The sequence below is a fragment of the Lactuca virosa genome, chromosome 4 (assembly GCF_052849685.1).
Source record: "Lactuca virosa cultivar CGN04683 chromosome 4, Lactuca_virosa_CGN04683_v6, whole genome shotgun sequence".
NCBI classification, from domain to species: Eukaryota; Viridiplantae; Streptophyta; class Magnoliopsida; order Asterales; family Asteraceae; genus Lactuca; species Lactuca virosa.
Genome location: NC_136429.1, coordinates 84,066,195 through 84,138,283, shown reverse-complemented (window position 1 = coordinate 84,138,283; position 72,089 = coordinate 84,066,195). Strand labels below are relative to the sequence as shown.

The following is a 72,089-nucleotide window of genomic DNA, read 5'->3' as shown; positions in this document are numbered from 1 at the left end:
TACCTGCCACATCTACCCATACTTTGTGCACGAACCATCCCAGAGTCCCTAAGTAGCTGCTCAACCTTCTCAATCACTAATCCCGACACACGTGCTCGCTTCCCAGCGAAATGCTCTACTCTATCAGCGTACTCATCTAACTAAAGTCACTTCCTAGGCTCTTCTTAGGTTCTCACACTTCTCCGCCATCAGCTGCTGAGAAACTCCTTATGATGCCAGTCATCTACCTCCTGAATATCATCATATTCACTTGGTAGTTGACTCCCATCATCGGGAGTTCCACAAAGCACGAAGCAAGCAACATTCGGGCATCAAATAAGCACGTAAAACCCACTCTAGGTGATAACTCCACTTGTTCTACTCATACTCAAAAGATATCACCGAACTCAGCAACTCTACCCCTCGCGGGTATCTAACTACTCTCTTAATAGGCTCCGCAAATGCTCATCTAGGTATCTCTCCTAGATTACTCCTCTACTCAAATCCCTCTCTAAAAGGATTCCTACTGGATACTCTTACTCAGCACATGCTCGAAAGCACATCACAGATAACAGTAACTCCTAGGCTAAGGCATCACAAATCAGGCCACTCTAGTCCTAACATATGAAATACCTAGCCTATATCTAGCATGCATAATATCTCATAGCATATCTCATAAATATCTCATAAATATCTCATAATACAAACGTAAGGGTATTTTGGGAAATCACCGTTCGAGCTCTGGCTGATTGTACACACTGCTCCAACTCGTATTCTTTTAGAAACTCTTGCTCGTTTTAGAAAAATCATTTCCTTGAAAATTTTTCTCAAATCCTCAGTTTGAGTCCAGATCTACCCGAAGGTGCATCTGAATCCCTCAAACCAAGGCTCTGATACCAACTTGTAACACCGTAATTTTTCAAACAAATTTTTCATTTTAAAATCGCATACTTTTCATAACATATTGTATAGAAATCTCGTTTATTCAAATTACAAAACACAACTCCATTAATAATCCAGGATCCTCAAAACATAACTCTTTTTCTAGTGTGTACAATCATGCCGGTGTCTTCCCGTGATCCTCTGAGATACCTGAAACACATAACACATAACACGGTAAGCACGAAGCTTAGTGAGTTCCCCAAAAATACTACATACATCACATAAGCCACTCAAGGCTGTAGCTCTACGAGACCTTCCGGTCAATGTGTCTCAGGGGCCTTCCAGTCCCACAATCCGAGTAGACCTTCCGGTCCTACTCTGTTGACCTTCCGGTCCATACCATGTTGACCTTCCGGTCCATGCATAGCTGACCTTCCGGTCCATACCCTGTTGCTCAAACATACATAACATATACATATCATATAACAACATATATCACATACTCGCCATAGCACATAAGACCTTCCGGTCACACATAATTACCACCTTAGGTAAGGTATAGTGAGAAGACTCACCTCGGCTAGCAGGTGAGCAAATAACCTTGCGCTCGGATCTCGAACTAGCCTCCTCCTAACACAAGGATGGATATCTCTAATTAATACTCTTCAGACGATTTAATGCAGATCTATCACTCCAATCACTAGATCTACTATTCTAAGGCTCGATTAGCACGTAAAGCTGCAAGCTTTACGGTCATGCATGGCATGTAAGGCTCATAATGCCAAAACATGCTCCAATAAGGGCTAGAGGTACAAGAGCTTGCTTCCAACTCAATAAAGCTCGGGTTTTTGGACTCCCAAGGCCACTCATAGTCCAGATCTGAGGTCCCAACCTCAAACCATACACAAATCACTCCATGACACAAGATAAATGGAAGAAAGGCCCTAAAAGTTCCCTTAGAATAAGATCTTATAAGGAAATGATCAAGATAACATCTTTTTACCTTCAACCAAAGCCTTCTCTTGATCCAAGCCAAGATGCTCTCCAAATCCCCACTCAAAATTACACAAGAACACCTAATTTAGCCACTCTCTCTCACAATGGATGGAACTGATCTAGGGTTTCCCACAGGGCTCTCTGGAGATAAGGGAGGCGAAAATAAGGGCTTAAGGCCATTTAAATAGGGCACAAGTCCGGAAAATTAGGGTTTCTATGCCCAGCGCCTACTCGGCGAGTCCCTTATTTGACTCGTCGAGTCCCCTTATTAAATCCACGCGGCAATCTCGACTCGACTCGGCGAGTTTAACTCGTCGAGTCTCTTCTTCAACCTCAAGGTTAACATATACAATAATATTCCTGAAAATCCGGATGTTACAATATGCACACTCTCGGTTAACGACTACTACGACTTTTGTTTATATCTCTTAGGTTAAAAAGTAATTTATCAAAATTTTACTTTTTACAATATGCAGATATGTGTCGGTTTAATTGCGAAACTTCAAAGAAGCATAACTTCTTCATACGAATTTGGATTTCAACGTTCTTTATATACACGAAATCCTTGTCACATATACTATAACTTTGGCTAAGATTATTTATCTTAAATAATATTCAATCAAAAAGTCATTTTTAACGCTTGTTATGCCTTAATTGACTAGCCCGAAGTTGTGGGTATTACAAAAGGTTAGAAGGACATAGGAGTTACGGTTATTACCTAGGATGGAAAGGTAACGTGCATAATCATTATACAAGCCCTATTTTGTTGATGATTTCGAGACCGAATCATCCGAAGGGGGAGATAATTGTAACACTCACAACTTCGGGGTTAGACAATTAAGATGTATTAAGCAATAAAACGTCGGTTTAATAGGATATTATTTAGGACAAATAATCTTGACCAAAGTTATGGTATATGTGAGAAGGATTCCATACATAGAAAGAACTCTGAAATCTGACATCGAAGGAGGAAGTTATGATTTTTCAAAGTTTCAGCGCAACAGTATGCGTCACAAAAACTTAAATTAAGACTGATTCATTGTTAGGAAAACAATCTAAACGAGAGTTGAAGATCTCGTCAATATCTATTCGTCGATATAAAGATAGTTGAGAATGGATATCGTATGAGAGAGTTATGAATTTTTAACAGACTTTAACATTCTAAGAATGTTAAAAATATAATTTTAAAAATAGATTGAGAAAGCCGACGAAGTCTAAATGAAAGTTGTGGATCTCGTCGATAGCTACGCATGGATATAAAGAACGTCAAAAACGGAGTTCGTCTGAAGAAGTTACAAATTTTTGTAGTTTCTCGAGTGCACCTTGTGCAATATAAGCGTGACACACATCTTCTATAAGTTGTCATGCAGCACCAGCCAAAAGTCGCCATGTGTCACGCTCTGAGAGGAAGGAGTGTCGACCAAGGTCGGGCGTGGCACACACTTGTCCTATAAAAACTTGTAGTTGCTCATTTGATTTCCACACCAACCCACACATCCTCTCTCGAGTTTCTCTCGATTTTAGCCCCAATTTCCTTTAGTTTTTAGTCTTTGGCGAAGCCGTGAGGCCCCTAAGAGCCAGGTAATTTGTAGCTAGCAGGTCATAGTTCTGCCAATGCAATTTCCAGACTTTTCTCTAGTTAAATTACACTCAATTTTATTTTAGTGTAATTTACATTTATACTCATAGTTGTTATTATGAATCAATAAATAGGATTTATCAATGATTCCAAGTCATTATATTGATTGATCTACTTACGGGAGTGATGTCTAGGCTGGATTTAGTGGGGTGTTTAAAGTGGAATTTCCAAACAATATATTATGTATACAAAACGGACCCTACCTCTAATATGATCCTGCCTGGTTATTCCGTACTTGATAGATCTTGATGTAGACATTAGGATTAGTGAGGAATCTAGACTATCATTAATCACCAAGAGTATTAGACTAAGACTTAGTATTTATTTTACTAGGTCGCGTCAAAGGAAAAGTTAAAGTGATAAGGTGAGGTTCTGCACAAATTCTGAGGCATCCACTTTTATCAAGTGAGTACATATTTACTTTCAACTTACACATAGATACATGTACTCTAAATACTTAAATGCTATGTGCTCTATTTTGATGTGTTTAATATATTTGTACAATATGATATGGTCGTTGCTAAATAATATGATTGGGTAGTAAAGGATTGTATGAAATAACAAATGAGAGGTTATGATAGGGCTGTGTGAGATAGTGGTTGTGATAGGTTAAGTGAGAGTTGTACAAAATAATAAGTTGTGACTTGTCGTGCCTATCCAAAGTACTATTGTACTGTCGTGCCTACCCAAAGAACTATTGTATTGTCATTCTTATCCAAAGTACTATTGTATTATCATGCCTACCCAAAGTACTATTATACTATCGTGTTATGTTCAAAGTATTATCATACTGTCGTGCCTAATCATTTATGGAAATATAGATGACTACTGTCAAAGATCCTTTAGAATAGATCTCCTAAGATCATCCTTCTAGGATTTGGAAGCGAGAATAACAGGAATAGCGTAACTGCGCTACTTAAATGTTGAAGATTATATACTTAAAGATTATAATATTGTGGGTTGAAAATCATGTTTGCTTAACATGTTTCCCAACCTAACCCACTTAGTTTCTTTGTATCATAGATAGCGATATGAAGGTACTAATAGACAATGTACTTATCTGCTGAGAGATTTAAGGAGTTCGTAGGTTGCTAGAATATCGATATAAGTCCTATTTATGCTTATGTTTTTGCATTAGTTATGACATTCCCAGTTTTTAATAATCAATGAAAAACATTTTCTTCGGAAAATACTTTAAATATGACAAATTCCGCATTTATAAAAATCACTTTGATTTAAAATAAGCATAAAGAATAAGTTTTAAATTGGCCGTAAATTTGGGGGATGCCATAGCTTGAGTGTGTTTCCAAAAGAGAACCTACATCTTGTACATCATTTGGACCTCTGTAAGTGTTCAAGTTCCTAGCTTTGTGGCTTTAACTTCCTAGATCTAGCATTTTATGGATTTTTATGTCCCTTTGATGGTTTTGGTTGGAGTTTATGGAAGAACTCCAGATAAAGTTTGCAACTTTATTAGTCTTAAATGTCCCTAGAGTGTTTCATCTTGTAGATCTAGAACTTAAGTTTGTTTTGGGGCTATGTAAGGAATAAAGGTCACATTTTTACCATTTTTACCTAAAATGGTGTAAGACATGCATGGGGTATGAATGACCATAAAGTTACAATTTTTATGACTTGTTTACATGTATTAAAACCTTATGGAAAGTTTGAGGATTGGTCTTAGCATATTAAGAACTTAATGAAGAAGTTGGTTTTCCAGACGAACTGCAATGTGGTCAAGGGCTGACCACGACATGGTAAACGAATGGTCTCACGTCTTTTTTATCGTTTAGCAACCACGACTTTGCAAGGGTCTAGCTGCAGCATGGTGGTATGGGGAGGTTGATCGTTGACTCTTTTACCAAAGTTGAATTTTGGTCAAACTTTAGACTTTTAGGTCATAGACTGAGGCTTGACCTTTTATTACATGTTTAGGTGGTTGTTGTACCTGCCTTCATGTTTTGCGACTTGTAGGGATTTTCTACCTTGTTTGTGAGGTGGGTATTCTCATTGTATTACTTATATCATGTGTTGTATGCGGTCGTTGATGGCTCGGGGTTGCTGGTAACCCACATATGTTGTATTTGAGTTACTGATAACTCAAAGTTGTTGATAACCCACATATGCTGTAATTGAGTTGCTGATAACCCACATATGATGTATTAGAGTTTCTGATAACTCAATATTGCTAATAACTCATAGTTTTTATATATGCTTAGTTGTGCTATGTTGCAAGTGATACTTTGAGAAGGGCAAAGCAGCAATGGAAAAAAGAATAACTGACAAGTAGTGGAGGAACAACTGATGTGATGAGAATTTATAAGGATAAATAACGGGGGAATACCAAATGTTGACAATCCAAGAGACTAAGCGGTTACGCAAGCACACAAGCGCATGCAACCAACGCATGATGCTTCGATACCTAAGACATTTAAAGCACATTTAAGCCCAATTATTAAACACGGCTTAACAACAATCTTTAACAATTAGGCTGGGGTTTAATGGTGTATGGGGGTTAGACTATACATAAAGGAACTACGACATCACCAAAAGCAGTTCAGCCCAACAGGGTAAGCCCACAGCTTACTAGGTCGACTCTCTTTATCAAATGCAAACTAACTGGAAAAATGGGAAGCAATATATTATGGCAAGAAATCACCCGTACGAATTCTCATACAACATCCCAAGAAACATGAAAAAGGTAATACTATTATATTGAAGGGTACTACCCTTGTAACCTATGGACAACTGCATAACTTGGTTAAATAATCAGTAACCCAGACCATCCCATCTATATATAAGAACATCGATAGATGTAGAACTTTCTCACCTTAAGCAAATTCACAACACTCCTAATCGACATCTAACTTAGGAATCAGAGAGCAATACTATGGTCCATCGCTTACTATCACTTTCTAACCTAACATTTGTCTACCTTTTGTAGCATGGCTTCCTATTTTTGCATTAGAAAGTAACATTATCAACCAGCTATCATGTATCCAAAAGGCTATGTAGCAACATATACTATCTAACTTGTTGAAGTTGATCATATATTACCCTTGTGGCCAATAGTTATAGGTTACAAAGGTAATATGTGAACTGTTTCAACAAGTTAGATGTTATATAATGTACAAAAAAAAGAGAGACTAAATGTGAACATAATCAAAAGAACCAATACTTTTGTCAGAACTTAGGAACTTTTTTTTTCGACTAAAATTTCTCCAAACCAACACCCTGCCCTTGGGCATCGTCTAAGCCAGTCACACCATAATAAAAAATGATGTTTTTTTTGTAATGTGCATATTAGGGGTGAGTATTTGGACCTTTAGACCGGATCGGACCGGGAACCGGACTTGGACCGGTTCTTGGTTCTTTGAATCATGCAAAATCATTCCAGTTTAACAGGAATTCGTTTTAAAGTAACAGATAAATTAACTTCGGTAGTGCATCAACGAGTTATACCATATGCATCTAAAGTTGTATTGGTCTAACGAATACATGAACTACAGATCCATGAACTGGAAAACCGAGGACCAGTAAGTCTCAACAAGTTCGGTCCATGGTCCACAAATTTCTGCCAAATCGGTCTGTTTCGGCCAAATGCTCACCCCTGGTCCATATATGTACAAATGTTTGTATATGCACAATTATAGTTTTCGTCTTTTTTTTCCTTTTTTTTTTTGTATTTTTAACCTACAAATAGCTTACACGATCTTTATTAAGTTATTTTGGATAATCAATATTTCCTAATACACTTGAAATTTTGATTTTTGTTATTCAAATTTAATCGAGAACCAGACAAAATAACCTGAAAACTGATTTACCCAAACCTTATTTGGTTCAGTTTCGGTTAATACTTTAAAAGTAAAAAAGCTCGGTTAAATCAAATTGAATGAATTGATAACCAAATGAACCGAAGAATAAAATCCCTACGTACATTGATAACCTAGTCTAACAGTAAAAAAAATAACCTCCTTATATGTAACTTGTTACCTAGGCTACATACAATTAAAACCTAGTCTTTTGTTTATTTCCATATGATAAAATAAATGAGAACGGGAATTTAAAAAGTTCGTGTTGTTTTATGTTTTATGTGTTAGACGAACCATTTAATTATAAACTATAAAATAATATAAAAACGATGAAAACTATAAATATACATATATATAAATTACAACAAACAATGTTGTTTTTTCGTTATTATGGTGCTACTGATTTAGACGATAGCCAAGGGGTGGTGTGGTGGTGTTGGTTTTGAAATATTTTTCCTAAAAAAAAAATTCTTAAATTCTTATGCAAATATTGGTTCTCAAATTAATTTTTGATTTTGTTCACATTTAGTCATGTTTTTATATATTATATATCATCTAACTTGTTGAAATTGTTCAAATATTATCATTATAACCTACAACAACAGTAGTCAGTTGTAATGATAAACGTAAACAACTTCAACAAATTGGATGATATATGATGTATAAAAAATTAAATGCAACAGCAACAGTCACTTGTAATGATAAACATAAACAACTTCAACAAATTGGATGATATATGATGTATAAAAAAATAAATAAACTTAAACAAAATCAAAAATTAATTATCTTGTGAGTCACTTTCCCTATAACAATATTAAAACAGTAAAAAAATTACAATAAATTAACATTGGAAATAAAAAGTTTCATGTTTTTAACAGATAAGAAAATACACAAATAAACAATTGGAAAACCAACCGGAAACTACCACTAGCAATAGAAGTGTGAAAGAAAATAGAGCAGTAGAAGAGCAGCAAAGCAACACAGATTTGCTTCCATTTCAACTGAAAATTCGTCTACAAAACCGACGAGATAAGGGTTGAGCGGATCGGATCCAAGTAGAATCGGGTTGGAAAGAGAGTGTATGATGGACCAGGAATCGGGTTGGGAAGAACTGAGGAAAGAAGCTCGTAAGATCGAAGGCGATCTTGATGTTAAGCTCTCTTCTTATGCTAAGCTCGGCGCTCGTGTCACTCAAGGAGGTTCGTAACTTTCCCCTCTCTTTCTCTGTCAGTCCGTATATATGATTATCACTTCAAATTTCAGATCTTACTCGTCACGATTCACATTTTCAAATTCAAAACCCTAGAACTGGTATTGGACGAATTTAGGATCATTTCGGATGCTGATTTTATTTTTGGTTATGTACTTGCGTATCACATTTCTGAATCCTATGTAGAAGAAGTATCAATTTCATGAAATTACTACGCGATGTACTTTAATGATGGATCAATTAAGTTAAAAGTTACTAGAATGGTTCAGTTTTGCTATTGCAGTAATTGGTCGCTTCCGTACTCCTAATATTTACGATCCTTAATCTATTCTGTGTTTGATTAGATCAGATTTTATATAAACCTACCTGATACTCCATCTGCACTGAGATTAGAGTCCACTTCTAAAGGATTTTGTGTCACAAGAACAGACTCGAGCAATGCAAGCTGACCTAATGCACCAATTTACCTTCATCTTTATATCTTCACAGAATGGAGGGTGAAACATGTTATGATGATTAGCAACCTAAACATTAGATTTAGAACAAGCCACAAAGTTACTTGGATGCATAGTTGCTGATGATTATGCTTTGGGAAACAGGTTTTGCAGATGCTGAAACACCAACAATGGCGTCCAACCGTTCATGGAAGTCAATGGAGATGGAAATACAGTCATTACTTGAGAAGTTGTTGGATGTGAATGATTCCATGAGTAGATGTGCTGCATCTGCAGCACCTACCACTTCAGTTACACAGAAGCTTGCAAGACACAGGGATATACTTCATGAGTTTAGCCAGGTTCTTACTTGAATTTGCTTAATATTTTGCCCTTATGATAACCACCATCATATTCACCACATAAAGAACATTCTGTAGGAATTCAGACGAATCAAAGGAAACATAAGTGCAATGACAGAGCATGCTGAGCTTCTAAGTTCTGTAAGAGACGATATCAGTGAATACAAGGTCAGAAAATGAACATTCAGATCAGATAAATATTTTTGACAAAATATTATTCTTGAAAAGTATGACCTTAGAACATTTATATACAGGCATCTGGGAGCATGTCACCAAGAATGCAGATACTAAGGGAAAGAGCTGCTATCCATGGAAGCATATCACATGTAAGTTTTAATTTCTAATATACATATAATATAATACCTATATATATTTCAATGAATTGGTAAATATAAAATTTTGGAAGAAAAAGCTATTAACTTTTAGGGTTTGTTTTAGATGGATGATGTGATAATTCAGGCTCAAACAACAAGGGCAGCTTTGGGGTCTCAAAGGGCCATGTTTGGTGATGTTCAAGGGAAAGTTAAACAACTAAGCGACAAGTTCCCTATAGTTCGGGGACTAATCGGTATCTTTCTTTTACTTTTCCTGTTTTTCAATAAAGAGATTCAAAATCGTTCCAATAAAGTTTGTTTAAATTGTTTACAGGGTCTATTAGAAGGAAGAAATCAAGGGATACTCTCATTCTATCTGCTGTCATTGCGGCTTGTACATTGTTTCTCATTATATATTGGCTGTCAAAGTGAAAAAGGCTAATGTCTTTATCATGAAAATGTGAAAACAATGCTATATTCCATAGAAATTTTGTCCAGTTTGTTATTAAAATTCAGAACTTGGAGACGTTTTTTGTGCATTTTTTGGACATTTACTTTCTTATTGTTGAGATAATGAGATAGTTATATGATGTATATCCCCTGCTTTTGGAGGGTGTTATAGTTTATTCAAAAGACACATAACTGTCATTTGATTTTTTGAAGTAGACATAACATAACATTTGTCATGAAGCATAACATTATGTTAATCGTTTTACAAAAAAAAATGAACTTATAAATCATTGAAAAAGCAATATCATTATATTCTTAAAAGTATATAAAATATATGCTTCATTGAAATCAAGTTCTCCATGATTAAGGGATTGTTTGGTAGAACATGAATGATTTGGTAATGATTAAGAGGCATGAATGATGAATGACTTTGTTGTTGAATGAATATGTTGAAAAAGAAAAATTACCATTTTAACCTTTTAACAAAAACTTCACCATTAACAATCTCTTAAAAAATATCTAAAACAATAACACAAATCAATTAATAATTTGAACCACAAAGAATAGAATAGTTATTTTAATAATTCCAACAATTCATTCTCATAACTCTTATCATACAAATCTTCAAAGAATGATAAATATAAACCTAAAATAATCAAGAATGAATTTGGCACTATACCTTTACGCAGTTTCCTGAAATTTGACACTATAACATTTACAAATAATGCGATCAAGAATGAATTTGACTCATACTGCCAAATGATCAAACATGTGGTATGCATACATGGTCTCAAAGGGTAGACCTACTGTCCCCCTTCAAAAATCCAAAAAAGTCAAAATAAGCATCATTAGAAAGTCAAAATTAGTTCTTGAATTGAAAGGGAAAGAATGCCAAGTCAAAACAAGCATTCTTGAATCCAAAAATACATTCTTGAATTAGTTCTTGGAAGCCCAAAAGGGAAAGAACGCTAAGTCAAAATAAGCATCAATAGAAAGTCAAAATCAAATCCATGACTTTGAATTAACACATAAACATTCAAGAACACAGAGGAGCAATGAGGAGAAAAGAGGGCAAATGTGTTTGTGTATGTGTTTGTTGAAATGAATGGTTCAAGGTTAAATGCTACATCGCTTAGAGGCTACTTAACCATTCAGAAACTCATTTTAAACTTACCAAACCCCTTGAATGTTGAAAGGTTAATAGGTTGCGTCTTAGTTGAATGGTTAAGAGGTGAAACAAACAACCCCTAATTCATCATAAATTCCATTTAACATAACCTCATGTGACAAGGAAAACATAACCCTACAGCCATACCATAAGGTCTCAAATGTGTTGTTTGTTTTAACCTTATTTTGAAGTTTCATCAAAACAACGTTGTTTTGCATATTGTTAAAATACTACATGAGTGCTATTTGCAGCAAAAAGAAAAGTAGTTGCACAACTAGAGTTTTAAGATTGTACACTTTATTTGCTAAATAAAATCAAAATCCTTCCTTAGGAGAATACATCTTATAATGAAATTATGATTTAGTTGTATTTCCATAGATTTAGTGTGATCACATACACGAAGTACACAACAACATAAGCTCACAATAGGGTAAAAATGAATTTAAACAAGTTTACTTTTGATTGTTTGCTATAGATATTTTTGCAAAAACAAGTCATATATTTTTCTTGAACAACTGGTTACTGGTTAGTGGTTAGAAGTTAGTAATATATTTTTTAAGTTCAGATTTTAAAAGGGCATGAATTAGTTTTTTTTTTCGGTAATCATGATATTTGAATTGTAAAAGGAGATATCAATGACTCCCAATTGCATCATGATTAAAAACAGTACAGCTTGGTTAAGGTCTGACCAAGGTGACACACCACTGTTGCTAGAAGATGATGCATCATCATCATCATGATTCTGCTCTCTAGTCATACCATTCCTACACTTGGCAATAGAAAATTAAATGCTCAAGATCTTAGTAAATCCAAATTCTACATAAGTTACAAGAGTTGTAATCAAAGGACAAGCATATAATTTACTGTAAGTTAGAAGAATAAGAGAAAACAAGCACAAATATGAAAAGGATCCTCAAATAAAAAGAAATACAAAATGTCTACATGATATACATTCTAATTAGTAAATGTGCCTAAAAAATATTAAACAAGTCATAAATGACATTGAGTGGAAATTAGCAGTTCTAGAAGAGATGTAACTGTAAAATTGTTCTTTATAAACTAAAATTGAAACGCGTACCACAATATCTCTCCATACCCTAAGGCTTTTGTCTATGACCGTGCTTTTGTAATCAAAACCTTACATGAAACCAAAATACCAAACTCAAACAAACCCTAGACAATCCAACAAATTTGGGATAATACTGTTCATTTGCACCTTAAGTCTATGACTATCCGCATTGGTGAGTAGATCACCAGCAAAAATTAAAAACAAAATTAAAAAGTATCAAAAAGTAAAAGAGTTGAGGTGAGCGGCTCGTGCAGGCGGCCTAGTTCACTCCCCTCTTTTGTATTTCTTTTTGACAAAATTGCAAAAATGGTTGGTTGTCAAAATTATGCGGTTTGTTCCAAAAAGGTTTGGTGGTGCACTAATGGTCCAATTTTGGATACCTTATGCGGATTCGGTCCCTATATCGTTAACTTTAACAGGTTGGCTGTTAACTTTTTTAAAATGACTATTTTACCCTCAGGGACCATTTTTGCAATTGAGTCTTTTTACCAAACCACTGGGATCATTTCTGCATATCTTATTTTTAACTTTATTGAAGTATTATATATTAGTGTTTTTTTAATTAATTTTTTTAATCTCTTTTATCGGATTAATTCTTTTTATTGGATTATTATATATTAATAAATATTATTTTTAATATATAATATTTAATATATTAATAATATTATTTTATTGGAGTATTGATTTCTTTTAATTAATTCTTTTTAATTGGATTATTATATATTAATAAATATTATTTTTAATATCTAATATATATATATATATATATATATATATATATGTATTAATATTACTTTATGGGATTATTAACTTCTTTTAGTTATTTTTTTTTAATTTCTATTCTATTAATTCTTTTTTGTCGGACCGAGTTTTGCGACATATTTTGGACAAAATCACCATTTTCGGACCGAGTGATAGTAATGGTGTTGTCCAAAATATGATATCTCATATATTTAAAATAAATTAGAAGATGTGGGTTTTTGGGCCTTGTTCTTGAAATTTTGTTGGATTAATTTCTTTTAGTTAGTTTCTTTTTTAAAACTTTTTTTATTATATTAATTCTTTTTTCTAATTGTTATATATGAATAAATATTATTTTAAATATATAATATTAATATATTAATGAATATTATTTTATTGGACTACTGATATTTATATATTTTTTTTAATATTTATTTGAATTATTGTACACTAATAAACGGAAAATTAAGTAATCTAACAACATTTTAATGTGTATTTTGAAGAAAATAACCAATTTTTTTTAGCAAAAATAATCATTTCGTCTGGAATGGGCATTCCATGCGATAGCATATTTTGGACAACACCACCACTATCACTCGGTCCGAAAATTGTGGTTTTGTCCAAAATATGTCTCAAAATCGATCCGACAAAAAAGAATTAATAGAATAGAAATTAAAAAAAATAACTAAAAGAAGTTAATAATCCCATAAAGTAATATTAATTCATATACATACATATATATATATATATATATATATATATATTAAAAATAATATTTTTTAATATATGATAATCCAATAAAAAAAATTAATCCAATAAAAGAGATTAAAAAGAATTAATTAAAAGAAATCAATACTCCAATAAAATAATATTATTAATATATTAAATATTATATATTAAAAATAATATTTATTAATATATAATAATCCAATAAAAATCAATTAAAAAAACTAGTATATAATTTTTCAATAAAGTTAAAAGAAGATATGCAGAAATGGTCCCTATGGTTTGGTAAAAAGACTTAATTGCAGAAATGGTCCCTGAGGGTAAAATAGTCATTTTAAAAAAGTTAACAGGCAAACTGTTAAAGTTACGACATAGGGACTGAATCCGCACAATGTATCCAAAATTGGACCACTGGAAACCTTTTTGGACAAAAACCGCATAATTTTGACAACCACAGGGACCATTTTTGCAATTTTGTCTTTCTTTTTCTTTTACATTTTTAATAAACTTTGTTTTATTAATAAAAATTAGATATTTTGTTCATATATATATATATATATATATATATATATATATATATATATATATATATATATATATATATATATATATATATATAGATATTCCTTAAGACCAATATTGATATTAGTTTTTAATTTTTTGTAAATAAATATTGGATTCGGTTGGGTTGCTAATGTGTGAAAAAATTTAGATTGGATTGGGTTGGGTTGTGTAGGTGGAAGAGAGATAAATAAGTTTTTAATAGAAAAATTCGGTTGGATTGGATTGCTAACGAGGATAGTCTAAAGGAATGAAACTTTGGTTGTCAGTTTTAGTCCCACTCAGATTAGATTTATATATTTCTAGTCCAATTTAATTTACTAATTATAATTTAAAACATTAACTAATATTTTTCATATCATGTTCATAGTAAATTATATTAATTAATCATAAAAATTAAGTTTAGTTTTTATGTATTGAATTTATATCAAAATTTAAATAATTTAAAAAAAAATCTAATACAAGGTAAAATATTTTGTTAAAATTTTATGATAATATAATTTATAAAATTATTCTAATAAAAAATATAATATATAATTGTTAAAAATTGGTAGGAAATTAGGAATATACTTTTTTTGGTGTAAAAATAGAATAAGGTAAACACTAGTTGCACCATTATTTACTCTACATAAAGCTGTGTCGAATCATATGAGAAACAATTAAAGGATCAATTAACCTTACAACCAGAACATTTAAGTTCTAATTTACTGAATTAGAAAAAGCAGAAAGAACATGTAAGTTCTAATTAACCTCACAGCCAGAACACAGATAGAAACCATTAAACCCTAGACAATCAAGTAATCAACCAAGCGAAGCGAAATTCAAATAATAAAATACAAAGTGAAAATATTTAACAAAAAAGTTACCAGATTGAGGGCGGTTTAAGAACTAATCGGTAGAAGAATCAGCTTGATTTATAGGCTTAAGAACTCATATGTGGAAGTAGGGGGTGTTTGTGATTGCTTTTTAGCCTAAAAAGTCATTTTCAACAAAAAGACTGTAACGACATGATTTTTCAAACCAAAATTTTCATTTTTAATACTTATAAAAAAAACATGTCTCATCATAAGTTCTCAAAATCAACCAACAAGTTTTCAAAACGGTTATTCAAATCCAGGATCCACAAACATAGCTCCATAACAAGAGTGTGTGTACAATCACGCTGGTGCCTTCTCGCGATCCTCTGAGGTACCTGAAACACATAACACATAACACGGTAAGCACGAATGCTTAGCGAGTTCCCCAAAATACCACATACAACAATTCACCACTCGAGGTTATACTCTGTAAGACCCTCCGGTCTATGTGTCTCAGCGGGACCTTCCAGTCCCGTAGCTCGTTGGACCCTCTGGTCCGGTCTAGTTCGTTGGACCCTCCGGTCCAGTCTGATTGAGAACCCTCTGGCCTCATAGTTCGTTGGACCCTCCGGTCCGGTCTAAGCAACATATAGCATACAATACATATCACACAATCATGCATAACTCAAGCAAGCACATAAGACCCTCTGGTCACACATAACTACCACTCTAGGTAAAGTATAGTGAGAAGACTCACCTCGGGTAAACTCGGATGATCTCGAACTCGAAACACTGATCTAGCCTCCGCCTAATCACATACAAAATTTACCTCTAATTAACAATGGCTCTCAAAGGCTAGACTGTTCCCTTCCTATGCTCTCTCGGATGGGTAAAAGACTATTCTACCCTTCCTGACCTCTTTCACTCATCTTCACCAAACCCTAAAGTCAACAGAAGTCAACTCCAACTCTGACCCGACTCGTCGAATCCATTCATTAAACATGTCACCAAGTCGCGATCCCACTCGACGAGTTGAGGCACTAACTCGTCGAGTCCGTCCAAGATTCTTAAAATAAATGCTTAAATTAATATACCTGGAAAACCGGATGTTACAATTCTCCCCCACTAGAATTAGACTTCGCCCTCGAAGTCTTGCTCTGCAAATAGCTCGGGATACTGCTCTCGCATCTCTGACTCCGGCTCCCAAGTCAGATCGGACCCCTTCCGATGTTGCCACTGGACCTGAACCAGGGGCACTTCCTTGTTCCTCAAAACCTTCACCTTCTGATCTATGATCGCGATCGGCCTCTCGATGTAATTCAGGCTCGCATCCAGCTGAATGTCCTCTAGTGGTACCACTGCCGTCTCGTCGGCCACACACTTCCGCAACTGGGACACGTAGAAGGTGTTATGAATCTGACTCAACTCTTCAGGCAGCTCCAAACGGTAAGCTACCTTCCCCACTCTGGCGGTCACTCGGAAAGGACCGATGTATCGGGGTCCCAGCTTTCCCTGTTTTCTGAACCGAATCACCCCCTTTCCATGGGGAAACTTTCAGGAGTACAAAATCTCCGACCTGGAACTCGAGCTCGGATCGTCGCCTATCCGCATAACTCTTCTGGCGACTCTGGGCTGTCAGTAACCTCTGTCTGACTGCTGAATCTGCTCATCGTCTTCAACACTATCTCAGTGCTGCCCATAACTCTCTGCCCCACCTCTCCCCAACAGATGGGAGTGCGATACCTCCTCCCATACAGGAGCTTGAAGGGAGGCATACCAATGCTCGAGTGATGGCTGTTGTTGTAAGAAAACTCAGCCAAGGGTAGGTACGTGTCCCAACTCCCACCGAAGTAACATAACACATGCTCGAAGCATGTCCTCGAGCGTCTGAATCGTTCGCTCGCTCTGTCCGTCTGTCTGTGGGCGGTAGGCGGTACTAAAATGCAATCGCGTTCCCAACTCCTCATGGAACTTCTTCCAGAATCTGGAAGTCAAATGCACATCCCGGTCCGACACTATGGACGTCGGCACTCCATGCCGAGCTACCACCTCTCGCACATAAATCTCTGCCAGCCTCTCAGCAGAAGAGCTCTCACTAATAGCAAGGAAGTGAGCACTCTTCGTCAACCGATCCACAATCACCCAGATCGCGTCAACTCCAAGTGCCGTTATCGGTAATTTGGTGATAAAGTCCATCGAAATTTGTTCCCACTTCCACTGGGGAATCTCTAGGGGCTGTAATGGACCATGCGGACGCTGGTGCTCTGCCTTGACCCGACGGCAAGTCAAGCACCTCTCAACTATCCATGCAACATCTCTCTTCATACAAGGCCACCAATAATCTCTCTTCAGGTCCAAATACATCTTAGTGGCCCCGGGATGGATCGAGAATCTCGATCTGTGCGCCTCCTCCATTAGTACACGCCGAGCCCCGCCCGTATAGGGCACCCAAATCCGACCTCGGAAGGTCATAAGTCCTCGGCTATCCGTCACGAACTCGGACACCTGTCCAATCACCTGCTCCCTCTTGCGGTTCTCCGGTCTCACGGCCTCCGCCTGGGCCTCTCGTATGGTATCCAATACCGGAGTCACCACTGTCATCCTCATGCATATATCCCGAATCGGGGCACTCTCCGCCTTGCGGCTCAGGGCATCTGCTACCACGTTAGCCTTGCCCGGGTGATACAGAATCTCACAGTCGTAATCCTTTACCACGTCCAACCACCTCATCTGGCGCATGTTCAGGTTAGGCTGATCCATCAGATACTTCAAGATCTTGTGGTTCGTGTAAATGGTACACCGAACCCCGTACAAGTAATGGCGCCAGATCTTGAGGGCAAACACCACTGCCCCCAACTCTAAATCGTGGGTAGGATACCTCGTCTCATGAGGCTTCAGCTGCCTCGATGCATTTGCTATCACGTGTCCTCTCTGCATGAGCACCGCTCCTAACCCCGATATAGATGCATCGCAATAAACCACAAAGTCCTCCACTCCCTCAGGAAGGGCTAATACTGGAGCTTCGCACAATCTCTGGCGAAGAGTCTCAAACGAGGTCTGCTGCCCGGGACCCCAAACAAAAGCAACGCCCTTCCGGGTCAACTTGGTGAGAGGAACATCAAACTTGGAGAAATCCCTGATAAACCTCCGATAGTAGTCGGCCAACCCCAGAAAACTCCTGATCTCGGTGGGGGATCTCAGCACCTCCCAACTCATAACCGCCTCAATCTTGGCCGGGTCGACTAAAATCTCATTCTGATTAACGAGGTGTCCCAAGAACTGGACCTCTCGTAACCAGAAATCACACTTGGAGAATTTGGCATAAAGCCTCTCCGATCTCAATACTCCGAGGACCTCCCTCAAATGCTCCTCGTGCTGCTCTCTAGACCTCGAATACACCAAAATATCGTCGATGAACACGATCACCGAACGATCCAACATAGGTCTGCACACCCGGTTCATGAGATCCATGAACGCTGCTGGTGCATTGGTGAGCCCGAAAGGCATCACCACGAACTCGTAATGCCCATAACGAGTTCTAAATGTTGTTTTCTGAATATCCTCCTCACGAACCCTCATCTGGTGGTAACCAGACCTCAAATCGATCTTGGAAAACCAAGATTCACCCTGCAACTGATCGAACAGATCATCGATCCTCGGGAGTGGATAACGGTTCTTGACCGTCAGCTTGTTCAAATCCCGGTAATCAATGCACATCCGGTGCGAACCATCCTTTTTCTTGATAAAAAGGATCGGTGCTCCCCACGGCGAGCTACTCGGCCGGATAAATCCCTTTCCCAACAGCTCCTTGAGCTGCGAGAATAACTCCTGCATCTCTGGCGGCGCAAGGCGATAGGGCGCCTTGGCGATAGGTGCCGCCCCCGGAAGTAAATCAATACGAAACTCTACCTGCCTCTCGGGAGGCACACCTGGTAACTCCTCGGGGAAAACGTATGGAAACTCACTAACCATCGGAACCTCAACGACAGTACTCGGTCTCTCCGTAACATCCCGCATATCCGAAACATACGCCAAAAAACCCATGCAACCCTACTGTAAGCTCTGCCTTGCTCGAGCAGCCGAACAAAATACTGACCCAGATCGGGTACCCTCGCCGAATACCGTAAGTACTCCTCCACTAGGGTTCCGGATGGTCACCAATTGACGCTCACAGTCGATCATAGCCCCGAATCGGCTCAGCCAGTCCATGCCCACGATGACACAGACATACCCCATCGCGATAGGTACCAAATCTATAGGAAACTCAACTCCAAAAATCTCAAGCACACATCCCCGGATCACATCAGTCGCAAAAACAGCATGCTCATCAGCTATGGAGACTCTCAAAGGTCGACTCAACGTCTCACGTTGGATACTGATATGACGACTAAATGCTAGCGATACGAAGGATCGACTCGCACCCGAGTCAAACAACACCAAAGCAGGTACATAACTCACAAGAAAAGTACCTAAACATATCACAAATAAGCAGCATATATAAACAAAATAATAAGCAAAAGATCACATACCAGCCACAACATCAAGTGCTGCGCGGACCTCCTCCGCTGTCAACTGGAAGGCTCTACTGCGAGCCTTCGGTGCCTTGGCCTTCACGGGCCGACTCTCTGTAGCTCGAGTAGAAGAAGGCGCAGATCCCTGCGCTGGACCCTGAAGTAACTGCGGGCACTCGGCCTTCCTATGGCCAGTCTGGTTGCAATGGAAGCAAACCGAAAATCCCTTGGGGCAATCCCTCGCGATATGCCCCTCCTTCCCGCACTTGTATCATACACCTGCTCTGCACACCCCATCATGACTCTTACCGCACTTCCCACAAGTGCGACCCTTCCGACCTCCCGATCTCGAATCAGCGGGCCTTGCCCGCTTGGCTGCCGGCTGAGACTTTGCCGGCCGTCTATCCCTTCTCTGAGACTCCGCCTCCTCCCTGGCCTGAGTCTCCAACTCAATCTTCCTCTTCCGAGCATTTGCCTGGAGCTCGGCAAATGTCTGGTATGTCGAGTTCGCCATGAACTCACGAATGTCTCTCCTCAGTATGCTCAGATAACGGCTCATGCGTGCCTACTCAGAAGACACGTGCTTAGGGAAAAACAACGCCCTCTCATGGAACATCCTCGTGATCACCGTCACAGACTCGGTCCCCTGCTTGAGGGACAAGAACTCCTGGGCTAACCGTTCCCTCTCCACCGGGGGAACGTACTCATCTTGAAACATAGCGGTGAACCTCTCCCAAGTCACCGCGGTCAGCTCTGCAGTAGTAAAATCAGCCGTAACAAACTTCCACCAGTCCTTCGCTCCCAAGCAAAGCTGGTTCAGCGCGAACCGTACCCTCAGATGGTCCGGACAAGAACATGTGTAGAAGCATCCCTCAATGTCAGAGATCCATCTCATAGCCGCAATCGGATCCTGAGTCCCATCAAACTCTGGTAGCTTCGTGTTGCTGAGCTCCGGGTACAACAACGAGTCACCTCCCTGTGGCCTGGCAGCAGCAACGGCTGCAGTGGCTGCAGCAACAGCAGCCTCAGTAAAGGCAGCATATCGCTCGTCAAATGTCTCAATCAACGTGGTCTTGATAGACCCAAACATCTCTGGTATCTCAGCTCGAATGGCTGCAGCCACCTCCTCGTGGATCAACCTGCGAATCTCTTTGTCACTAGTACCACTGATACCACTACCTCCAGCACTGTGGCGCGTACCCACCATGATGTCTCTGAAACACAACACAAAGTAATCAGAGACTCGATCGAGATTACTCACACTTGATCACTCATTTCTACTCGACCTCTAGCACCATGAGGATTCTTACTTGGGTTGCTCACTGATTCGGTGTTTCCAATAGTACGGGCCCAATACTACCTTCCACACCGTATTTGTGTTCATCCCAAGTCCTCCTCCTAGGATCCTAGCTCACAAGTACCCTATATCTCGTCATACATCAACTACTATCATAGAAGGTCTTTCATATACTTATTCCTTTTCCTATTTGCACTCAAGCAAATCATAGATAGCAAACCCCTAGGCTAAGACATCACAAATCAGACCACTCTAGTCCTAAATCATGAAATACCTAGCCTACTCTCTAACATGCATAACATATGTCATAATAGCTCGTAACACATAAAGTAAGGGTATTTTGAGAAATCACCGTTCGGGCGCTGGCTGATTGTACACACTGTTATTTCTCCACTTTCTTTTTAAATCTCTTACTCGTTTTTAGAAAATCGATTCTTTTGAAAACTTTTCTCAAATCCTCAGTTTGAGTCCAGACATACCCGAAGGTGTATCCGAATCCCTCAAACCAAGGCTCTGATACCAACTTGTAACAACATGATTTTTCAAACCAAAATTTTCATTTTTAATACTCATAAAAAAAACATATGTCTCATCATAAGTTCTCAAAATCAACCAACAAGTTTTCAAAACGGTTATTCAAATCCAGGATCCACAAACATAGCTCCATAACAAGAGTGTGTGTACAATCACGCCGGTGCCTTCCCACGATCCTCTGAGGTACCTGAAACACATAACACATAACACGGTAAGCACGAATGCTTAGCGAGTTCCCCAAAATACCACATACAACAATTCGCCACTCGAGGCTATACTCTGTAAGACCCTCCGTTCTATGTGTCTCAGCGGGACCCTCCAGTCCCGTAGCTCGTTGGACCCTCTGGTCCGGTCTAGCTCGTTGGACCATCCGGTCCGGTCTGATTGAGAACCCTCTGGCTTCATAGTTCGTTGGACCCTCCGGTCCGGTCTAAGCAACATATAGCATACAATACATATCACACAATCATGCATAACTCAAGCAAGCACATAAGACCCTCTGGTCACACATAAATACCACTCTAGGTAAAGTATAGTGAGAAGACTCACCTCGGGTAAACTTGGATGATCTCGATCTCAAAACACTGATCTAGCCTCCGCCTAATCACATATAAAAATTACCTCTAATTAACAATGGCTCTCAAAGGCTAGACTGCTCCCTTCCTATGCTCTCTCGGATGGTTATAAGACTATTCTACCCTTCCTGACCTCTTTCACTCATCTTGACCAAACCCTAAAGTCAACAGAAGTCAACTCCAACTCTGACCCGACTCGTCGAGTCTATTCATTAAACATGTCACCAAGTCGCGATCCCACTCGACGAGTTGAGGCACTAACTCGCCGAGTCCGCCCAATATTCTTAAAATAAATGCTTAAATTAATATACCTGGAAAACCGGATGTTACAAAGACTTTTTGTCTTATAGCTTTTTGCAAAAGAAGGTTTTAAAATGTGTTTGGATTATCTTTTGAGGGAGCAAAGGCTAAAAAGCCAAAAGTAAAAAAAGTCACAATTTCTGTCTTTTAAAATCAATCCTTTTTCTTCTTACCAAAAAGTCATTCTAAAAGAACTTTTAGAATTGCCAAACACCTTTTCAAACTTTTAACTTTTTGGAAAAGCTAAAAGTTCAAAAAGTCATTTTGAAAAGTAATCCCAAACACCCTCTAGAATTATAGTTGCTTTCATAATACTAACAATCGCTGCAAGTAATTTTGGTTTATCCCCAATCCGGCAACGATCTCTCTAGACTCCACCAAAGTCGCTTCATACATTCTGGGTTGTATAGTTTGGGCCCTTTCTTCGTGTATTCTGGGCTTTGTAGTTTAGGCCAACGCTTCATGTTTTTTGGGTTTTGTAGAAAAACTCAAATGATTAATCGGATTAATATTATAAAAGCGTTAAAAAGTTAATTTTAACGTGTAATTGGAAAAAAAACCCTAATATATTTTTTATTATTGCTATGGTCATAACTTTCTCGCAAAATTATCACTTTAACCCACTTAAGGAGTTTCATGGTTAACTTTTTTTTTTTTTTTTTTGCAAAATTAGTCATAAAAAGTTCAAATTTGGTCTCTGAGATTTGCAAAAAATTACACCACATGGTTTTTTAACTTTATTTTTCGTTTTTTGTATACTTTATTTATTTTAGTTTTTTTTATAAATATATATACATTTCTTATTTTCTTTTTTTATATATACTTTATTTATTTTCATTTTTAACTTTATTTTTCAACAATTTGATTTGATTTTATTTTGATTTTATTTTATTTTTTACCTTTTTACCTTTTGTTTCTATTTTTTAGTGAATATATAGAGTATATTAGAATTTTTTTTCTTTCTTTTTTTTTTAGTTTATTTCATACTTCTTTTCGTATTATATTTTAATTTTTTCAGCTATTTATTTATTTATTTATTTTGTATTTTTAACTTTTTTATTGATCTTTTTCAAAAAAATATAAAATGTATTAATATATTAGAGTATATTACAATTTTGATAATTTATAATTTTTGCAATATTTTTTATTTTTATTCAAGTAAATAAAATAGTTATATTTATTTTTGTAATTTCGGTCCAACTTATTTTCTTTTTATTTTTTTTCTTTAGTGCTATTATATTTATGTTACGAAAAAAATGAAATTAAAAAAAAATAACTTGTTTATTGAGAATAAGTGTTTCAGTGTGTTATATAACTTGCAAATTAAACCATATTTATATATGTGATATCAATATTTTAAATTCAAGATAATATTTTTCAATTTGATACTAGACTAAAAGAAAGAACAAAAAAATAATAATAGTCGATCTCTATAAAAAAAAACTTATTATAGTAATTTATATTGAATTCAAGTTCGTTTACTTGAATCAAAATAAACAAATAAATAATTAGAAAAACCATAAATAACTAAAATAGAAAAAAAAAACTAGAAAACAAAAGGTAAAAAGGTAAAAAAATCAAATTGTTGAAAAACAAAGTTAAAAAATGAAAATAAATAAAGTATATAAACGAAGAAAATAAAAAATGTATATATATTTATAAAAAAACCGAAAATAAATAAAGTACAAAAAAACAAAAAATAAAGTTAAAAACCATGTGGTGTAATTTTTTGCAAACCTCAGGGACCAAATTTGAACATTTTAGGACTGATTTTGCAAAAAAATTAACCGGTTAACCATGAAAGTCATTAAGTGAGCTAGAGTGATAATTCTACGAGAAAGTTGTGGTCATAGCAATAAAAAAAATATATTAGGGCTTTTTCCAATTACGCGTTAAAAATTTAGGGCTTTTATTATATTAGTCAATGATTAATCTTAAGTTTTTTAGTTAATGACTTTTTTAAAATCCTATTAAAATCGGATATATTGGTATCGGACAAATTCGGATATGAATATATCGGACTTTGGTTTGAAAATTTATGTGCTTAGTAACCGGATACGGATTTGGATCGTCCAGACTTTCAAATATCCGATTTCGAATTAATCCTTTACTTATCCGATCAATTATTACTATAATTACTGTTATGAAAATTGTAATTTAACTCCAATTTACAAAATAAAAAAAAAGGTTAAAAGTGTATCAAAATAAACCAAGAAGTTGAAAATATAATTATTTTTAATTTCTAAATTGGTTCACTTTCATGAAACCGAAGTTACCTAATTCGAAATCTGTTGAATGTTGTCTTTCTCAATGTCATCATCATTTACTGCGGTCATTCGAGTCGGTACCCTTTGTGCAACCTTTCCTTTATGGATGTACTCATCGCGGTGGTAAAAATGATTCTTCAAGCGAAACACAAATTTGTATTGCTTCAACACCGTCCAATTAATCCTTTAAATAAGAACATATTTTTCATCGATTTGTGCAACTTGATGGGATACAACAAAACAAGTTAAACACTTCAGAAAAAATGTCAAACAAACTTCGTTGAAACTTGCGGAATAAAACCTCTAAAAACTTAGATCAAAATTGAACTCAATATTTAACATGGTTCGGTCAAAGTGACCTACATCCACAAGCGAACGAGATAGAGGATAAGAACAATTACAACCACATATAAAGTTTACACCTCATTTGAGCTCTCAAAACAAAATATAATATGTTGCTTAATAACTGCTCCAAAGGATGTGCACTCAACTTCACAATGATTGCTTTCTTGAAATTACTATGTACAAGCACTCACACACACTTGCGCAAAGAATAATGAATGGGAATATGAACCTATTTATAGCCAAGCATGGGAACCCCTAATTACGATGGGCCAGTCTCATCCATAATTATCCCATAAAGGGGATGCCCTAATTTTTATCCAATCACAGAATGCCATGTGGGCGCTTTTGGAATCTTCAACCTCATGAGCATCATCCGTGAACATCTTCCATGAGCATCATCTGTAAGCATCTTCCATGAGCATCATCTGTGACAATCATCGCATGCGTATCTTCCATGAGCATCATCGCATGAGCATCTTCCACAAACATCATCCATGAGCATCTTCCACGAGTGGATCATCAAAGGATATCATGGCTCAACAAAGGAACACATGTGGTGCACCTTCATCATGAAGCATCACAAGATGCTCCATTCCCTTCCTAAGTTCTCCATACCCCCTTTTAGAAGATCCTTTCCTTTGTCACTTGATCTGTTCCTTTGTCTGATGATCAATTTCCTTCTCAGGTGATTCGTTCCTTCGTCAGATGCTCCATGAACTCCAAGTGCTCCATGTTGATTTTTGATGCTCCATTGCAACTCCAAGTGCTCCATGTGATTCATAATGCTCACTTGCAACTCCAAGTGCCCCATGTGTTAGACAAGACTTCATACCCCAACACAACCTTCATTTAGGTATTACTATGCCGCTAAGAGAAGAATCAGATTTCGAAGCTACCGTAAAAACTTGGACGATAAGTAGTTCACAGGTCATGAAGACTAGAATTAGAAATTACAATTACTTTCTTTTTCAACCAAACCAATAATATTCGGGTTTTCAAATTCCAAGAAACTGAAGCATGTTAAGATTTTTTCCATATAATTTCCCAATTCACTACTCGGGGTTGTAGTTCATTGACGTTTACTAGTATCCTCCGTTAAAGTATTATAAATTTGGTAATTCACATTTTGGTCACTTCTAGTTCTAGATGATTATGGTGTCATCCTTCGATGATCAACTATTTGAAAGACTTACTATCTTTGGGATCTGATCCTACACCGCTGCTCAATACCTTAGTTGCATAATGATGAAATAATTTTTGAAAAAAAAATATATGAGTTTTAACAAATCTCAGTTCGGTTTGAGCTATATTTAATTTCGACGCAATTTTTTGAATTTAAGGTTCATATGTTGTCAACATCTATAGTAACCTTACATTCAAATTTAGTCGGGATTTTATTTTCGTTATGGTTGTATTTAAAACTTTAGGCCGGCTGTACAAGTAAAAGTTAACGGTAACCTTGTAAAAAAAACATGGTACTACCTGAAATATTGTATTGAGATAGTTTTCCAGTCATTGGAAAACTTTTATTTAAATTAAGGGACTTATAGGGTAATAAATACCAAAAATAACATTGTTGCATCAGGGCGGGCCCAGACGGTGGGCAACCTGGGTGATCGTCTAGGGCCTATGTCTTTAAGGGGCCTAAAAATTTTAGGCTATATATTATATACATATAAACAATTAATACATATAAACAATTATATACATATTTCTTAGGGGCTCAATTGCCCAAATCCTAATGCCCAAGAAAATAAAGAAATTGGCCTGATGGATGGAGTAGATGAACGGGCGTCTCAGAAGGGTAAGAACGAGTGTAGATCCAAAGCGGGAATTAGGGCGCCTTGTGAATCGAATCAACATCATTGATAATGGTAACTGAATCGCCACCTACATCATGTGGGAACTCATGCATCATCAACATCATGATGCTGCCTATCGTCGTGACATTAGAACTCAGACTGATAAGTATCGAACCTTATCATACATAGTTCGTTCCATTATGAGTCGAGATTATCTTCCTATTTATTTCTAGGGGTATGTCTTAGAGACATTCACCCATATCCTAAATCTTTTTCATACTAAGAAGGTTTCCAAAACTCCTCATGAGATGTGGACAGAGAAAGTTCCCTCGTTGGCACATGTCAAGGGTTGGGGTTGTGAGGCTCTCGTGAGACAAGAGACTCATGACAAACTAGAACACAGAGCCGAGAGGTGTATTTTCATTAGCTACCCACATAAGTCTTTTAGATACTTGTTTGTGGTCTTTGTAGCTCGAATGGGAGTCTTTCGCGCGCGAGAGAGTGAGAGTGAGAGAGAGAGAGAGAGAGAGAGAGAGAGCTCATATTCAAAGTGGATAGTAGGAGTGAAATTGACCTTGAAGAAATTTAGGATTTAACCAATGAAGGAACCTTGGAAGACGCTAGCTCTCAACCAGAGGATGATACTCATGTTAAGGCCATTGACAATTAATTACCTCTTCGTCGATCCAGTAGGGTTAGCATGCCACCTTCGTTCTATGGTTTCCATAAAACGTCGGATGGTGACACGTTTATCGGTGATGGTAAACTGGTAACTTTGGATGAGCCAGCTAACGAAAAGGAAGCGATGGTAAGCCTTGAGGCTGCCAAGTGGAAAGAGGCAATGGATAGCGATATCCAGTCTATGTATGATAACCAAGTTTGGAATTTGATTCATCATGTACCAGGTCGAAAGACATTTGGGTGCAAATGGATCTTCAAGAAAAAGACCGACATGGATGGAAAGGTGCACACATTCAAGGCACGACTAGTTGTGAAGGGCTTTACTCAAACCCAAGGGATTGACTATGATAAGACCTTCTCACCAACGACTAAGATAAAGTCTATCAGGATAATGCTAGCAATAGTTCATTTCGTGATAATGAAATATGGAAAATGGATGTTAAAACTGCTTTCCTAAATGGGAAGTTGGTTGAGGATGTGTGCATGAGCTAGCTATACGGTTTTGTACAAGCCAAGTTTCATGAGAGAGTATGTAAGCTTGAGAAATCCATTTATGGATTGAAACAAGCATCTCGCAGCTGGAATCTTTACTTCCATGAGAAAGTCAAAGACTTTGGTTTCTCTAGGAGTGAAGACGAGTCTTCTGTATATGTTAAAGCTAGTGGGAGTATAGTGACTATCCTAGTATTGTATGTTGATGACATACTCCTTATGGGAAACAACATTCCGACCTTGCAATAATTAAAATCTTGGCTTGGAAAGTGTTTTTCCATGAAGGACCTAGGGGTAGTAGCCTTTATTCTTGGAATACAAATTTTGAGGGATAAAAAGAAAAGACTGATTGGCCTTAGTCAGAGTATATACTTGGATAAAATACTAAAACATTTTAGTATGGAGAATTCCAAGAAAATGGATTTACCCATCATCGTACTATTAAATTGAGTGAGACTCAGAGACCCAATACCGATGAGGAAATAGTTGACATGAGTCGGGTCCCGTATGCTTTGACTGTAGGTTCAATCATGTATGATATAACATGTACTCGCCCTGATGTGTCTTATTCTTTGAGCATGGTTAGTCGATTTCAAGGCAATCATGGTAGAGCTCATTGGACTGTAGTCATGAATATTCTTAAGTATTTGCGAAGGACGAAGGACATGGTTCTAGTCCTTGGTGGTAGTGATACGTTAAGAGTGAGTGGATATAGTGACGCCAGTTTTCAGATAGATCGAGACAACTAATGTTCTTAGTCGGTATAGGTGTTTATGTTAAGTGGTGGAACAGTGACTTGGAAGTTCAAAGCAGGATACAGTGGACTATTCTACTTATGAATCAGAGTACATCGCAACAAGTGAAGCGTCAAAGGAAGCGACTTGGTTGAAGAACTTCATCAGTTATCTCGGAGTAGTCCTGACCATTCAATAGCCATTGAAACTTTTCCGTGATAACAAAGGGGCGGTTGTTTGACAAAAGAACCAAAGGATCATGGTAGATCTAAGCATATAGACAGAAAGTACCATTATATCAGACATATGGTTGAATAAGGTCATCTCCTGGAGAGACGATCCTACAGATCCTTTCATGAAGACTCTGAGTAGGGTTAAACACAACCAACATGCTAGGAGCATTGGCTTTGAGAGATGATGTTAGCTTTAGTGGTTAGTTTATAGGTTGAAACTTTGTAACAAAATAAATGTAATTGATTTCGGTGTTTGAATAATGGAGAATTATTTATGAGTATGGTTACTGCCTTTTTTAATTGTTTATTCTTGTGTTTCATTTTGTATGTTTTTACTTCCTGAATGATTTGATTATTCAAATTCCACAAATTTTCTCATTCTTTTGGAAGTAAGTAGGGAATTAAGACTTTCATGAATAGATTGTAGATTGTCTATGGGGATTAGACATTGTAATGGGTTTGCTACAATATTTATGAGTACTTAGAAAAAATGGGGATTTTGAGTATTAGATAAACCCACATTCAGAGAATTACTTCATAGATTATGTCACAAGTAATTTTGAGATGATAATATATTTTATTCTTCAAACATATATATATATATATATATATATATATATATATATATATCTATCTATATATATATATATATATATATATATATATATATATATATATATATATAAGTTATAATTTACAAGCCAGTTGTGCATTGGTATTACGAAAACGCATCAGTAACATGATGCTATAAAACGTACTGTCATGTATGATTTAGTAAGTAAAGGATATCAGTACATATGTTGAAGTTTATTCGTTCCTTTTGCCCTAGCAGTAAAAGAAATATCTTTAGACCTCTCGATGATTTAATGCTGACATTATAATGTTGGGCCCATCCAGGACTGAATTGATGTGTTCAATTAGTAGTCTAATGACGTCATCACTAATCAGGAAATCGTGAAACATAATTTTGGACAATGAGATTGATTGTAATCCATGTCTCATGTCCATATGATATCTTGAAGAACAAATGAATATTTGATAACTTATCTTAGGGCTAATGTCTGATTGGATCAGAGTTCGACAGTTGCTTCAGAAAGCACACTTTGCTATTTAATTTAGAAGTTATACTTGCAATTGTAGTTACAGACTTGTCCAAGTGGGAGATTGTTGGATTAAGGTTTCTAAGCCAATAACTAAATTGATATATACTTAAATTAAAAGTAAAGTCCTTTTTGGGTTGCCATCAAAACTAGTAATTAACTAGAATGACTTTTGGAGAGAGAGACTAATTTATTGATTTATGATATGATTACTAAATAGCAATAAATAATTTGTTAATATATTATGAGATTAATATATTAATTAGAAATAATATTATTTAATTAATAATTAATCATAAATTAATTAGAATTAATTTTGAGATTAATTGGATTAATTAAAAGTGCAAGGACTTAAGCTGTAAATGTTTAATAGTTGAACAAGAGAAGAATTCTAGATCCTTCTTAGGGTTGGACGAATTTTGGCTAAGCCTTTAGGGTTTCTAGAATGCTCCATGTGAATAATGTGAATAATTAGGAAACTAGATAATTCTGGATTTGAAATAATATTATTTATTTCAAATTAAGGTTTCCGTGATTTTCCTATTAGCTATAAATAGGACCCTTGGGAGTCCACATTTCCGTCCACTCTTGCAGCCAAACGAATAGCTGCGATTATACTATCCTCCCCTCTCTCCTCAAGTCTTCTAATTGCTAGGGTTTGGGTACAAACCATTAGATGTAACCCCCGCAAAATCGGGCTAGACATTTAAGATATAATATAAGTTTCGTATTAAGAAAAAATAGGAAAAATCAACCGAATAGTCCGTAAATCGTAAAAATAAATGCGCCAAAACATATATATATATATATATATATATATATATATATATATATATATATATATCTATATGTAACACCCTGTTTAATTATTAGATAAATAAATTAATTAATGAACAAATAGTAGCCCTAAAATAAATAATTATATATCAAAGGATGGTCTCGATGAGCTAATTGTCACAAGTTTAGAAGTTGGGGGTCAAAAGTGTGAGTTTCAGATTGACTTTGTAAAGATTTGTGAAGGCAAGGACTAAATGGTAATTTCTGGGACTTCATTTGAAGAGATTTTGGAGGCTAAGGGGCTGTTTGGTGAATCAGGTATCGAATTTGAAAGGAATTTCCGAAGCTGGGGTAGAAAAGGTAAATTAGGGGCCTTGGTTTGAAAATATTTTATAGGGAGGGACCATTCCTGCCAATATGGGATGAAGATTGTTATGGCAACGAGTATATAACTGTTGCATTGCCCCAAAACCCTAACCCTAGGGATATTATTCATAGCCGTCAACACTTCACTACCCTCGTGCTCTCCTCCAGCCGCCACCCGACTCCTTCACGTTTTTCCGGCCAGACGAAGTTCTGAACGGCCACCAACGTCCATGCCGTCGGCCCGAGCCACCCTCCAGCACGTTGCCGTTCAGTTGCCGACGAGAACCAAGAACGAACATCATCTCCTTCTTCCTCCTGTTGTCACCGCTCTCAACGATCGGTGGGGTTGCATCGCGCCTCTCCGCATTCTTCTGTCACTGCTCAGTCGCTGTTGATCATCCTGGGCGGCTGTTGCAGCTGGTGCTCCTTCCCGGCTGCCTTATGCCACCACGAGAAGTGGCTGAGATCGAGATACACTTCGGAGTGAGCTTTACGAGTACGCGTTCGTGAGGATGTGTGTTGCTGAACGAAGACTCAAGAAACTCGCCACCACCGTGAGGTGGTGGCTATTGTCGCAATAACCGCTGCTGCCGCTGAAATGCTTCTTCTGCCGCCGCCAGCCACCGTGAGAGGTGGCTCTGTGTGCGTGATATAGTTGTGTGTTCGATTTACTATGTGTTTGAGTGTGGGATTGATAGAGTTATGTGGAATGCTCATTTGTTGGCCGGAAATCCACCACCCCCGTGAGGTGGTGGCTGCCGCCATGTGCCACCGCCGGCCACCATTAGGTAGCTGTGTGTGTGTGTGTGTTTTTAATTAGATTAGTGTGTGTGCATGTGTTAATCGGATTGGCATTGTAAATTGTAACAAAAATGGAATAATAAAAATATCAAACCAGCACCGTAGGGATTGCTTGTTGGATGTTTGGACAAATGACTAAAACCCTAATGGGCCTATTAAACCCTAATGGGCCCAATGAAGCCCTAATGGACCCAAAAGCCCAAACATGTGACTAATGGGTGTAATAAACCTTAATTGACCTAAGGAAAACCCTAATGGGCTTAAGGACTTGGTTTTGGGCCTATTGGGCTAAGATGGGATTGGAAACCCTAATTAGGGTTTAGAAAACCCTAATATTGGATTTATGGGCTTGGACTTATCGGGACCCACATTTGGGCCATTGGAATGGAATTGTGCATTAAGCCCAATCACACCATATGACTTATTTAGTAAAGTGAGGGACTTAATGGATTAAGTCCTTAATGGGTTAAGTGAGGAACACTTAACCCTAATTGTCATTTTATGTGAAACCCTAATTTCACTTGGGCTTTGTGTTGGGCCTTTCTTTTGGGCTATGGTGATTGGATAATAATGGGCTAACCAAGAACAAGCAAATAAGCTAGAATAATTTAATGGGCCTAGGGTAAGGCCCATGTAAGGGGTTTGGGCCCAATTTGGAAAATTGGGCCATAGATGGGCCATAGTTTGGGCCTTTATGATTATGAGATATTGGGCCATTAGAATACCAAATGTTGGACTGGACTTTTTGGTTGGGCCTTTGAATAAGACATGTAAAGGCTTGGGCCCAATTTGGAAAATTGGGCCATATGTTGGGCCTTGATTCACAGATTGACTTTTGGGCCTTTGGATAGGGCCATGATTTTGAATCACACTAAGATGGGGGTAAAGTAGTCTTTTACCCCAAGCATGGACTTATGATTTTTGTGTTGGGACCCAATTATTAATTGGGTGTTATTTTGGTGTTGACAGTTCGGGAATCTGTCATCCAGCAGCTGGGGTTGAGTCTGCGGGACTTCAGTAGTGTGGGGTTGAGTCTACGGGACTTCAGCAGTATGAGGTGAGTTACCTTCCAGTAGCGGTGGGTCTACGGCCACAATGCCGGCCCACCAGTAGGAATTGTATGTTAGATGATTGTCTTTGTGATATTCATCTAGGTATGCTACTACCTGATGTGTTTATGTGCTAGCATGATATGTTATATGTGATAGTGGTAGTATGAGGGGAATAGTCCCCAAGTTCAGTTGTTAGGACCGAAGGTTAGTTCGGGCACCCCAGATATGCCTGATAGTACGATTATGTTATGATATGTGTGATAGTAGTAGTATGGGCTGAAATAGTCCCCAGGGTTCGGTTGTTAGGACCGAAGGGTAGGTCAGCACCCCAGAATGGCTTGACATGGGTAGGTCAGCACCCCAGAATGGCTTGACGTGGGTAGGTCAGCACCCCAGAATGGCTTGACATGGGTTGGTCAGCACCCCAGAACTGCTTGACATGGTACGTCGGCACCCCAGAATGGTCGGACTGGGTAGGTCGGGTACCCCAGAATTGCCCGACAGTATGTATGCTATGTGATTGTATGGTATGTAGTATGATGGGAGAACTCACTAAGCTTCGTGCTTACGGTTTACAGTTTTGGTTTCAGGTACCCGTTTTTAAAGGAAAGGAGCCGACTTGATCGCAGTGCATCATACTATGTTTTCCGCACATGAGATCTTTGGGATTACACTCTGATATGGTTTTATGATAATATGTTTTGATTATTGACACTTTGGTTTTGACATGATATATTAATATGAATGTTTTTATATTGATGGTTTTATATAATAACTTAATTAAAACGAAATTTTTGGTCTTGAATTTTGGGATGTTACAATATATATATATATATATATATATATATATATAGAGAGAGAGAGAGAGAGAGAGAAAGAGAGAGAGACAAAGAGAAAGTACACGTCATCCCGATCCCGAAAATATAATTTTCGTAGAAATCCGACTCCGTATGAATTAGATATGATTTTTATAAGATATAAAAGTCAGCCGCGCACAAGGAATGTGTGACGTTAAAAGCTACGAAAAGAATGATTGACTTTTAGCTAAAGTCACCAAAAGGAAAATCGTAGTTCTCTTTGAGATAACAATTTTTTGAAAAAGAATGAAAAAACGGAGTCCGTACGAGAGAGTTATGATTTTAGCAAAATCGTTTAATCTTATAAAAAATAAGGACGGAAAATAAAGTATGAATTAGCTGATTGAGTCTAAAGGAAGTTGTAGATCTCGTCGAGCGCTTTCCGGGGATATAAAGAACGTCGAAAATGGAGTCTATTTGAAGAAGTTATGGAATTTAAAAAATCTACAATTTGCGCCCCGCGCAGTGCGCGTCGGGTGCACAACGCATGCTTCTAGAAGGTGAAAATGTGGACCACAAAGAGGCCGACACGTTGCACAAAGTGGCTATGGAGACGTAGCCTTAAAATGCACGACGTGCACCCTTTTTGCACGTCTTACACCCCAAAACAACTATAAATAGGAGGCCAAGCCTCATTCCCTTCCCACACCTCCCAAGATCTTCTCTCTCGAGTTGATTTCGATTTTAACCCGTTTTTGTAACACCCAGTTTTGAAAGTGCTTCGTTGCTAAGGGCTGCGGCCCAATCATCAGTTGTCATAAGGGTTAGGGCCTTGGGAAATGAAGGATTTGGCCTATTTCGGATGTGGGTGTTAGGGTATACGTGATCCAAGTGTTTGATTGTGTCTTCGGAGGCCAAGGGTATAATCGTAATTTGATATCTCGGTCTTCTAGGGATTTTGGGTTCTTGTTCGGAAACTTTTTAGGTAATGAAGAGTTGTTAGAAGCGTAGAGCTTCTCGTCACATTTCTGTGGATATAAAGAACGCCGAAAACGAAGTTAGAACGAAGAAATTATGACCGTTTGAAGTTTGGGTAGTTTTGGGCCAAGCTGAGTACGTTGGGCGTACTAATGGAATCCTGAGTACGCTGGGCGTACCAGGAGTATGTTGGGCGTACACAATCAGTGCCCAAAACCTATTTTTGTGGTTTAAGCCCTATTTAAGCTCCTTAACTCCCCCAAACCCACTCCATTCTCAACCTCCACCCCTCCAACACCCCTTTCATGAAACCCTAACTTTAGATGAGCCTTTTTGAGCTAAAAGAAGGTGATTTTGAGTGCTTTGGAGTATGCATGGTGCACCTTGGAGAAGAAGGAACTTCTTGTAGAAGTGTTGGTTGCATTGGAGCTTGTAGATATGGACTTTGTTCACCTTGATCTATCTTCTGGAGGTATAAAGTTTGAATCTTGGTGATGCATTTGTTAGATCTAGCTAGTTTTGGATGTTATGAGCTTTTGGTCATTTTAGTGCATAAAGTTTAGATCTTGAAAGTTTGTGACTTTGTTATGGATAAAGTTGGAAACTTTATCCATCTAAACATAATTGTGATTCAGATCTTAAGGTTAGAGACTTGGACTTAATGGATTAAGTTGAAAAAGATGCACTTTTGGTCCCATTTGATGCTTAAAGACTAGATCTTGGTGGTTTGGACCATTCTAATGGATAAAGTTGGAAACTTTATCCATTATGGAGCTTTTAGGATCCATAAAAATGTAATCTTGATCCTTCTATACCTTCCACGAGAGTGCCATGATGTCTTAATGGATTGATAAGTTAAGGTTTTAGCTTTTGGACCCTTTATAGACATGGAAAGTCATAAAGGTGGAAACTTTATGACTTAGAATGGTGTTGTGGGACTAGATCTGAGTGTTGGATGAAAGGACTTAAGAGATTAAGTACTTAATCGAAAAGTGCCATTTGGCCGGGTACGCCGGGCGTACCTTTGAGTACGTTGCGTGTACTCGTATGGGGTCCCGATTCTGGTTGGTAAGTACGCCATGCGTACGAGCTGAGTACACTTGGCGTACTCAACCTGAAGTTTGGCTTGTTGACTTTGACTTTGGTTGACCGTTGACTTTTTACCAAGTTTGAATTTGGGCCAAACTTGAGGGTTTTGGCCTATTAACTAAGATTTTATCTGGTTCTGGTATTGATAGCTCGGGAAGTCGGCGGGGGAGAAGCTAGGGATTCTTCCAGGAAGCTTCTGCAATCGAGGTGAGTCTCCTCATTGTTTGTATGGGTCGAAGGCACCAATTCCGACCCATTTCGTTTATGTATTGTAGGAAGACTCGGGGGTTAGCCCTAGGCATTATGTATGAAAGACCAAGAGGCGGCTCCTGGCACACTGTATGCTATTATGTAATGTAGGAAGACCCGGGGGTTAGCCCTAGGCATTATGTACGAAAGACCAGGAGGTGGATCCTGGCACACTGTATGCTAGTTAGCTAAGTAAAGTAGTATGTATGCTAGTTGTTTTTGTGATGCTTGCATGGAAGACCAGGAGGTGGCTCTTGACACTTGTCTGTAAGACCCAGGGGGTGGCCCCCGGCTTGGCAAGAAAGACCACGTGGTGGCCCGTGGCATAATGGCAAGACTATATATCGGCACATAACGTCTTTATTATTATGATATATGTATGATATCTATGACTCATGGTTATGTATGGTAGTCTCCGGCTGAAAGAGACCGAAGGGGTAGGCCAACACCCAAATATGCTAGGCAGTATGTTATTGTATGGTATGTGGTATTTGGGGAACTCACTAAGCTTCATGCTTACGGTTTTCAGTTTTGGTTTCAGGTACCTCCAGTTTTCAAATAAAGGAGCTCGGGACGATCGCAACGCATACACCTATGTTTCCGCAATATGTGATTTATGGGAATGAACTCTGATAAATGTTTTATTTTAAATGCTTTTCAATGTGTGAACAAAGTTACAAATGTGTTTTAGTTATGTTAAAAACAAAATTTTTGGTCATGAATTTTAGGATGTTTCAGTTTTCCCTTAGTTTTAGTCTTCGGCAAAGCCCTGCGACCCCTGAAGTAGTAGTAGCTAGCAAGTAGAAGCTCTATTAGTGCAATTTCCTAACTTTTGTCATCAAGAACCTCTTTAAGTTAAGCTACACTCTAGTCTTTTCAGTGTAACTTATATTTATAGTCATAAGTCGTTATTATGAACCTATAAGTAGGATTTATCAGTAACTCCATGTCATTATACTGATCAATCTACTTATGGGAGAGGTGTCTAGAATGGTCACGTTGGCTTGGTTGTTATATTTCAGAAAAGCTATTATGCCGAAATGGTCCTGCCTCCTAACTGTCCTGCCTGGCTGATCCTTACTTGATATATCTTGATGTAGACATTAGGATTAGTGAGTAATCTAGACCATAACTATTATATTCCTTGGGATTATGAAACAAGACTAAATCTTAGTTTTATACATTTAGGTCATTGAAAGTACTAAGACGATGTTCTGCCCAAATTCTGAGACATCCACTTTTATCAAGTGAGTGTATAGTTACTTTCAAACTTACTCATAGATACAAGTATTCTAATTGTTTAAACGTTATGTGCGCTATTTTTTGTTGTGTTTAATGTATTTGTACAACATGATATGATTTCTACTTGATCTAATCATATACTTAATAATATAATTGGGTAGTAAAGGGTTGTGCGTAATAATAAATGAGAGGTTGTGCTAGGGCCGTGTAAGTTAGTGGTTGTGATAGGTTTAAGTGAGAGTTGTGAAAATTAGTACGCTGTGACATGTCCTGCCTATCCAAAGTATTATCATATTGTCGCGTCTAGCCAAGTACTATTGTACTGTTGTGCATAGCCAAGTACTATTGTACTGTCGTGCCTATCCAAGTACTACTGTACTGTCATGCCTATCCAAGTATTTTTGTACTGTCGTGCTTATCCAAGTACTATTATACAGTAACATCCCAAAACACGAGGGTAAAAATTTCATTTTTAAAACAATCAAAACACCCATTTATCATTTAAACAAATCCTTAAAGATATTTTATAATAAAAAAAATTATCAGAGTACAATCCCAAAATCTCAAAGTTGCGGAAAATATAGGTGTATGCACTACGATGCCCTTCCCTTTCGAACCGAAAGTACCTGAAACCATAAACAAAAACTGTAAGCACAAATCTTAGTGAGTTCCCTGAATAACACATACCATACATAACATACGAGTCATACATACCAAACATGCAATAGGAGGTGCTATGTGCCAACCATAGTCTTGCCATTATGCCACGAGTCGTATCATGGTCTTTCCTTGCCAAGCCGGGGAACAAAACCCTGGGTCTTACAGACAAGTGCCAGGAGCCACCTCCTGGTCTTCCATGCAAGCATCACAAAGACAACTATCATATAATCTACAACTACTTATCTACTTAACTGCCAAAGTCTAAACTCTGGTCTTGCATACAGATCTGCCAAGAGCCATCTCCTGGTCTTTCATACAAATGCCAAGGGCCAACCACTGGTCTTCCTAAAATACATAAACTAAAAGGGCCGACATTAGTGCCTTTGACCCATAGTATAGTGAGGAGACTCACCTCGCACTCTAAATCACATTGATAATCCCTGGCTGCTGGTCCGACAATTCCTTGAGCTATCACTATCAAATAACACCCAATTAACATTTGGGTTCCAATCCAAAACCAACAATCCATATATGGGGTAAAAAGACCATTTTACCCCTCACCTAGTTTGGTCCAAGTCCAAGGCCCAAACTCACAATCAAAAAGGCCCACAAACCAAATAATCATCCAAAGCCCACTTATGTTTTAGTTTTCCAAATTGGGCCTAAACCCTTACATGGGCCTTACCCTAAAGCCCATTAACTTTTCCCTAATAAAAAACACTTGTTCGCAGATGGCCTAACAATGCCCCAAGCAACCAAGTCCAAAAGATAGCCCAAACATGTGAGGCCCAACAGACCGAGTACGCGGGGCGTACTCAGCACGTACGTGCAGCGTAATCGATTGGAGGCTTGTACACTAAGTGTACCTGCTTGTACGCCCAACGTACTCACCCCCTTCAGCCCAAAACTTGATTCAACACTTAATCCCTTAAGATAGAGCTCCAAAACAAAGATCTGGCTTCCTTGAGCTGGATTATCACGTAAAGTTGCTAACTTTACGTTCATGCACGACTAAATGAAGCTCTTAAGCTTAAAAGGGACTTAATGAGTGACTTAATGCATGCATGACACCAAAATCTCATAAATATTGCACCTTTATGCTCAAGGAGACCAAAACAAAATTAGATATAAAAGAACAAGCCCTTAAACGACTTAACTCTTCCATTAACCCAAAAAGGGACCAAAAGCATAACAAACTAATTATGAAGAGATCTAAAAATATACAAGCCAAGATGAAAACTTGATACCTCAGAAAGCTTTCCCACAAGATGATAACTCTGGTTCCAAAACCTTTTCACCATGCAATGCAACTTCAAACTTCTCTACTTCCTTCACAAAAGCAAAAATGGGCACCAAAGTCTTCTTAATAGCTCAAGAACACCACCAAGAGGCTATGGTGTCGATTTAGGGTTTTAGGAGATTTGGGGGCTGGTAAAGAGGCCAACCCTAAAGACTTAAGATGCTTAAATAGGGTACACTTACTAAAAGATTAGGGTTTTAGCACCCCTCGTATGCCCAACGTACTCCTTGTACGCCCAACGTACGAGGCCGAGGTTCGAGATCATTCCTTCTGGGTACGCTAAGCGTACACCAATGTACGCCCAACGTAATGCCCTTTTCGCTAGTATGCCCTGCGTACACCCTATATACGCCCCGCGTACTAGGGTTTCCTCTAAAACCCTAAAAATACTCTGAAGGCCATAACTTCTTCGTTATAAATCCGATTTCGACGATCCTCATATCCATGAAAAGGTAACGAGAAGCTCTACACTTTTATCAAATCATACTTTCCATAAAATTTCCCGAACAAAACCCAATTTCCATAAAAGCCCGCTGCCATTTTACCAAAATACCCCTTGGTTCCAAAACCAAATCCGAACGCCCGAATCATCTACATTACATCACCCACACCCAAATGGGTAACGATTTGGGACAAGGCATTACATATATTGTCGTGCCTATATAAGTACTTTTTTACTGCTCTGCTTACCCAAAATGTTATCATACTGCCGACGAAGATCCTTTAGGAAAGATCTCTCGAGATCACCATACTAGGATTAGAAAGTGAGGATAACAGGAATGAGGTAATGGGGTTATTTGAATGCCGAAGAATATATAATTAAATATTATAATATTGTGGGTTGAAAATCCTATGTTTCTCACCAGGTTTCCCAAACTGACCCACTCAGTTAATTTGTATCACAGGTATCGATGCGAAGATACATTACACTGAGAGATTAAAGGAGATGTAGATCATTAGTGTAAATTAATGTAAGGTTTGTTTATGCTTATGTTTTGTATCAGGTATGACAACCCAAGTTTTGAAAGAATATCAATATCGAATGTTTCTTTGGAAATGTTAAATGTTAAAATTATCTCACATTGAAATAATATTTTTGGGACCAATTCTGCAACATAAAAATATTCTATTTTAAAATAAGCATAAATAAACATTTTAAAATGACCGTAAATTTGGGGATGTCATATTAGAGGCATTGGATTTTGGGTGCTTGTTTTCCAAGACATTTGAAGAAAGGAATTGACTTGATTATTTTCTATAATAATCAGAAGGTATGTAAACCCTAATCCCTTTTAATTTTCAATTATTATAGGGCTTACTTAGGGTTCTTGATGTTCATAGATTGTTGCTATCAATAGCTAAAACTTAGATCCAAATAGGTTGCATGTGAACTTAAGGGTTAAGTTATTTCGCCTCATGCTTTGAATTATAACCTATAAAACCTATCAGATCCCACATCGGTTGGGAATGAAAACTAAGCATTCCTTATAAGGGGTGTGGATACATTAGCTATCAGAACATGTTTTAAATTCATGAGGTTAGTAGATCCCATAATAACTCTATAGCTAATAGTACCCGAGTGAGAGCAATTTACGGATGGGTGACCCCCTGGGAAGTTTTGTGTCGGGAGCCTAAATCGGACAAATATTGTGATACGTGCCAGAGGGGGATGTTACATAGGGCAGATAGCTTGAACCCAACCTCATCGGACGCACCACAACACCGCCAAAGTCTAATTTCTATGTTAAAACCTAAAATGTCATCTTTAGCACCGTTAAGGTCTCTCTCTCTCTCTCTCTCTCTCCCTATCTCTCTCTCTCTCTCTCTCTCGATTAAGAATCAGTAGTTACAACTTACAAGGTATGTTTTTAATTGTTTTTCTCAATTTAAATTTCATTATCAATGTTTTAAGGTTGTTGCACTTTTTTTTACCACAGTTGCAGATAGAAGCTAGTGAAAATAAGGTCTTGAGCCAAGCTTAGATGGTGTAGGGTTTGGACGAGTTTATTCTTTTAAATTAGAGCTACCAATTTTCTTTAAAACTGCACATAATCGAAGTAAGTACACTAATCAAATTCTTTAACAGTTTCCTCAAATTTCTTATTGTGTTATTTTAATTGAAAATCTAGAAGAGATATCTTTTTTATAAAATAAATTGACAAGTTTCATTATAGGAGGCGAACCTTGGTCCGTAGTGATATGGCTTCCAACATGGTTGTACCTACATCTTTTTTTTAACATAGTTTTGTTGACTTTTGAGCCTATTGATTCAGTTGACTGGCTTAAAGCCAATATACATGTATCTTGATGTATACTAGAGAATTGGAGCTTTGAATGTAATGTTGATATTTGGAGAAAATAAATGATGATATGAAAGAGAAATAAAAGATAATGATATGTTGTTAAAATGTGAGAAAACTTGATGATGTGGACAAAATTCTTGATAGAATTCTAGAACCATATCCTATTTCTTCTTTATTCTTATTTCAACACCAATGTAGCCTTTTCATTCTTCTACTTCTTTAATTAACTTTCTGTTTGTTATTAATAAATCAAAACATTGTGGTTTATCCTTTTCTTTTTCCTTGTTCATGTGCATATGTTTTTTTGACAATAATTGTTCCAGAATATGTTTGTGTGGGACCTGAGTAAACTGTATGTTTTTTTTGAAAATAAATTATAGAGCTGTGTACATGTGTAACAACCATTCCAAGAATACTTCTTTTGAGACTTGATCATTTTAGACATTTAAAATATGGGATTTTTTGAGACCACGACGTGGTAGGGAGGAGCACCACGATGTGGTCACATGTGATGAGAAAACGCACATCTTTAATGTACCACGATGTAGCAAAGGCATGGCCATGACGTGGTAAGCGCTGGAGTGCAAAACCTTAATTTTCGTTCCTAGAGCCCTATTTAATGGTTTGATGGCTAGGGCTTGCTCACCCTCATCCTCCATCACTCCCTTAAGCCCTTAGACAAAACCTAGCCTCATTATGTTCATTTTGAAGCTCATTTAGGGTGTTTTATGTTTTGAAGAAGGAAGAAAGGTACTTTTAGTGCAAGGATCTAACAAGTAAATCTCTCCAGCACCTTCTTGTGCATAAATTGAATCTTTGTAAGTCAACAACTTCATAATTTTGTGTGTAATCCTTCTACATCTAGGTTTAGAAGCTTATTTCTCATGTGTTTGATTGTTTGAGTGGATTGATTCCATAAAGTTGGCAACTTTATGGATCCTTGTGGCCTTATAGTGGTAATATATTCCAGATCTGATGTCATATGGAGTTTTGGGTTCATGCATGGGATTTTGATCCCATTCTTCTCACTTTGACCTAACTAAAGTGTATGACATGCATGTTCGTAAAGCAAGGATTTTTATGATGCTTATGAGTGTAAGAAAGCCTTCTTGAAAGTATGAGTGAATAACTTGATGGATTAAGGGATTAATTCATTAAGTTGCCTAGAGCAGAGTCCGAGACATGGTGATATGCCCACCACAAAGCGGTGGAGGGATTTCTCGTAACTGTTTTGTCGTGAAGCTGCCACGACATGGCGATCAACTAAGGTTGATTTTGACCGTTGATTGTTGACTTTTTGTCCAGGTAGACCTTTGGCCAACATAAGTGGATTTAGGTGCTAGTTTAGGAGTAGATTATATATTATATTTGCCGGTTCAAAAAAAAAAAGATTTGAGGATTCAACTCTAATTAATATATAGGTGGTTCATAGTACTAATCTGTACTTCTGCATGAGCCTTGGTTTTGTTTGCTCATATGTGATGTGAGTTTTCTCATTATATTTTATACTGTAGGATGTATCCTTATATGTAGGATGTTGTTATGATATAGTGATATGTTAGATTGGTAGATCTCAAAACATAATAGCTACTACAAAGAATAACTCCACTCTTGATTGAAATCCATCCTTCGTTTATCAGGTTTTAAATTTTTTGAATTATTTTGATTATGAGAAAACTCTAATGTTTAATTATTTAGGTTTCGTTCTTTAAAAATCTCACCAATAAAAGGTTTAAATTAAATTAAAACATGACAATATGTGTTATGATCTTATGTCTGAAGTTCTTGAACTTTCTAAAATAAAAAATGATTTAGAACATCAAAGATTAGTGAATTGGAATCATGTTAAAGAAAGAAATATGGTTGTCACTGATTCAGAAAACATCAAGAAAAACATAAAAAGTTGGACTACTTCACACCGGAGTTACAAAGATAAATAATAATAATTTTTTTTTCAAGTTGTCAAAATTATTGGTGATGGTCATCAAGAAATTGTTGGCATATATGAACAAATTACATAAGAGCCATCTTTTCCTGATTCTCAAGAACTTTTTCAAAATTTTAAAAATAAGTTTGTCAAATATCATGAAACAAGAGATCATGACATTGTCGATAAGTACAGTGAAAAATGTGATTGTTGTAAATAAACTTAATAAACTTAAAAGGACATATATTCTTTACCGATCCATCTGTTAAAAGTCCCTTTTAAGATAACATCAAAATGGATGTTATAAAATTTGTTAAGTTTCCAATCTTAAATGGAGAAAAACATTGTGTCTTGGATATCATCACTAATCATCATGATATGACTGTATCTAACACTTGTGGTGATCATCCTAAGTCATCAAAGATAGTGTATGATAAGACATCAACATTAGCTCATGTTGAAGTATCAACACATTCTCACGCTCACATTTCAACGTCATCCCATGCTAGCACATGTTTCCACAATCAAAGAAATTTAGATGTTTAAAAGGTTCAAAACAAATTAGTTTTACCAAATTCAAAAAACTATGTAGAATAAAAATATGTACATTAAAAAATCTTTATCAAAAAGATAAAAAAAACAAGCAAAACTTGGAAAAAGGAAATGATATAACTGTGGAGACATGTCATATATCCTCAAAATATCCTTATGAGAAAGGATTAAAGAGGGATGATAACATAAAGTTGATATGTAAAAAATGGATAAAAAAGGAAAACTCATTAAATTGTCTTCTATTGGAATGTTACAATATCTTTCTGTCCTTAAAAGCTTCATTAAAAATGGAAACTAATCTCTTTCTTGATTGTGACAACATGGACATCAACATATTTGGTATATTGAAAGTTGTTATTCAAGACATATGGCAAGTTCTCCTTACTAGATGATTATGGCAAACAAGATGGTCACTCTGTCACATTTGGTGACAACAACAAAGGTAAGAAACAAGTTCATGGTTCTGTAAGTTAGTAACGTTCTTGAAGGTTTCCTAGGTGAAAGGATTAAATCATAACTATTAGACTAGCCGATTATATAATATATATTGTATTATTATATAAATAGGTTACCATATTTACACTTGACAACCTCTTAAATACAAATAATACAATCTATCACAATATATATTATATAATCGGCTAGTCTAATAATAACTTATTCTCCATCAGTCAACTTTATGAGAGGGAAGGAAACATCATTGATACATAGAAAAAGATTGTCTTATTGCAAAAATATATGAAAATATCTATATTTTAGATATCTTTTTTTGCTTACAAAGCCATAAAAATGTGTTTCTTATCCAAAACCTGGTCTAGCTTAAATTGGCTTTGGCATAAATGAAATTCACATTTGAACTTCAAAACAATCTTAAAGCTCGCAAATGATGAATTAGTGAGAGGAATTTCAAAACAAAAGTTTGTAAACGAAAAATTACATTTAACATGTGAATTAGGAAAGCATCACAAGACATCCTTCACATCTAAACAATATTCTTCAATTCAATCTCGTCTTTCTCTACTACGCATGGATATATTTTGACCTGTTCTAATACACAATCTAGCTGGAAATAAGTACTCTTTGGTTATCATTGAGGAATTCTTAAGGTTCACTTGGGTAATGTTCTTAATAAAAAAAGTGATGCTAACGAAGAAATCATTGCATTCATCAAACATAATGAATTATAGATTGAAAACAAAGTCAAGCAACTCAAATGTAATCATGGAACTGATTTTAGAAATTTTACAATGGAATCCTTCTGTGAAGAAAAAGGAATCACTAAAAACTTTTCAACAATTAGAACTTTGAAACAAAATGATATTGCTGAAAGAAAAACAAGACAGTTATTAAGGAATGATTGTTGAAGTTGGTTTATCCTTGAAATTTTGGGTTGAAGCTGTCAATACAATCTGTTTTATGCAAAATAGATGAATCATTGTCAATAGTGACTAAAATTGCTTATGAAGTAATCAAAGGAAGAACGCATGATATCTCATACTTTCATTTTTTTAGTTGTCCATGTGTCATTATAAATCAAAGAGATCAACTTTCAAAGTTTCAAAGCCAAAGCTAATGAATGACTCTTCATGAGACACTTTTCAATCTCCGAGGCATTTCGTACCTATAATCTCAAAAGTAAAACTGTTGAAGAATCCATTCATGTTAAATTTGATGAACAGTCGCTTCAGAAATCAATCTCATTATATTCACTCTCCATTTGCAAAAGCCCAAAACCAGGGTCGACCTTATGGGAGTTCAGGATGTGCTGACGAACAAGTCCTATACTTTTCTGAGGGCCCATATATTTATCCGTATGTAATACTAGCTATATTCATTTAGCGCCCAGATCTTTTAGGTTAATCAATTCGGAAATGGAACACCAAACAAGCAGTAATTTGAAGTGACGATTCGTTTCTCGATCATACACGTGAAAAATAAATAAATAATGGCAATGATTTATCGATCGGTGTTGTGTTCAAACTATGTGTCGATTGACATACGGAAACAACGTTCTTGTCTACTTGATAGTGTCAGACGATTTATTGATTCACATCCAACAAAGATTTTATGGATTCACACAACTCATTCATCTCTGTGATTAATCAAAGGATGTTCTTATTTAATTATTTATTGCAGATCTTCGTTAGACAAAACACATTTCATGTTCCAGAGCAACATGGAATGTGGAAAAGTTGCCTCCAAAATTAGCAAGTGGCAAATAGTTCAGGGGTTATTTCCGTAACTTATCATTTACTATTCATAGTTTGACTATGAATAGTAATATATAAGAAATGTGAAATAATAATGGACGGAGACTTTGACTAATATATATGAATTAGAAGATGGAGGCGCATCAATTTTAGTCATAAATGGAGACGCCTCACATTGCCAACCTTTTGACCATAAATAGTAATATATATCTATTTGTTATTCTAATTTGGTAGGCGCAAATTCTTTGGACGACATATGTAGTTCAATTCGTTTGGTATTCCTTTGGCTATAAATAGCCTAACCCATTTCATTACAATATAACCCCACGAACCAAATCAAATATATATATATATATATATATATATATATATATATATATATATATATATATATATATATATATATATATATATATTGATACACCACCGTATATTTTAGCTCTCCCACTCTATTTGTAATCTCTTTCATAATCCCTGTAAACACTGCAAACTATAGTGAATTGTTTCTCGGCTTCCTCCGCCCGTGGTTTTTTTCCCGATTTGGGTTTTCCACGTAAATTCCTGTGTCTCTATTCTATTTATTTTATTCGTATTTCGTTGTGATTATTACGCTTTGATAATTTTTGATCCCATTCCGCATTGAGCTAATATTATTTAAGTCAATTTGGATCCGTCGTATTTTACAACAATTGGTATCAGAGCATCCAGGTTGTGATATTAGCTCGTTGGGATCATTTTATCAAGTAATTAATCATGTCTTCGGTAAAATACGATATTCCACTACTGGATCGTAACATCCGATTTCCGTTGTGGCAAGTAAAGATGAGAGACATTCTCATTCAGATTGATTTACACAAGGCGCTCTTGGGTTTCAATATGATGCCCGATACATGGACCGAAGAAGAAAAGGAGATGAAAGATCTGAAGGCTTTATCCCAGATTCGTTTGCACTTGTCAAACGATGTTTTGCAAGATGTTCTAAAAGAAACGTCAGCGGCTTCTTTATGGCTAAAGTTGGAGCAACTGTTGATGACCAAGAGCTTACCAAACAAGTTGCATTTGAAGCAACGGTTGTTCAATCTCAAGATGATTGAAGGAGGCTCTTTAGCTGAACATATATCCACATTTAAAGAGTTAGTAAATAACTTAGAGAATATGGATGTTCAGTATGAAGATGAAGACTTGGCCCTATTCTTACTATCGTCGTTGCCAGAATCCTATAGCCATTTTCGTGATACTATTATCTATAGCCGTGACACTCTAGTTTTAGATGAAGTCTATACAACTTTGGATTCCAAAGAGAAGATGAAGCATATTACTGGTGGTGGTTCAAGTGATGCTAAAGCCGAAGGTTTGAATGCCAGAGGAAGAACAACAGAGAGAAGTAGAACTTCTCAATCTTCCAACAGAACCAGATCCAAGTCAAAAGGCAAACGAAAGTTTTGCAACTATTGTCACAAGAAGGGACATGTGCTTGAAGAATGCTTCAAGTTGAAGAATAAAGAAAAAGAGAAGACGGCAGCAAATGGCAAACAAGCTAGCACTTCGGGTGAAGCCGATGTAGCTGAGGTTGAAGGTATTGGAGAACTTTTGACAGTTTATTCAGATAAACTGGATTCCACTGGTGATTGGATACTTGACTCTGGTTGTACTTTTCATATGTGTCACAACAAAAGTTGGTTTTACACATTTGAAAAGGTTAACCAGGGCTATGTGTTGATGGGTAACAATACTACATGTCCAGTTCTTGGACATGGTTCAGTCAGGATCCGTATGTTTGACGGAGTTATTCGAACCATGGGGGATGTTAGATATGTTCCTGACCTCAGAAGAAACTTGTTATCTCTCAGTTCCTTTGACAAAAAGGGATACGAGTTTGCTGGTAAAGGTGGAGTTCTCAGGGTATTCAAAGACGGTTCCGACAAACTGAGAGCCAAACGAAAAACCTCAGATCTTTACTTTCTTGACGGACAAACAATTTCGAGTGATGCTGCTATTGTTTCAAAGTCTCTTTCTGATCCAGATCAGTCCCGTCTTTGGCACCTTCGACTCGGCCATATGAGTTTTCAAGGCATGTTAGAATTAAGTCGAAGAGGTTTACTTGGTCAACAAAAGATTGTTGATTTGGATTTCTGTGAAGACTGTGTATATGGCAAGGCAAAACGAGTAAGGTTTGCAAGTGGTATCCATACAACGAAAGGACCACTTGATTATGTTCACTCGGATTTGTGGGGACCGGCTCGAGTTGCTTAAAAAGGTGGAGCTATTTATATGCTCACTATTATTGATGATTTCTCCAGGAAGGTGTGGTCTTTCTTCTTAAAACATAAAGGAGACGTTTTCTCTACCTTCAGAAATTGGAAAGTTCAGGTTGAAAAGCAATCAGGTCTGGTGGTAAAGTATCTTCGTACGGATAATGGACTTGAGTTTTGCTCAGAAGAGTTTAATGTCTATTGTCAAAAGGAAGGCATTACTCGACATCGCACAGTAGTCCATTCACCTCAACAAAATGGTGTAGCTGAAAGGATGAATCGCACCATTATGGAGAAGGTCCGATGTATGCTTTCTAATTCCAAATTGCCAAAGTCTTTTTGGGCGGAGGCTGCTTCGACTGCTTGCTATGTTATCAACCGATCACCGTCACGAGCAATCGAGAAGAAAACTCCGTTTGAGTTATGGTCCGGTAAACCTGCCAATTATTCAGATTTAAAACCATTCGGATGTCCAGCGTATGCACGAGTTGACAATGGGAAGCTAGAACCAAGAGCAATCAAATGCGTTTTTCTTGGGTACAATCAAGGTGTAAAGGGTTACAAGTTATGGAGCTTTGATTTGAAAAAAATTATCATCTCAAGAGATGTTACTTTTGATGAGTCTGCTATAATTCAACTAGTTGCTGACTCTTCTAAAAGAACAGATGCATCAGATGTATCATCCGAAGCAAATAAAGAGAATGCTTAAATGGAGGTGGAGCTTCCTACTTCACATACCACTAATCAGAGTACAAATCAGCATCAAGATTCTTCTTCGTCGGATGAGCATGTTGTTGGTGAAGATTCAACACTTTCACAACCACAAGCTACTACTCCAAGCATTGCAAGAGATAGACCGAGAAGACAGATTATTCCTCCGAAGAGGTATGCTGAATCTGATTTGGTTGCCTATGCTTTTATTGTTGCTGATAATATTGAGTCCGCAACGGAGCCTACGAATTATGACGAGGCTATCGAATCTGAAGACTCAAATGATTGGATGCTCGCTATGCAAAATGAGATGGAATCTTTGCAGCGAAACAGTACTTGGAATTTAGTTCCTATTCCGAAAGGGAAGAGACCAGTTAAATGTAAATGGGTCTACAAGATCAAGGAACCTGTCAACCCAAATGATAAACCAAGATACAAAGCTCGGTTAGTAGCTAAAGGCTACAGTCAGATTCCTGGTATTGATTACACTGACATTTATTCCCCAGTTGTCAAACATACTTCCATTCGTGTATTGTTGGGGTTGGTTGCTTCTAACGATTTTGAGTTAGAACAACTTGATGTCACTACAGCTTTCCTAAATGGTGAGCTTGAGGAAGAGATTTTTATGCAACAACCTGAAGGTTTTGCAGTTCCTGGAAAGGAGAACTACGTATGCAAATTGAACAAATCTCTTTATGGCCTCAAGCAGTCTCCTAGACAATGGTACAAGAGGTTCGATTCTTTCATGACCAGTCACAAATTCAGCAGGTGCACCTATGATAGCTGCGTTTATTTCAAGAAAGGTGACAATGGTTCAAAGATCTACTTACTCTTGTACGTGGATGACATGTTGATTGCATCGAAAGATATGAAGGAGATTCAGAAGTTAAAAAACCAGTTGAAAGCTGAATTTGAAATGAAGGACTTAGGAGCTGCCAAAAGATTTTAGGTATGGAAATTATTCGTGACAGGAAATCTAGGATCTTGCATCTTTCTCAGAAAAGTTATATTGAGAAAGTCCTAAGACGCTTCAGTATGCACGAAGCAAAGTCTGTCAACACACATTTTGCAGCTCATTTCAAGCTATCATCCGCTTTGAGTCCTACTAATGAGACTGATATGGCTTACATGGCACGTGTTCCATACTCTAGTGCTGTTGGATCTTTGATGTATGCTATGATCTGCACGCGCCCTGATTTGGCTTATGCTGTTAGCATGGTTAGTAGATACATGGCGAACCCGGGGAAAGAACACTGGAAAGCAGTACAGTGGATTTTTCGTTATTTACGTGGTACGTCTTCTATGTGTTTACGTTTTGGTAAATCTAACACTGGGGTGTTCGGATATGTTGATTCAGATTATGGCAAAGATTTGGATAAACAAAGATCAATTACAGGGTATGTGTTTACTCTAAATGGTTGTGCTATTAGTTGGAAAGCCCAGTTACAGTCTACAGTTGCCCTGTCTTCTACCGAGGCAGAGTACATGGCGATTACAGAAGCAGTTAAGGAATATATCTGGTTGAAGGGGTTATTTGGAGAACTCGATGATAGAATAAAGGTGACCACAGTTTTCTGTGACAACCAGAGTGCTATCTTCTTGAGTAAAGATTAAATGTTTCATGACCGAACAAAGCATATTGATATTCGTTATCATTTTGTGCAGGATATCATTGAAAAAGGTGATTGTGTTGTGGACAAGATTCATACAGATTATAATCCCGCTGATATGTTCACTAAAAGTCTTCCTATAGCCAAGTTCAAATTATGTTTGGACATGGTGGGTGTTTCTGATCGCAGTTGAGCCTGAAGGCTCGTGGTGGAGGAAGTATTATTTATTTTTCGGAAACAATTTTTCTCTATATAAAATTGCAGGTTCTTATGGAAGTTTTAGAGTTTGGTGAGCTATAGGTTTTGACTAATCGTAAAGCATGACTTGCTTAATTTTGATGTCAAGGTGGAGATTGTGGAAAAGTTGCCTCCAAAATTAGCAAGTGGCAAATAGTTCAGGGGTTATTTCCGTAACTTATCATTTACTATTCATAGTTTGACTATGAATAGTAATATATAAGAAATGTGAAATAATAATGGACGGAGACTTTGACTAATATATATGAATTAGAAGATGGAGGCGCAACAATTTTAGTCATAAATGGAGGCGCCTCACATTGCCAACCTTTTGACCATAAATATTAATATATATCTATTTGTTATTCTAATTTGGTAGGCGCAAATTCTTTGGACGGCATATGTAGTTCAATTCGTTTGGTATTCCTTTGGCTATAAATAGCCTAACCCATTTCATTACAATATAACCCCACGAACCAAATCAAATATATATATATATATATATATATATATATATATATATATATTGATACACCACCGTATATTTTAGCTCTCCCACTCTATTTGTAATCTCTTTCATAATCCCTGTAAACACTGCAAATTATAATGAATTGTTTCTCGGCTTCCTCCGCCCGTGGTTTTTTTCCCGATTTGGGTTTTCCACGTAAATTCCTGTGTCTCTATTCTATTTATTTTATTCGTATTTCGTTGTGATTATTACGCTTTGATAATTTTTGATCCCATTCCGCATTGAGCTAATATTATTTAAGTCAATTTGGATCCGTCGTATTTTACAACATGGAATCCAATAAAGGTATGCATTCATAACTCATTATTTAATCTTCATTCTAGTGTGACTATTCCAAAGTTCATTGATTTGCTTATTCATCTTTTTTGGCAGGATTTCCGGTTGTGTGATGTTTTGAAGGTCTTCCATTTTTTACATGTGGTTGGCTATGGAGGGCTTGTTGTGGTTCTTTTTGTTTGTTGCATGATCTGTTTTGTTTCATTGTCCAAATGAAAACTTGGGGTTTTTAGGTCCTGGGGTAAGTGCATGTACTCGTTGGTGTTGTTTTTATTTTGTTTTTTGTACTATATCATCGTGCCAGCTTCCTGTTGGCATTCTTATGTTAATAAAAAGTTTTGTTGTTCAAAAGAACAAAAATTATTATACAAACACACAAATCAAAAGTAACATAACCAATAAGAAGAAACTGGTGCTTCTTTTTATTTTGCAGTTGTCCTTGAGTACCTTGCTTGCTAATGTAATTTTTCTCTGATATCCTTGTTGAATGATGATGGGATTACAATACGATGATCAAAAGTAACATATGAGATTTTGTATATTGACGTTAATTTACCTATTTATGTTTTCCAGTAACATACATTTTTTTAATCCTCATAAAGATTTGAATTAAAACAAAGGACATAAAAGCTTAAATATGGTGTTTCTTGGTTCGAGATATGATCTGAATTACTAGTAAATGGAACATCTTCTAATCTTGATTTTGTTGTTTGTAGGCACATAAGCGGTGGAGTTGGCTGGAAATGCTATACAAGTGAAATAAAATATTTCCAAGGCATTTTGGGTTAGCCATTAGAAATCATGAAGACCTTGGGCAATTATTTTTTATGCAACATGCGTGTTTGGCAAAAGTAGCTGTTAGCTGGAAGCGGGTAGCGTGTAGCGGGTAGCTGGTAGCGGGAAGCTGTAACTTTTATTTGTTATATGAGTGTTTGGCAAAAGTAGCTGGAAGTTTTTGAAATATATAAAATTACATAAGAGGACAATTGATTAAAAATAAATAAATATATAAATATATTTTTAAGGGTAATTATGAAAATTGATTTCAAAAGCTCAGTAGCGTTTTGTTAAACGCTACATGAAGTAGCTTTTAGATTTGTAGCGTTTTGTTTTAACTAAAAGCTAAACGCTCGTACTACCAAACGAAACTTTTTGTTTAAACAAGAGCGTTTTGTCAAAAGCTAAAAGCTAGAAGCTCCCAAACGCTTCCAAAAGCTTGATGCCAAACACGCCCATATAAGTTAGTATGTTGACTCGACTGTATAATAACATGTAGGAGCGGTGCACCCGGATTATATTAGCAATTTTAATCCATTTTTACGGTTTCTATAACTTATTTTGGTGCCTGTTTTGACCAAGTTACACATACAAAATCTCGAATTGCGTTTGATCTCCGATTCTTTTGATTCCGATTTCTTTCTTCTTTTCATCTCAGTTACAATTCTCAATTCATATTTCATCTTCTTTCATTACGATTCAATTTTTTCATTCAATTCGTCGTTCATCTTTGATTTTCACTGTTCATCTTCGTTCTCATTCAAGAATGTCGATCCCTGAGCAAAATAGTCAGAATTCCAATCAGAATTTGGATTCTAACAATGATCCTTATTTTCTACATCATGTCCTGGAACTGTTTTAGTTTCTCAGATTTTCACCGGAGAAAACTATGACGCTTGGAGTAGAGCAATGATTATTGCTTTATCTGTGAAAAACAAGCTCGATTTCATTGATGGAACCATTACACAAACACCTGCAACTGAAGTAGATCGTTTCAAATCCTGGACGCGAAGCAATAACATCGTGATCTCATGGATTCTAATTCCATTTCAAAAGAGATATCGGCCTTCTAAATATTGGGCTGAATGTGTGTTGTGTGCCACATTTTTGATAAATCGAACACCTTCCAAGGTTCTCGATAATATTTCTCCATTTGAAAAATTATATGGTCAAAAACCAGATTATTCTACATTCAGAACTTTTGGATGTCTTGCACTTTGAAAGCTTCAAGAACCAAATTTGATCCAAGAGCCTCAACTTGCATTTTTCTTGGATATCCAATTGGCATAAAAGGGTATAAACTGCTTGATTTGATCAGCAAACAAGTTTTCATTTCAAGGGATGTCATATTTCATGAAGATAGATTTCCCTTTATCCATTCTACTCATGTCAATCAATCAAATCCCATTGTTTCTTTTATAATACCAATTGTTGACCAAAATACCCCTGACATGGATGAATATGAAATACCACCTGTACCCAATACGAACACTCAAAATCATATTCTCAATGAACCATCCATGCCCCCAAATCCCAGAAGACGTGCTAGAACTTGTTCCAAACCTTCTTACTTGAAGGATTATCATTGTAATTTGTTACAAGGTCATACTATTTCACAAACAAATGCAAAATATCCTCTTTCTGATGTTCTTTCATATGATAAGCATTCTCATACTCAAAAAGCTTATACTATTTCTATCAAAAGCTGATTATTCTTTGTTCTACAAAGGATCTGTTTCTTCTTATGTTGCATTATTGGTGTATGTTGATGATATAGTAATTATCGGGGCTTCAATTGATGGCATCAACAAACTCAAACAAATTCTGAGTCAACAATTCAAACTAAAAGATTTGGAAATCTCAAATTATTTTTGTGTCTTGGAATTGCGAGATCCAAAACTGGGATTTTTATTTGTCAACGGAAATATGCTCTGGAACTACTTGAAGATACTGGATTTTTGGCTTCCAAGCCAGTCTCTTATCCTATGGATACCAAGCTTAAAACTTCTAACTTTCAAGGTGCACCAATCTGTGATCCATCACAATATAGACGATTAACTGGAAGACTTTTATATTTGACAATCAGAAGACCAGATATTGCCTATGCAGTCAATTGATTAAGTCAATATGTTACTAATCCCAAGCAACCACATTTACCAGCTGTTCATCATCTTTTACGATTCATCAAACAAAATCCGGGTCTTCCTAGGAGATTCTTTGATTTAATGGAAATCTAAGAAACAAACGATTGTATCTCGATCTTCAACAGAAGCAAGTATCATGCCATTGTTGTTCTTACTAGTGAACTTATATGGCTCAGGCATCTTCTACATGATTTTGGTTTCAAACCTTCTTCTTCATCATTAATCTTTTTTTATAATAATTCTGCCATACAACTAGCCAACAATCCATCTTTCATGAACGTACTAAACATATAGAAATTAATTGACATTTCATTCGTGACAAGGTGATTGATAACGCTATTCGCCTTATGCCTATTCGTACTCAATCTCAGTTGGTTGATATTCTAACCAAATCATTGCCAAGATCAAAGCTTTTGCCCATTATATCCAAGATGGTCCTTTAAACAATTTTTACGGCTCCATCTTAAGGGGGGATGATGTAGTTAAGTTATTAACGGAAAAATCCTTTTTCAGTTAAGTCTGTTAGAAGTTTCTGTTGGTACAATTAGCTGTTAGAAAAGTTGGTTATTTAGTTACAATTTGTTAGGCTTATGTTAGAAGAAAAGGCTTAGTGTAACTGTTGTATATAATCTTTGTAATTAGCTTTTTTTTGGAATTCAATTGAAAGAAAATGTTCCGCATTCATCATTTCTCAAAAAGAGAAAAAAAATCCACCAACAACTACCAATTCACACATGTTCACCAAATTCAGCCATCACTTCCCCACATCTCTATAAAATAAGCCTTTTGTCTTAAACTGCTCGAATTGTTTCCACCCATTAATTTATTTTGGTATGCCCGAATTGTTCTAGATAAATTTCGACATATACTTCATGTACCTTCAAAGTACAAAGCTTGAAGAAGAAAAGAAAAAACAATTAAATAAAATTATAAAAAAATAGCAGTTAGAAATGAAAGTTAAGATGCTGTATTGAGATGATGAAACTTTTTAAATCATCCAGCATGTCCAAAACGACAAGTTTCAATAAGAATAAAAAAAAAATCTATCATCTAAAAAAAACCATAGAAATTAAGTATTAATTTGTTGAACCAATAAGAAAGTAGTAACACACTTTCAAGCAACTACTTTGATTTCTTTCCTTTTGTTGCTTTAACAAGAGGAGCTTGGAAAGGGATGAATTTCTTCCCACCCATAAACGGCTGTAACACTTGAGGCACTTCAACACCATCTTCCCTTTGGTAATTCTCAAGAATGCAACAGATAGTCCTCTCTGTTGCTGTGAGTGTAGAATTCAATAAATGGCAATATTGCATTGTTTGTTCATTGCTCTGCACAACTCAAAATCAACAGTACACAACTTAATAATGAAATAAACAAATACAATTCAATAATGGAAAAAAGAAAATCCAACCTTTTTCTCCCCAAATCTGATCTCCAACTTTCTCGACTGATAATCAGTGCAATTTGAACAAGACACAAGTTCTCTGTAAGTGCTGGATGCGGGGAACCATGCTTCCAAGTCATACTTCTTTGCTGCAGCATCATTTAGTTCACCAGAGACTATAGAGACCACACGATACGGTAATTTCAACTGCAATATGAAATTTACATATAATTGATGTTAGTCAATAATATATGCATCTATATATGGTGAAAAAAATAAATACCATTTGATAAAACTCCTCAGAGTTTTTTATCATCTCCTCATGCATGTCCCACGAGTCATTTCCATTTGGGCTGGTGATGCAGAACTGTTCAACTTTCTGAAACTCATGAACATGGAAGAGTCCACGAGTGTCATGACCATGTGAGCCAGCTTCTTTCCGGAAGCAAGATGAATATCCAGCATATCTGATAATATTTTCAACATCAATCAGCAAAAAAGAGAATATGAGGATGTTTCTTTTTTACTTAATGGGCTTAACTTAACAGGTTAAGCACTTAATACATAGATGTTTCTTTTTTACTTAATGGGTAAGCCAAAAGTATGAGAATGTTTCTTTCCCTTTCAATTCCTCTCACATTGTGAAAATTGCTTTTAGAAATATAAGTGTAAAATAGGGCAAAAAAAAAAAGAAACATCCACACTATGTACTTAAAAATTAAGACAGTAAAAAGGGTACTAAAGTAACCTTAGTGGTAGCTGTTGTGGATGAATCCATTTATCTATGTTATAAGCACAAAGCGGTTGTTCAGCAGTAGCAATCAGATACTTATCGTCTCCCTCACCTGTTACCTAATAAAAAAAAAAAAAAGAATAAAACTGTGACATTGAATATTTTCCACACAACTGTAGGATTATTGTATTGCTATTACCTTGTAAAGTTCTTCGTTAAATTGGGTTAATTGAGCGCACTTTTCCATTATATCATGCACCATAAAGAATGGAGTTTTAATCGACTTGAAACCCCTTTTCTCAAGAAAAATACAACCAAACTTTATAAGAGCATGATTTAAATGCAAACCAGCACCTTTCAAACAATACCCTCTACCACCAGCTACCTTAACACCTAGAATAAATAAAGCTGCATTAACCCTGCATTTTTATCGATTGAATAATTTGCAATATAATACCTTTTTCTAGATCAGCAATTCCAAGAAGCTCCACAAGCTCGACATGATTTTTTAGTTTTGGCTCCGTTCTTTTCTCTCCCCAAGTCCGGACAACAACATTATTTGCCTAAATATATAATTAGTAAATAAGAGGTGATGAATGTTGTGAGCTACCAATGTATTTAAAGAAAAAATAATGTGATTAATGTCCACCTCATCATTGCTAACAGGAACTGAATCATGCACAAGATTTCCAACCTTGCTCAATTTTGAACATAATGCTGAACGGGCTTCCTGAACCTCTACAACTTTCTTTGCAATTAGGTCCTTGGTTTCCTCTTCCCCAGCCTTTAAAAGAATCAATTTTGCAATTTAGTTGTTATATATAATATAAATTCATCAAGCTAATGGAAGACAAGATTTTCCAATTAAACATGAAATGACTAAAAAAAAAAGACTTACAGTCCTGGGCAAGTCTTGATGCAACTGTGCGAGCTCAGTTTGACCTGCATATCAAAATATAAAGAATGAAACAAATGGTTGTATCATGCATTCTGAGTTATGTATGTAATACAAACACAAAGATCAATAAAAATGAAGCTTACGTTGCCTCCACTCCTTGTCAAGATGAATAATTTCATCACCAATTTCTGTAAACCTGCGGCGTTGAGATTCGCGTATAATTTCTGGGTTGGTGCCCCTTTCCTCCCAAAATAGATTTATGTCCAACATGCTTTCTCCTTCTTTCTCTCCTTCTGGTGTATGATGATGACATGGTTAAAGAGTTTTAAAAAAATAGATATGTGCAACAAACCCACAGATAAAATCAAACACCAAAGATGCATCCCTAAAGAGTTAAGATAAATAAATAAATAAATAGATATGATCACATATATTGTACTAATTACTACTTTGCTCCAAACTTGTGACCTCACAAAATCATCAGAAGTTTCATAACATCACAGAATCAGGACTTTGGGGTTTATAATATAATCTATCTAATGTATACTAAAAAAGAAATCGATGAAAGAGGGACTGAGTCTGAGTACCTGTGGGCTGCACAAAATTTCCGTTCTGAGTCTGAGTAGCTTTTGTTTCTTTATCAGCAGGAGGAGCTTGAAAAGGCATGAACGTCTTCCCACCCATATAAGGCTGTAACACTTGGGGCACTTCAACACCATCCTCCCTTTGGTAATTCTCAAGAATGCAACACATGGTTTTCTCTGCTTCTGTGAGTGTGCAATTCAATAAATGGCAGTATTGCTTTGTTTGTTCATTGCTCTGCAAAACCAACTCAAAATCAACACACCATGCACCACTTAATGATGAAATACGATTAAAAAAACCAACCGTTTTCTGCCCAAATCTGAGCTCCAACTTTCTCGATTGGTAATCAGTGCAGTTTGAACACGACAACAACTGTCTGTAATTATTATAAGCAGGAAACCATGCTTCCAAATCATACGTCTTTGCTGCAGCATTATTTAGGGCACCAGAGACTACAGACATTATACGATATGGCAATTTCAACTGCAACACAAAATTTGCGTAAAATAGATATTAATTAAAAATATTTGCGTTTATTGTGAAAAAAATAAGGCATTACCATTTGATAGAACTCCTCAGAGTTTTTGATCATCTCCTCATGCATGTCCCATGAGTCATTGCCATTTGGGCTGGTGATGCACAACTGTTCAACTTTCTCACACTGAGAAGCATCGAATATTCCATCTGAGCCAGCATCTTTCCAGAAACAAGTTGCATATCCCACCTGTCTGATAATTTTTTCAACATTAATAGAATGTTTTTTTGTTTACTTAATGGGATTAACTTAACAGGTTAAGCACTTAACCAGGACAACTATACATGGATGTTTCTTTTTTACTTAATGGGTTAAGCCAAAAATCACGGCTTAATGTATTCAGACACCAACCCTTTAATTAATTACCTATTTGCCCTTCTTTTCCCTCTCAGCTCCTCTCACATTGTGAGAACTGTTTGATGGAAATATAGTCATTTAGACTCGTTTAATCGGCCTAATGTATACAAACACTTTATCCAAACAGACATCATTACACATTCAGCCACTTTACCATACAGGACTTAATCGGGGAAAGAAAGAAACAGCCCCTCTATGTACTTAAAAATTAAGACCATAAAAAGGGTAATAAAGTAACCTTATTGGTAGCTCTGTTGGATGAACCCGGCCATCTATGTTATAAGCACAAAGTGGTTGTGCAGTGGTATCAATCAGATACTTATCCTTACCCTCACCTGTCACCTATTAAAAAAAAAAAGAATAAAACTGTAACCTTGAATATTTTCCACAAAAATTGCAGGCGTATTGTATTGCTATTACCTTGTAAAGTTCTTTATCAAACTGGACTGAATGAGCACACTTTCCCATTATATTTTCCGTCATAAACGATGGAGTTTGTAATGATGTGAAACCCCTTTCCTCCAGAAAATCAAGACCAAACTTTATAAGAGCTAGATTTAGATGCAAACCATCGCCTAACAAACAAAAGCCACCCTTGCCAGCTATCTTAGCGCCTAAATATAAATAAATAAATAAATAAAGAGGCAGTAGACCTGTAATTTCTGCAATCAAATAAACTGTAATATAATACCATTTTCTAGATCAGCAATTCCAAGAAGTTCCATAAGCTCGACATGATTTTTTAGTTTTGGCTCCGTTCTTTTCTCTCCCCATGTCCGGACAACAACATTGTTTGCCTAAATTTATCATTAGTAAATAAGAGATGATGAATGTTAATTACAAGCTACTAATCTATTTAAAGAAACAAATAATGTCCACCTTGTCATTGCTAACAGGAACTGAATCATGCACAAAATTCCCAACCATGCTCAATTTTGAATATAATGCTGCACGGGCCTCCTGAACCTTAGCACCTTTCTTTGCAATTGAGTCCTTGATTTCCTCTGTATTTTTAATCTTGGAACTTGCATCTTCCCCGGCCTTCAAAAGAAACAAATTTTGGAATTTGGTGTTATATATGCTATAAGTTTGTTATGCTAATGGAAGGCAAGATTTTCAATATATAACATGTGACCATGTGAAAAAAACAAAAGACTTACAATGCTAAGTTTAGCCACTTCTTTGTTGATATTGTTAAAGACTTTGAGCAGCTGTTCAAGCTTATATTGACCTGCAAATCAAAATATAAAAATAGTTGTGCATACATTGTAAATCCTGCTTCCTGTGTTATGTAATATAAAGTTATAAACACAAAGATTAATCAAAATGAAGCTTACGTTGCCGCCACTCCTTGTCAAGATGAATAATTTCATCAACAATCTCTACATCTGCAAACCGTTGATGTTGAGACTCGCGTATAATTTCCGGGTTGTTGCCCTTTTCCTCCCTAAATAGATTTATGTCCAACATGCTTTCTCCTTCTTTCTTTCCTTCTGGTATGATGATGACATGGTTAAAGAGTTAAAAAAAAATAGATATGTGCACCAAAGACCAAACCCACAGATCAAATCAAACACCAAAGATACATCTTTGTCTAGCAATAATAAACTAAAAAGTTTATAAACTGTAGAGTTAAAAAAAAACTATTATGTTTTTGTTTTTTGCGAATATATTTAGGACATTAAGCAAAAATTTTCTACTCATTTTAGATGTAAATCTTTTAATAAATTTCTTTTACTAAATATTTTTGAATTGACAAAATAGCGAATTCATTTAATCTTTCTTTTGACATTGTGGTGCATGCATGGTTTAAAAAAGGGGGAGAAACGTATGCCTTAAGGCGAGACGGCGATAAATCGAACATGAGGCCGCCTCATGGGGTCTAAATGATACATACGCCTTCAAGTAGTGAAGCGTATAGAATCGTGTAGAGGCGGGGGCGTATACCAGATATGTACGTTTTTTTGGTTGATTTTGACTTTTTTCCTCTGATCTAATTTCTTCATTCTTTCTCCCACTAACTAACGAAGTCACAGGTGTATAGAATAACGTAAGAGAGAAGACTGTTGAATCACGTACTTGTTGTATGTGTTGTATTCGTGAGAGAGAAGACGACACGAGAGCGCAAGAACTTGATAGGCAGGATAGAGATGTGGCGAGATAGGGTTTTTAAATCTAACGAGAGGAGACAACAAAGGCAGTATGGCCTAGTGGGCTACTAAACAAAAAGTTGTAAAAAGTCTATAGCTGTTAAATTAAAAGAAAAAATAAATATTCCTCAAATAGTCAAAAGCGTGGGTGTGTATATTATGTTTTTTTAATAGAGTTTTACAGGATATATAATTAGGGTTAAACCCGTGGAAACCACAGTTGGTAAAGTAAAAATATATAGATTTTAAAAATATAAACGTAATTTTGTTTGTCCAATAAAAAAATATCATAACTTTTAAATACATCATGAATGGTATAAATGTAAATTTTTTAAAATTTTATTAAGTATTTAACAAGTATGAAAAAAAAAACTTATATTTGACATAGAGACACTTATTTAAGTGTAAACATCAACATAGAGATTATGTGTTGTTATTGAGTGTGTGCAATAAAATATTTCATTGCTAGGAAAAATAGTGAATTTTATCATATGTTTGATTAGTGACCAATCAAAGAAACTTCAATGGTTGTATGTTATTCAACTAAATATATATTTAGTAAAGGGACAAAAACCAGAAAAGATAATTCATAAGCCACACAAAAAGTCTCAAATATAAGTTATATTATATAACTTATGATTTATACAAAAGTACATTGGTATTTCTGGAATTTAGCACTCAAAAAACCAATGTATTTTGTGTATTTTAATGTAAACGGGAACAAAAATAAAAAACATATACACACATCATACAAACATATAAATTACATTATACACAAATAGCAGTTAAGCATTAGTTTACGTACTTTTTACTCATAACACCAAAAAAGTCATAAAATATAAGAACATGGAGAATGAAAAGAATAACAGTGAAGAAGTTAAGAGTCCAACCTGATGCATCGACGTTATGTTCTGCAGAATTGTAATTAGATATTCTCTAGAAACGCGAAAGTTGGAATTTGGGTAAAGGCGAGAACTTTTTTTTTTGATAATGATGTTATTTATAAGTAGTAAAACATAAAAGATGACATTCGGTTGAGATTTATTATAAAAATACTAAATAGTAATACTAATATATTAATATCTGAAAATATGATATCCCGATAAATTATATTCTGATTTTAAGAAATTTGATTGGTTATGGAATCATTGTAGATATGTTCCTGTTTTACAAAGCAATTATCGGACTGTATTAATTGAAATGCCTTAAATATAGGAATAAAATTAATGATTTTTATATTTCATTTAAATCAGAATATAAATTTCAAGAGTATACAGGTATTATTATCGGCAATTATATTGTTGGAATGTATATCTGTATAATAAAAGGAAGCCTTAATTATTGGATTGGTGTTAATGTTTTTATTAATCAGAAATGCAGGACAATACACAATGGAAAAGGGCAATTTTGGAATTATACTTAGATAGTTTAGGGGGGAAAGATGATTGGGGAGGGCGGAGCTAATGACACGTGGCAAAACTACACTTATTTATTAGATTTAAGGAAGAAGAAGAAGATTTTTATATTTATTTTTTGATTTTTGATTTTTGATTTTTTGATTCCGTTTTTTTAAACCTTGGGTGCACGAGTTTGGCGTTTTTTATTGTTTAAACTCTAAATAATATAAAGGAGGATTATGATATATGGAAGCCCAAATTGCCTAAGGACTATGAAAAGTTAATCCAAATGTCAAACTCTCAAAATATTTACTCTACTCATGAAAAGTATGAAAGATCTTTACGACATGTTCTGCAAAGGAATCCTCCTTCAAGAAGGCAAAGTGGTAATTTGTTCTCGTACGTTCTTATATCCAAGTTGTTATGTGTTTTATACATTACTTGCATCTTTTGATCTTTAATATTTATAAAAATCAGTTTTAATTAGTGATTGAACAGTAAACTGGATGTAATGGATAGGAAATACCTCCTGCTTGCTTGCTTGACACAGTGAGTCAAATGGAAAACTCAAAATTTTAAACAGATCCAAACACTTCACGCTTGAGCCGCCCCTGGAATGGATGACAAACATGAAAAAGTTGTAAGTCATTGAAACATTTAGAAATCTATGAACAAATTCTTTAATTTAAAACTGGTGTATCTATATTCATTAATTCATATATGTGTATACAGATTATCTTCAATTTCTTGATATAACAATCACTCAATCATCTATATTTGATGCAATGATGTTGTACTATACTCCTAATGAAAGTGTATTTGAAACATAAAAACTAAAAAGATAAAATACTGTTGTTCTTACTTCTTACAATCAACAATCGCGAATCGTCAAATCTCAATCGAGAATCAGAGAATGGACCAAGAAGGAAGAATAGAGAAGTTGTTGGCTGCGTTTCAGACTATCAAGAATCGAGATTGGAGGGACATGAGGAGAAGACGAGAAGGAAGAAGAACATTGAAATCGAATCGTCGCTAGTACTCGTTGATTGTAGCGTCCGTGCGACGTGCGTAGTGCGTAGTGCGTAATAAACTAACAATCTGTAATTGAAATTGGGGCCCTAAGCGTGTGGCACAAGGTAAGGCCGGGCCGGGAATCCCTATAACTTCTTAAGATTCAAACTTCATTCTGACTTTGACCACCCATACATATGGGTCAACAACTCAACAACAACTAAAGCCTCTGACTTTCAGTGGGTCAACAACCATTAACAAACCTAATCAGTTTTTGACTTACAAAAATCCAACCCTTTATATCATTAAATAAAAGAAATCGATTGAGAACTAGAAACAAACAGATCTCTCTCTACCAAAATCAGTTTTATATATCAAACCCCACAGATGGTATTCCGCCCAAGACAGTGCATACATATAGAAAGCACACTCAGTTCATAAAAGTCAAGGAAGAAACATGCTATATATGTGTGTGTATATACGTATGGAATTTAAGAGGCTAGCAACCAAGAATCAAAGAGTGATACTTATAGGTACGATTCTTTCTCACCAACGCTTCAAAATTCTTGTGTATAAGGCTATGGGGAGTGGTCACCACTAGGGATGAAAATGGGTCCAAACCCGGACCCGGAAAACCTGGAACCGGTTCACGGGATTTTGTAGAACCGGAAACCGGACCGGTATATAGGAACCGGTTCCGGGTACGGTACCGGGTAAAGTGGGTCTAGAACCGGAAAACCCGGAAACATCAAAGTGGGTAGGTTGGAACCGGATAAAGTGGGTTTAGAACCGAAAAACCCGGAAAAACCGGAATTTTTTGGTAATTACTTACTACTTAGTGGGTTGAACTTTGAAAATTTTCATATTGATATCCCGACTTTGGGGGATTGTAACTCATTGAATATGAAACCAAAACTGACAAAATTATAGTCTAAAATCATGTACAAACTCTAATCTATACTCTGGAAAAAAATCGCATGGCAATCCGACTTTAAACGAATGAGATATGCATGTGTTAACATTTTCACTTGATATACAAAGTACAAAAACAAATAGCTGAAAAGTTGAAAATTTTCAGTTTTGATATCCTGACTTCGAAGGACTGTAAATCATTGAATATTAAACCAAAAATGACAAAATTATAGTCTAAACTCATGTACAAACTCTAAACTACAAGTTGGAAAAAACCACATGTCAATCCGACTTCAAATGAATTAGATATGCATGTTTTAAAACTTTCATAGATTACAAAAAAACTGAAAAACTAAAAACTTTCAGCTTTGATATCTCAACTTTGAGGGACTGTAACTCAATGAATATGAAACTAAAAATGGCAAATTTATAGTCTAAAATCATGTACAAACTCTAAACTACACGTTGGAAAAAACTGCATGTCAATCGGAGTTGAAACGAATGAGATATGCATCTTTTAAACGATTCATAAAAACCGGTTCCGGCCCTAAAAGTGGTTATGGTTCCTAACACCGGTTCCGGTTTTTAGACCCGGTTTACCCGGACCCGATGGACCCAAACCCGAATTACCCGGAACCCGGATAAAGCCATTTTTAAACCTGGAACCGGAACCGGTTCTATATATTCCGGTTCCGGTCCGGTTTTCCGGTTCTAAATCTCATCCCTAGTCACCACCAACCAACCGAAAAAATGTTGCCACCTCTGTGCCACGTCAGCTTCATCACCAACCCACTAGACATTGAAAATGGTTATCAGTTATCACTCCACAATATTCTTTTTTCTTATTTTTTATTTGTTTTAGCATTAAATTAATTAAAAAACATAATTTATAACATAAATATATATTTTAAAAATCTAGAATAATAAAACCATATTATATATATATATATATATATATATATATATATATATATATTAGGGTTTAATCTAATTTAAAGATAAGTATAAGGGTATAATGAGATATAAAAAAATATTTTCAAGGATCATATATGTAACTTCAATAAAAGAGAAAATGGGTGAAACAGACGTTGTTGTTGCTGCTGCTGATTTGTTATTGGTTGTCTTGATGCGTCTTTGCACCCACGCCACACCCAAGCCACCAGCCCTTGGGGTGGTGTTCACGAGTCTTTTAGATGCCAAGTAAGCGTTCCACGCGTGGGTTTCTATCCCACTCCGGATAGCCTAAGCTGATTCCTACGTCGTATACTACACTACCCTATAGCAGCAGCCAGCAAGCTATCTAATACCGTGCACACAAGTTTCTAGGCTCGGTTTTTATAGGCTAAGGGGTTAAATTGGAGTAGTATTGATCGGGATTGCTTGGGGATGAAGGGTACGAGGTGTTGATCGGGTAAATTTTTCGGGTTTCGGGTAATTCAGGTCCGGTAATTCAGGTTTTTCATATTTAAAAAATTACCCGTTACCCTACCCAAATTTAATTCGGGTTTGGGTAATTCAGGTAGTGGGTCGGATTCGGGTAATTCAGGTATTACCCGAAAATATATAATTTTTTTACTGAATAAATATTGTTTGCATAGTGATCATTTTCTTAAGTAATTAGTATGCACTATGCATTCATATCTTTATTGTTGAATCACATCATTTTCTTAAGTAATTAGTATGCATTATGCATTCATATCTTTATTGTTGAATCGCATTTACAGTTTATTTATTTTCATCTATATCTACAACACCCAATCAACCCACTTGTTATCCTAAATACCCAACGAAATATCATGATTTGGAGTTCATGATTCAAATTCTAGTGTGGTCCTTAATAATAGAAATATACGTAAGCAACATCTGTCAAAGAATGTCCCACCCAACCTTTCAGTCCCTACAAAGTTGCTTCATTTATTCCTTGAAGATTTTGAACTAAAAGGGTGAAGCAGGCAGTGGATAAAAAACATGTGATTTTGCAGACCTGAAAAACAATAATAATAGTAAGACCTGAAAAACAATAATAATAGTAATAAGACAAAATTGCAAAAATGGTCCCTGTGGTATGCATTTTTTTGGGGTTTTGGTCCAAACCACGAGTTTTTCGGGTTGGTGGTCCTTTTGAGCTAGTTTGCTTGCAGTTATGGTCCCTGTCCAAACTAAAATGACTATTATACCCTTAATGAATTTAGTTTTCATTTTTCTTTTACTTTTTAAAATTGTTATTATTAATAAATATAAAAGTGGGCCCTCTCTCTCTCTCTCTCTCTCTCTCTCTCTCTCTCTCTCTCTCTCTCTCTCTCTCTCTCTCTCTCTCTCTCTCACGCAGTAACACACACACAACACACCACCACTCTACCACCTACACACCACGATTCCACCACCCTAAACCCACCCAACACCTCCCTTATAACCCATCCTTAAGCCCCACCACCAACCCAACCCTCCCTCTCCGATTCCATCTCAAAAACAAGAAGAAGAACCGAAGGAAAAGCCACCCTCGGAACCCCTCTGCCACCTCGTCGCCATCCACTGCCACCACCAAAAACAGCCCCTCCACCATCCTCCATTGTTGTTATGCTGCTACTTGTGAGGTCCCTCCATCCCCCTCTGTCTTCGTCTTCATCAGAAAGCAACAGAAACCGGCAGCAGGAGGCTGTCGGCCTCCTTCCATCATCACAGCACCAGCTATTGTCGCCTTGTTGCTGCTGAGCCCGACCACCTCCTACTGCCTCTCATTTCACCGTAAATTCCCTTGCACCACCATTCTTTTATGATTTTGTTTTGTCGATCGTATCAGTGGTTGGCGATGGTTGGAGTCCTCACAGTGGCAGCGACCAAGGTGGGAGCGGGTGGTGACGGTAGAGTGGGCTAGCGTTGCAGGTGGGTAATGGAGCTCTGACGACCTCCTGCCATTTCGTTCTTGCTCCTGCTCTACGGAAACTATGATTTTGCGTTGGCAGCCCAAGGGAAAAACAAATGGTGGAGGCTGGTGGCGGCTCCTGGTGGTTCTCGATGGCACAACTACAACAGCATCACCACCCCTTCTTGGTGGTGGTTGTGCTTAACAGTGTAAGAAGGAAAGGAACAAAAGAAGAAAAAAAACGTGAAGTGTGGGTGATTGAGGGTGGTTCACGGTGGTCAAAGGTCACCGGTGGTGGGTCTATGGCGGGGTAATGGTGGTGTAGGGGTGATGATGTGGTGGTGGTGTTAATGATGAGAATGCAGGTGGGAAAAGAAATTTTGGTGGGTCTAAACATGGAGGTGAAGGTGGTGAATGGGTTTAGGAAGTTTGATCAGGAGGGAAAAGAAATTTGCAGTTTCTTTTTTTATTCATTGACTTTCAACGCGCGAGAGAGAGAGAGAGAGAGAGAGAGAGAGAGAGAGAGAGAGAGAGAGAGAGAGAGAGAGAGAGAGAGAGAGAGAGAGAGAGAGAGAGAGAGGCCCAATTAGTTATTTATTTTCTTTTTTCTTTAAATTAAATAGAAAAAATACAAAAATATATCAGAAAGGGCATTTTAGTCTTTTCAGTTTTCCGAGGGACCAAAACTACAAGCAAACTAGCTCAAAAGGACCATCAACCCAAAAAACTCGTGGTTTGGACCAAAACCCCAAAAAAATGCATACCACAGGGACCATTTTTGCTGTTTTGTCTAGTAATAATTGTTAAAGAAATTTCGGGTAATAGGTAGACCCGAAACCCAACAACCTTGCCCTTTACCCGACTTGAAAAAAAAATCGGGTTACCCAAAATACCCGAAAAAATTAACCCGATATCCGATTAATCCGACCCGATTTACCTGATACCCGAAAAAATCAGGCGGGTAATTCGGTTAACATGTATTTTCGACAGGGCTACTTACGAGGCATACGGTCTTGACGCATTAACAATATTGGCCCCTGAACTCGCATCCCATTAATTTAAAGTTATTTCAAGATAGTCGTTTACAGTCCTATACAACTTAAAATGTTTTATCATAATTTCCTTTTATTTCCTAACTTTTGTTTTGAATCCCTATTAACTTTTTTAAATAATTTTTTAATCTTATTTATTTCTTTATTACTAGGCATATATATATATATATATATATATATATATATATATATATATATATATATATATATATATATATATATATATATATATATATTTATCAAAAAAAAATTTTATTTAAAACTTTTCAAATTCCTTCTAATTAAATCAAATACTATAATCCTGTAACATCCCAAAAATCATGACCAAAAATTTCATTTTTGATATAACAACTCATAAAAACATTATAAAGAAAACATCATCAAGTTATTTCATTTCATCAAAGCCTTAGATCATATGTCTCAAAAGCATGTCATAATATAGTAACAATGTCAGAGTACAATCCCAAGAACATCATAGTGCGGAAAATAGTGGTGTGATGCGCTGCTACCGTGTCGGCTCCTTTCCCTTCGAAGAATAAGGATCTGAAACAAAAATTGTAAACTGTAAGCACAAAGCTTAGTGAGTTCCCCCATCATACCACATACCATATAAACACACAATGCCTATCCTTCGGTATCTTTCAACCGGTATCAGTATGGCATAACTGGGAGCTGGACTCCTCTTCGATATCTTTCAACCGGTAACTGTCTAGCGTAGCTGGGAGCTGGACTCCCCTTCGGTATCTTTCAACCGGTAACTGCCTAGCATACTGGGTGCTGGCCTCGCCTTCAGTATCTTTCAACCGGTAACCGGGGACTATTTCACCCCTACCACTACCACATAGTAATACAGCACACTAACACATATAACATAACAGATAGTGACATACTAGACAATTATCACGAAGACAATCATCTAACTCACAACTCCTACTAGTGGGCCGACATTGTGGCCTTAAACCCACTTCTACTGGAAGGTAACTCACCTCGATGTGTCGTGTAGAAGCTGAACTATCCTCGGCTCCTGGATCAACTCCTCTCAAACTCCTACACATAATTATCTCTTTTAATTACCGTTTTCATACTCATAACCACTTTAGGTCAACTCTGGTCAATGGTCAAAGTCAAAGTCAACAACCTGATCAAAGTCAACATCCTGGTCAAAGTCAACATCCTGGTTGACTCAACTCGCCGAGTTGGTCCATCAACTCATCGAGTTCCATAACCCATAAACTCTAAAATCCCGATCCTGCTCGTCGAGTTGTCACACCCCCAAACCGGAACGGCGGAAACGTTCGGGGATGGAGGACGTCATGTACAATATCACAACAATTGTAAAATAGTAATCAAAGCAACAACAACCATGGTATTAATAGCATAATGTTTACATTGCATTCGAATCATATGTAACTGACTCCAAAAGTAAACAACAGGTAAAGACTTGAAGCTACCATGCTCCATCTTCTAAAAACCGGTGCATGTACTTGTTTACTATCTACTAGTGTCCTGAGAATACAAGTAGTTTTGAAAGAGTATCAGCATTTAAGCTGGTGAGTTCATAAGCATTTTGTTTTGGAAAACATGTTCTTTGAAAAGCGCGATGTGTTTATCCAGAAAACGCTATATTTTCTGATGTGATAATGATAAGTAAAATGATTCGTACCAGTTCCTCTTATGAGTATTTAGTGTATACAAGTCAAATACAATCCAGATTGAACAAACAATTGATTGTGTGGTTGTGCCCCAAGCTCATAACCAAACAAGGAACATGAAATGAGGCGGAGGTCACACATCCCATTGGTTGTCGGATCCTCATGTATATAACCCTGACGTATTCACTAGGTACTTACAGAGTTAACTGTATTAGTCCTTTGAAATCCGTTAAAAGTGTTCCTTAAGAAAATCCGATATTTTCTTAATAAGAGTATGATAATACCAGTTCCTTCTACAACCACTTAATTTATACTAGCTATGTATAAACCAATGTCGAACGGACAGTTAATTGTGTGGATCTGCCCTAAGCCCACAACCAAACAAGGAACAGGAAATGAGGTGGAAACCACACATCCAACTGTCTATCAGATATTCTTCATATATAACCTTGATGCATAAGCTAAGGAAATTATAGAATTAACAATGAATGTTCGTTACTTGAATGATAAACCGATTGTTTGTAAAATACTAATGTTTGTCCTGGAAAATCCTACATTTTCCATAAATGTGAGTTGTTGTCTTAACTGTTCCAAAAATGAAAATTACAAGTATTTTTCCATACTTATGTTGTTAAAGTATTGTTCTATATGAAAACCCTGCCTACCACCAGTAATGTATAGTAGTTTTATTACTCCAAATAAAACTAGTCGAAAATGTATTGTTCTGTATACTGGAAGTGTTGTTAATACCCTCCTGTGATCACTTAGTACATACGAGTTATAGAAATCTAGATCGGACAAACATTCGATTGGGTGATTCTGCCCTAAGCCCACAACCAAACAAGGAACAGGAAATGAGGCGGAATTCACACATCCCACTGCATGTCGGATGTTAATTTCATATCACCCTGATGTATATACTAAGTAATCACATAGTTACTAACCCCAATGACCGTTTGTTAAGCATATTATTACGTGAACGAGTCGTTGATTTCCATGTGAGTTCTTATAACCATGTTGATGGACGATAAACACTACGGCGTTCTTCGGACGTCGTAAACGTTAATGACGTTTGTCACCCAGGATGACTGTAGCTAATAGTTAGGGTGAAGGATTGTTAGTCCTGTATAGATCTATACACAAACTCACGCTCTCCCTCCAGGAGACTCTGTTCCTAAGGAGTAGACTTCCCAGAAGTCGTGTCTCACAATTTAGTTCTCTCAACGAATTCACGAATAATACAATGAAAACCCTTTTTGTTAATAACATGTATCCTTGTAAATATAGCACATTTCTTCCATAATTCATAAGTTTGTTTCCGTGTTAGAAACATGTGCTTGTAAATTTTGTATCTTAACGTGTTTGTAAAATTGTCCATAAGTCTAGTGGTAACAATGTTTGTCATGTTTAGTAAGTTCTGCGTTTAAATGCCCATTAACGATAAGAAAATATAATAAACGAAATTATGTTTTTAAACACAATATTACTTGTGTTTTACTTGTATTCCCCCCTAAAAACATTAAAAATCTTGGAAAATATGGGGGTATGAACTCACAGTTGATTATGTGCACGTGCTCGACAGCAAAACCGGAAAGATGACCCTCGGGTTGGAGTACGCGGAGTTAACGATATCCTAATGATAATTAAACACATAATTGTATTTTAATTAGCGAAAGCATTAATTAAAGTGTTAGAAAACACTTGCTTTT

At 36.5% G+C, this 72,089-nt stretch overlaps 2 protein-coding genes and 1 long non-coding RNA gene across 3 annotated transcripts; 2 read left to right on the top strand and 1 right to left on the bottom strand.

The window, feature by feature from the left end:
• The first annotated feature begins 8,214 nt into the window (after window positions 1-8,214).
• Window positions 8,215-10,290, top strand: GOS12 (golgi snare 12). The gene is made up of 6 exons (XM_079043047.1): window positions 8,215-8,507; window positions 9,118-9,314; window positions 9,393-9,482; window positions 9,569-9,640; window positions 9,753-9,882; window positions 9,963-10,290. The coding sequence occupies exons 1-6, from the start codon at window positions 8,390-8,392 to the stop codon at window positions 10,058-10,060; spliced, it is 705 nt and encodes a 234-aa protein (XP_078899173.1). The 5' UTR covers window positions 8,215-8,389; the 3' UTR covers window positions 10,061-10,290.
• A 41,425-nt stretch (window positions 10,291-51,715) lies between these two features.
• Window positions 51,716-52,871, top strand: LOC145168715 (uncharacterized). The gene is made up of 3 exons (XR_013742027.1): window positions 51,716-51,938; window positions 52,026-52,170; window positions 52,646-52,871. It is a non-coding gene; the product is annotated as an uncharacterized LOC145168715 (long non-coding RNA).
• Window positions 52,872-55,942: 3,071 nt separating this feature from the next.
• Window positions 55,943-61,527, bottom strand: LOC145109867 (uncharacterized). The gene is made up of 19 exons (XM_079046993.1): window positions 61,423-61,527; window positions 60,681-60,836; window positions 60,504-60,574; window positions 60,223-60,384; window positions 60,035-60,140; window positions 59,764-59,957; window positions 59,582-59,685; window positions 59,011-59,179; window positions 58,755-58,934; window positions 58,454-58,685; window positions 58,010-58,159; window positions 57,867-57,910; window positions 57,618-57,752; window positions 57,426-57,531; window positions 57,168-57,361; window positions 56,984-57,087; window positions 56,519-56,702; window positions 56,263-56,442; window positions 55,943-56,179 (listed from the first exon to the last, which is right to left on the bottom strand). Exons 2-19 carry the CDS (start codon window positions 60,811-60,813, stop codon window positions 55,973-55,975), a joined length of 2,655 nt encoding a protein of 884 aa, XP_078903119.1. The 5' UTR covers window positions 60,814-60,836; window positions 61,423-61,527; the 3' UTR covers window positions 55,943-55,972.
• Between the last annotated feature and the right edge of the window lie 10,562 nt (window positions 61,528-72,089).

What these genes read in the sequence shown, in the direction of transcription:
- GOS12 (XM_079043047.1), top strand. Translation starts at nt 8,390, where the DNA reads ATGATGGACCAGGAATCGGGTTGGGAAGAACTGAGGAAAGAAGCTCGT. An exon ending in CGCTCGTGTCACTCAAGGAG is followed by an intron (nt 8,508 to 9,117) that starts GTTCGTAACTTT and finishes TTTGGGAAACAG; the next exon opens with GTTTTGCAGATGCTGAAACA. An exon ending in TCCATGGAAGCATATCACAT is followed by an intron (nt 9,641 to 9,752) that starts GTAAGTTTTAAT and finishes GGTTTGTTTTAG; the next exon opens with ATGGATGATGTGATAATTCA.
- LOC145109867 (XM_079046993.1), bottom strand. Translation starts at nt 60,813, where the DNA reads ATGTTGGACATAAATCTATTTAGGGAGGAAAAGGGCAACAACCCGGAA. An exon ending in TTGATAAAGAACTTTACAAG is followed by an intron (nt 59,686 to 59,763) that starts GTAATAGCAATA and finishes TTTTTTTAATAG; the next exon opens with GTGACAGGTGAGGGTAAGGA. An exon ending in CTGAGGAGTTCTATCAAATG is followed by an intron (nt 58,935 to 59,010) that starts GTAATGCCTTAT and finishes TTTGTGTTGCAG; the next exon opens with TTGAAATTGCCATATCGTAT.